This window comes from Tenrec ecaudatus, chromosome 3, assembly GCF_050624435.1.
Source record: "Tenrec ecaudatus isolate mTenEca1 chromosome 3, mTenEca1.hap1, whole genome shotgun sequence".
In the NCBI taxonomy this organism is placed as follows: Eukaryota; Metazoa; Chordata; class Mammalia; order Afrosoricida; family Tenrecidae; genus Tenrec; species Tenrec ecaudatus.
In genome coordinates this window covers 184,342,342-184,413,999 of record NC_134532.1, presented here as the reverse complement: position 1 = coordinate 184,413,999, position 71,658 = coordinate 184,342,342, and the positions used below count along the sequence as shown (strand labels likewise).

The 71,658-nt window shown below is 47.0% G+C and overlaps 1 protein-coding gene across 1 annotated transcript; it reads left to right on the top strand.

Moving 5' to 3' along the window:
• Window positions 1-41,236: 41,236 nt before the first annotated feature.
• PGM2 (phosphoglucomutase 2) lies at window positions 41,237-71,343 on the top strand. The gene is made up of 14 exons (XM_075544447.1): window positions 41,237-41,436; window positions 45,566-45,733; window positions 50,750-50,856; window positions 52,507-52,591; window positions 55,277-55,360; window positions 55,492-55,685; window positions 57,484-57,673; window positions 59,325-59,422; window positions 59,899-60,079; window positions 60,341-60,434; window positions 61,036-61,165; window positions 62,677-62,866; window positions 63,070-63,203; window positions 70,697-71,343. Exons 1-14 carry the CDS (start codon window positions 41,353-41,355, stop codon window positions 70,797-70,799), a joined length of 1,842 nt encoding a protein of 613 aa, XP_075400562.1. The 5' UTR covers window positions 41,237-41,352; the 3' UTR covers window positions 70,800-71,343.
• Window positions 71,344-71,658: the final 315 nt, after the last annotated feature.

Below are 71,658 nucleotides of genomic sequence, written 5' to 3'. Positions count from 1 at the left end.
ACCGCTGCCATGTAGTGTGCTTCTTTAAAAGCCGATGCTTTTCTTATCCCTTGGAACTAAATATTGGTCTGGTGGCTAAAGACCAAGGAGGAAAAGTAAAACTGCAACAGACTTGGAGTCTTTTGTGGCAAATAGTTCATTTCAGGTAGATGGGAGTGGGGGGCAGGGGGAGGGAATGCACACACTCAACTCTGGCACAATACATCCATCGAATCTTCTAAAAATATAAATATGGTGAGGTAGAACATTATTCAGGGTTTGACTTTACTATCAGTTTATAAAGGAGTTTTTTTAAAAACCAGAGTCTTGAAAGCTCTCCAAGTGTCCTGAAGTCACTCAGAAGGAACGGAGCAGGAGGTCTGTGGACATAACCTTGTGCATGCTGAGACTTGAGAACCGCTCAGCTGACTAAAGGAAAAGGCAAAAGTAACTTCTTAAAATAACCCGGGAGCGGGGTCGGGATGAAGAATTCTAAAGTCAGCCAGCTTGTTGTAGGTATTTATCCAGCTATAACCTCGAAACCTGTGGGCAGATCTGTTGACTGTAAGGATCAGACAAAACAACGGAGTCACATTGTCATCGGACCTCATTCTAAACTCAGTGGCTACCTGATGATACCTGTATACTGAAATCCCTTTCTTTATCTAATTCTCTCTTTTTTTCTCCCTCCTTCCCTTCCTCTGTCTTGCTCTTCCTCTTTCCCTTCTCCTTTCCTCCACTCTCTTCCCGCCGCCTCTCTGTACGAAAACAACTCAGATTATCCATGATTTCTGGGATCTGCTTTCCCCACTCAGTAAGATATTTTAAGCATTTCCCCATGATCATCTAATAATTTAAACCACATTTTCTATTCATGGTTATTTCTCAACATTTGTGCCAGTATATTTCCCTGGCTTGCTTTGGAGAGATGTAATTAATCTATGAAACAAAGCTCACCCCTAGACTGAGAAACAAAAAGAGGACAAGTGGAGAAAAAGGAAAGGTTGCCAGCTCCCTTCTCCTGGCGCCAACCACCATCAGCGAGCCCGAGGAGGGCAAACGTTGAGAAAGCAAATGGCACATGGAGCTGGGCAAGTCCGCCGTAAAGAACTCTCCCGAGTCTTAGACAGGCAAGATGTTGTTTTGATGGCAAAGGCGCACCTGCGAATGTTGGATAATGAAACACACAGGAAAGAATCAATGCATTTCAGACGGCGGTGTTGAGGATGAACACTGAGTGTGCTATGGGCTGGTAGTGTAGTCGTTACTTGTTCAGCTATGGCCCGCAAGGTTCATAGTTTGAAACCATCAGCTACTCCCTCTGGAGAAATACAGGGCTCTCTACTCTCATAAGCAGTCTCAGAAACCCACAAGGTAAGTTCCGCCCTGTCCTGTAGGGGTCACTGTGAGTCTGCATTGACTCCTTGGTGGTGAGTTGGCTTTGCCGTGGTTGCTCGTTTATGGACTCGGGAACCTAGCTGTGGGGATGGTACAGGACCAGGCCGTGTTTCCATGGGTCCCTGTGAGTCGGAACCAAGTCAGCAGCACCTAACAACACAGGACCAGGCCGTGTTTCCATGGGTCCCTGTGAGTCGGAACCAAGTCGCAGCACCTAACAACAACAACAACACAGACTGTCTGAAGAAAAAACAAATCAGTCTTTGAAGAAATACAACCAGAATGTTCATTAAGAGCAAGGATGGTAAAAGTTTAAGTTGTCTTTCTTCCTTGCTATTCATTAGGAAAGACCAGGCGCTGGAAAAGACTCACTGCCTTCGAGTCAATGTTGACTCACACTGAACGCCCTGCGGGTTTCCAAGACCGTAACTCTTTGTGGGAGTCGAAAACCCAGTCTTTCTCCCTCTGAGCGGCAGGAGTTTGCAAACTGTCCATCACAGGGGCCGCAGCCCGATGTGTAACCAGCAGGGGCTGGAGAAGTCGAAGCCTACCAAAGACATGGGACACCCTCAAGGCGATGGACTGACACAACAGCCACTGTAGCAATGCTTCAGTACTGACACAGTGTCGGGGAACTCAAACATACCACTGGTCATGAAAATAGCATAGGACCCAGCAATACATCCTTCAATTATACATAAGGTCACTGTAAGTCAGAGCCAAGTTGATGGCAGCGAACATCACCACCACTTCCGATAGCAACAGCTCATTTGAATTCTACAAATAATTTGCCTCATCAATTATTGTTGAGCCAGAGAACCCAAAGGCTCTACCCGCTGCTGTAGCCAGGACTGAGCAGCTGAGGCTGAAGAACTCTGCGCGTGAGGTCTGAGCTATTGGGAGGAAAGCAGAGAGGAAGCTCAACACTAGAAGAGTGATACTGAATTGCCCTGTTGTTTATTCCTAACCACCATCCAAGACATTCCATTTCCAGGCTATTTATGAATTATTCTGCCTCTCCACAACAGGGATTTTTCAACCTTTTAAGAGGCCACTGGTTGACACCAGTAAGATAAATGAGGACGAACTAGACGGAGGACAACTGAAGGCTGAGAACTTGGTAAGGAGATTACGGAAACCTCAGGATGACATGGAAGGCATTGATCATGAAGTTACAGAAGGGATTAAGTGCAAGGGGCAAGTATGAAGATAGCAGAAAGGATCAATGAGTTGAAATTGGTGGTTAATATGGTGGTTAATGGGAATAATCCAGATATGAGCCATGAGATTTTGTTCTGGGGACCTGACAACCCCCTCCCCCCTCAAATCTACAGCTTGTGCTGTTTGCAATGTTGCCTGCTAATTCTGCAGGTTTCCTTCACCCGACCTCTCCCATTCCACAACTCTGGCTTCCCTGTGAACTGCTTCTGCATGGATCATCCCCTTGTAGGAAGCTCGTTGCCTTCTTCGATTTTTCCAAATCAACTCACACACAATTATTTACAAAAGTAGCTATGCAGATCTACCCGCCACCACATCGCTCGCTTATCTGCCTCCATTTCAGAGGGTAAACCCCAAACCCAACTCACCACCAGTGTACCTCAGGACAGAGTAGAACAGTCCCCGTGGGGTTCAGAGTCTGTAAATCTTTATGGGAGCAGGATGTCTCATTTTCCTGCGGAGAAGTTGATGGTGGGTTTGAACGATGACCTTGCAGTTAGTAGCCTAGTGCATACTCCACAATGCCACTGTGGCTCCTTATTCCATAGGACAGAAAACGGAGGTCCTTTGCTGCTGGGTGTTTCTGGACAAGCTTTTACTTCCTGAAAAGAGGAATATGGCTACTTTGATTCCTTTTTCTCTGGCTCCCCAGCTTCCTGCCTCCATATGGACTTAGTGACGGGAGCCGGAAGCCTTCTTGTGGTCATCATGGGAGAGGTCTATGCAGGAAAGCCAGCAGTAAGTTAGGTGAGGTGGAAGCACAGAAAATGCCTGCGCCCCTGGTGGCTTCTCTGAGGGGCTGATTCTGGGGTAGCAACTACATGCCCAAATTCACCTGGGAGAAACAGAAGCAAAGCAAGCCTATTGCCGCTGCGCCAATTTCAACTCATGGGGACCCCGGGGGGCCACAGGCTAGAACTGTTCTACAGGGGTTCTTGGCTGTCATCACGACGGATGCTGATCATCAGACCTATCTTCCATTCTCCTCTGGGTAGTTTGGAGCTGCCGACCTTTAGATCAGTAGTGATGTGTAAACCATGTGCCCCGCCCCAAGCCGTGAAAAATAAATGACCATTTCTGTCTCGTGGTTGCTAAGGATTCTGTCAACTAGACACTTTTGACTCAAGGTGGAGTCAACTTGTTCATCAAGTCACGGCCTGATGACACCTCCATGACGTCATAAGCCTTTTTGTATAAGAGCAAGGCAAACGGAAATGATCTCTTTCTCCGCCCCTCCACTTCCTGCCTCCTAGACCTCTGCCTGTGTCAATAGGAGGCCCCATGTGGGCTGCCCAAATCCTGCCTTGTTTCCACCGGCATTGGGTCCATGTGACTCTGCGCCCAGCGCCTTGTGACATTCTTGCTTCCTACTTCACTTTTCTGCGTCCCCAGCCTGCAGCTGTGTGTGTCTGAAGACGGCCCTGACTTGCATTGAACTTGTGGACTTGAGTGGGTCTAGGCTAGGATGCCTTCTTTGGATATGAGATTCCTTGTTGACATCGAGCTCTTTCTTCTACCTCTATGAGTGTCATTGGATTTGTTCCTCTAGACAACCCAGCCTAACACGTCTGCTACCACTCTCAAAACCACCCCCCAAAAAACTCAAACCAAACTCACTGCCCTCTAGCTGATGCCAACTCATAGCAACCCTCTAAGGCCGGGTAGAAGTGTGCCTGTGGGTTTCTAAGACTTCAGTGGTTTACTGAAGGAGAACAGCTGGTGGTTCCGCACTGTGGACCTTTTGGATTGCTACCCAATGTATAACCACTGTGCCACCAGGCCTTCTCTGCTACCACCAGTCTGATGTTTCACTACATGTCACCTGCTATGTTCCTGGGAGTCCCAGGGAGGGTACAATTTATGGTCTTCTCTCATCTTACTTGTTCTTCACCTAATTGTCGTTCACCTAATTGTCCTTCACCTTCCCTCGTATATTCTCCCGAACTCTCCACAAGCAAAGCAGAATTGCCTCCTTGATGCACCTAGAGCATCTGCAATCCTGGCTCACCTTTCCCTTAAATATCATTTCAATGTATCTTTCTCCATGCCAAGCAGTTACCAATCTCCTCCCCCTCTCCCCCATAGAGTCAGCTGTCTCCCTAAATGGAATTTTGGTGCTGGGTGTTCAGATAAAAATATTCTCCACTTTCATACATAAAATATAAAGCAGTTCTAAAAAGGATCCCAGGGCTTAAAAACCCTAGAGATTTGGATAGGACAGCATTGCCAATATTGCGGAATTAAATCTGCAGAGCGATGCGATTCGGTTCTGTCTGACTGGATCGTACTGCCCATCAAAGACAGAGCGAATTGATTTGACACCACCTAGACCCCCCACCCCCATGGACAGAAAAGGTCATTTCCATGAGAGGTTATTCAACTGAGCATGCACCCAACATCTAGCACATTCACTGTGAAAGGAAGCGGTGGGAAAAGGCTTTCTACCACAACGTGTTTCCTCTAAAACCTTACCCTAAGTTGGCCAGCCACGGAAACGCTCACCAGATGCAAGCACAGGACAGCATAGGACTGGACGCAGACGTTTCCAGCCGAGGTCAGCTGGCAAGAACCTTTAAACCTTGGCTTGGAGCATTCGGGGCACTCAGTGCCCTTTTGAGATGCATTCTGTTATGTGTTCCCTACTAATGTAGGAGCCCTGCTGGCTAGTAGTTTATGTGGGGGGGCTGCTAACCCCAAGGTTAGCGGTTTGAAACCACTGGCTGCTCTGTGGGGGAAAGATGAGGCTTTCTACTCCCATAGAGTGACAGTCTCAGAAATCCACAGGGACCCTGTCCTGTAGGGCCTTCATGAGTCAGAATGGACTCGGTGGTGGTGAGTTCGGTTTGAGTTGTCTACCAGTGTAGGAAAACGGGAGAAGGTGCTTTCTTGCACAAAGGTTTGCAAGTGTTTCTCACCACTGCACTCCCCCATCCCCCACCCCACCCCTGACCACCACCACCCCAGCTTTCTGAGACATCCCCATGCCCTTCCCCGCCGATCCCATTTGTCTCATTTGGTTCTCAGCCAGGGGTGATTTTGCTCCCTTGGGAACATTTCGCAACCTAGCAACATCTGGAGACATTTATTGTTGCCACAGCTTGGAGGTAAGATGCACTGCTGGTATCTAGAGAAGGTACTCGTGTTGGATGGTCCCAGTCCATCGTGCCAACACGGACAAACAACTCTGGCCAACCTCAGTGAGCAACGAAAACTAAGACACCTTGGCGATGGTGCAGAAATATTGGTCCAGGTCATGATTGAATATTGGGGCTCTCTATGTGGACGCAATCTTATTTGGGCAAATCCCTTGAGGGTCAGTCAGGTAGAGAACTTGAACAAAAAGGCATGCCGTCTGCAGTGAACATAAGAACAAAACATAGATGTAGATGTATATGCTCAAGGCAACAGGAACTTATTATTTTATTTTGTCAGGCTCTGAATTTGACCAAGACAAACTGAAGCGAAAGCAACGGGCTGCTCTGAGAACATCTTTTCTGCACTAAAAACTCTAGGCGAGCATGGCCAAGTAGCTCACGTTGAAGTCTGATCAAAAAGAAATGTAAGCCATAACCTCTGTGTCCCATTCACTGGAGAAAATGTCAATGGGCATAATGACTTGCAGTGGTCACTAGAAGTTAAGATGTAAAGATCCGTGTTTGGGAAGACTAGGCCTTGGATGACATCTTTTTGACGTAACATCGATTCTAAAGGTTACTTTCCTTCCAACAGTCTTCAGAACAAGTAGAGAAACTAAGCCAATCAGAAAACTATAAGAAACACATTTTCCATCTGCCTGCTCTGTCCTTTTCCTGTATCCATGCTTGATCTCTGCGGTCCGGTCCGGTCCGGTGGCAGCGTTACTGAAGACAGCAGACACATCTTCTGTTCACAAAGCTTACTCTGCCGCCTAGGGGACGTCAGCTCACAGTCCGTTCCACTGGAGTTATGCATAGCCACCAGGAAGACGCGTGGAATTCATCATGTCTGCAAAATTGTTAAATGACCCCAAAACCAGAAATACTGTGGATTTTCCTATGTCTGCTCTCTCTCGCTTGCGTCTCACCCCTGTCTCTACCTGAAATGCCTGAGGTTCTCTCTTGCTGACTCCTTCCTGTTGACCCTTTCCCTGCCGACTCCAGCAGCAGAAGCAGGGGCTGTGGCACCAGACCTTTTAACTCTTTCCTCGACAGACTCTGTTGTAGTTCTTCATGGGTCTGTATTAACCCTATGTTCTCTTCCTTTCTCTAATAGAGACTCTCGTGGTCACTATACCTTTTTTTTTTTTGGTCACTGTGCCTTTTAAGTTATCTAATTTCCTGGCTTTAGATAAAGGGCAGCTCTAGCCTTTGTTTATGCGACTGTCCTTAACCCCTTTTACCTCCTGTCCCTTGATTACCTGTTCCCTACAAACCTCACCTCCCTCAATGAATCTATTAATTATAGGTCTTTCTCTGTTTCTTGTCTCTGAAAGTCCTAATATGATCCTAGATCAGGAAGATTTGTCTCCTCTGATCTCAGAGTCCCCCCTGCCCACTCCCCGCCCCCCAAATACTTAAAAGCTATTGGATTTGGGTCCTCAGTATATGAGTTGCTTATCTATTAAACTCTTAACTTCTGCTTCTTTAAGCTTTCCGTCCCCCCCCACCCCCGCCAAATGTATAGATCTGTGCTGTTCTATTTCTGTGTGCATTGTGTAATTAAAAAGCATGTGAGAAATAAAATCAGTAAAGTAATAGCTTAATATGCACATACTCAATAAATACATTACCACAGTGATTTGGAAAGGAATACACATATAGATATATGTATATATCCCCAAACAAATTAATTTAAAATACGTGGAAACTCTTTTTTTAAAAACATTTTATTAGGGGCTCATACAACTCTTATCACAATCCATACATATACATACATCAATTGTATAAAGCACATGAAACTCTTTTTTTATGTGACACTTTATGTGATTTTGAGTTTTGTTCCACATCTTTCTCCAACACTATCCAAGACTATCTAATGTGATACCTTTTAGAGCTGTTTTTGGAAATTTGTCAAATCAGTCCCCATGCGCGTTTTTACAATTTTCTTTTTTGCCAGTAAATATAGTATATCATATTTACTATGACCCTAGGGAAGTGCTTACTTATTACACACTCTTGGCTTCTGAAATATTTTTTCTGAACTAAAAGTTGATAAAAAGAAAGGGGGTAAAACCTTGTCATATGGAAAGATGCACCATTGAGAAACACAACTACATGCATCTTTCTTGCAGCCAGTGCCATCTATTGCCCTGTTCTGAAATAAGCATTGTCCCTTTGCAGCAGCCTCTCTTTTTGCGTCATCAGCAGACAGTTCACCCATTGGTGAACAAACTTGGGCGACCGATAGTGCTGGGCCAGCAATAAAAAAGGAAATGCGGGTTTCCGTGAAGCTCCGGATCAAGGAAATTCCTTGATAAGGAGCTGCAGCGAATGCTTTTTTGAAAAGCTTCAGCTACCACACTAGAGCCTGAGTAGGCTGACCAATCATTACATTACCTTGAGGGGAAAGAGATAGTGAAGGGTGAATCTTAGAATCTCCATGCAGTGGGTTTATGATTAATTTGCATTGCGTTAGAATCCTTATTTCCAGAAAGAAAGCTCATCGTCCTTGGGCAAACCAAGACTACAGGGACTGTCTTAGTTAGTGTTGTCATTAGCATGGTTGTTAGATGCATGGAGTTGATTCAGACTAGAGGCAGCTCTACAGTATAGGGTGTAACTGCCCCAGACGGTATCCAGGCATCTTTGCAGAAGCATGCTTTACCTAAGCCGACTACTACATCTTCCTCCTGCTAAGCAGCTGGTGGTTTAGAACCGCCAAGCATTTGGTTGGCAGCCAAGCGCTGAGTCACTGCACGCCCTGGACTCTTTCACACAGGACCGAGGGCCAGAAATGCAACTCACGGGAGGCATCGTTACATTCTTCACAGGGGCGTGGTGTATTTTTCAAATGAAACTGAAAGCATCTTGCTTCTTCCCTTTTGTTTGTTCATTTCTTCATTGGTTCAGCTAGCATCCCTTAAGAGTTCTCCTTGATCTTCAAATGGCCTCTTTATTAAACTTTCTTCTATCTCTTTCCTGTATCCTGATACAGGGAGGCAAGCCAGGCAATAAGTAAACACCATATCTTGTCAAATGAAACACATGAGGCTGACAGGACTTTGGTTTATAGGATCTGTGTTAGTCCAGGTTAACTAAAGAAACAAATCTAGAGACACTCATAAATAAATATACATAAGAAAGAGCTTTATATCAAGGAGCAATTGGATATCAAGAAATCATCCCAGTCCATTCCAGATCAAGTGCATAAGTCCATTATTAACCCATAAGTCCAATACTAGTCCAAAAATCCTTCTTCAGACTCACACAGTCATATGCAATTATTAAAAATGCAGGAAGATCACAGACCAGTGGGTGCAAATCTTGTGGATCCAATGGCAGTGGAAACATTTCAGCGCTGGCATGGTCTCCATTGGGCTCCTCCAACTCCTCAAGTGTGGCTCTTCAAAAAAGGTGAAGCAGAGAGAGAGCTCTTTCAGGTCTCTCATGGCTTGTCAACAGGAAGATTCCTGCAGAGAGGAAGTTCCCAGAATCCTCAGGAGAAGCCCATGTCCACAAGGAGGCATCCTCAGGCTATGACTTGATTGACATTTAGACTCCACCTCTTCATTCTTAATACCCTCAAGTTGACACTACATTATGTAACTACCACAAGATCTATTTATCCTTCCAATTAATTGAACATTGATGGTTCCTAAGAATATGGAATCAGTTGCATTAATTTCCATCAACTGTGATAAAAAAAATCTGATAACCTCAGGAAGAAAGTTCAATGGCCATGTGATTTTGTAATAAAGTTTCATTAATCTGAAAAGAGTGTTTTACTCATCGTGATGTACCTTCATGTGATGCAAACGTAGTTAAATAGCACAGAGGGCAAGAGAAGCTACTTTATGGTCATATTCACTCTTCAGTTGGTGAAGAACAGAGAAGGATAACATTTAGTGACTTCTTACTAACTAGTCTCTACCTACTCATTTCCTACCCAATTAACATGAGATACAAAAAAACATCCAACCATTTGCCATGGAGTCTATCTGAGTCATAGCAACCTGGCGTGACAAAGGAGGCGTGTGCTCCCTGGGGGTTTCATGGACTGATTTTGCAAAACTAGATTGTCAAGCCTGCCTTCTGAGGTCATAGATATATCATTATTCCCATTTCATGGTGGAAGAAATGAAAGCTTAGAGAGATTTAGGGATCCTTCAAAGTCACATAGCTAATAGAGGCAGAGCAAGGGCCCCACCTGTTTATGTCATCAGTCTTAACCACTGCCTTAACTGCTCCCCGATTAAAAAACAAAACAAACTCCAATTATATGTGAGTTAAGGTGTTATTGGTTGTTATAACAGATAAATTGCCAAATCTCAATGACTTACAATAATCAGAGTTCATGATTCACTCATACCAAGTCTAATTTGCAGTGTTTTGTGTGAGAAGAATTGGCTCCACTTAGACACTCAGGGATCCAGGCAGATAGAACGGTGACAACTTCAACATACAACGTCCAGGTGGGTCTTGTGTGTTGAAGTTCAGTTGCAGATTTTTCTAGTTCTGTTTAGGAATGCCATCTATAAATTCTGTTCATGTCTGGGGAAATAGGTCTATGTATATATATATTTATAGGCTTAGTGTTAAGGAAGCAGATGGACATTGGACCTCTACTCAAGTACTCCTTCAACATAAGAACACTTTGTTCTAATAATCCGGCACTCTGAGAGACTCACCTTCCCAACACGAATGCTGAAGACAAAGCGGGTGCATAAGCAAATGTGATGAAGAAAGCTGATGGTGCCTGGCTATCAAAAGATGTAGCATCTGGGGTCTTAAACGCTTGAAGATAAACAAGAGGCCATCTAGCTGAGAAACAACAAAGTCCATATGGAAGAAGCACACCAGCCTGTGTGATCATGAGGTGTTGATAAAATCAGGCATCAAAGACCCAGAGCAAAAAATAATGTGAATGAGAGAGGTGGTTGTGGAATGGAGGTCCAAAGCCAATCTGTAAGCAATTGGACATCCCCTTACAGAAGGGTCGTGGGGAGAAGATGGGCCAGTCAGGGTGCAGTGTAGCACCAGTGAAACATACAGCTTTCCTCTGGTTCTTTAATGCTTCCTTGCACCTCCCCCCCCAACTATCATGGCCCTAATTCGACCTTACAAATCTGGCTAGGCCAGAGCATGTACATGGGTACAGATAAGAGCTGGAAGCATAGGGAATATAGGACAGATAAACCCCTCAGGACTAATATTGAGAGTAGCCATACCAGGAGGGCAAGGGGAAGGTGGGGGTAGAAAGGAGGAACCAATTACAATGATCTACCTGTAACCCCCTCCCATGGGGGTGAACAACAGACAATGGGATGGGGGGGAGACATCAGACAGTGCAAGACATGAAAAAATAATAATAATTTGTAAATTATAAAGGGCTCATGAGGGAGGGGAGGGGGAGGGAAGGGGAAAACGAGGAGCTGATACCAAGGGCTCAAGTAGAAAGAAAATGCTTTGAAAATGATGATGGCAACATATGTACAAATGTGCTTGAGACAATGGATGGATGAATGAATTAAGTGTTAAGAGTTGTATGAGCCCCCAATAAAATTATTTGAAAAAAAATTCCGTTCATGTCCCTTTTGCTGGTTCTCTGTTGCATGGCTAGGCAGTATAGTCTAGCCAAGTGCCTACAGGGAAAGAGAATGAATTTGTTGTTTAATAAGGCAGTCTTAGCTTCACATTGCAACTCCCCATTTGCTTAGAACTCCCCATTTGATTCTCAGTAACATCAGTAACAGGAAGCTGTGTGTGAATCTGCAGACCTTAGAATGTAGGTAAATATCAAGTGAATTACACAATATCCAGCGTTTGTTAGGAATGGTGTATCAGCCAGGACCAAGTCAGGAGAATGGAAAACACTTCAGGTCTTCCAAACAATGAAAATATAATAATACAAGGAACTTTTAATTGGGCTGAGAAGCCAAATGAAGGATAGTGAAACGACTCGGAGATGAAAGAAATGGTGAGTCACTGCCACCCCAAACCTGGAGAGTCATAGGACAAGGCAGTGTTTGATGAGCTGAGGGCCTCCCAGGAGAGATGGTCAAAGGAGGATGGGGCTGTGGGCAGGAAATGGAAGTACACCAGACACACAATGGCCATAGAAGTCACTGAAGACAGAGATACAGACACTGGCTTCTTTTCTCCTCCCTACCCTGAGCTTTCCTGTGATGCTTCCGTTTGGCTGGTCCTATCAAGAAGTCAGTCAGGAAGAGAGCCTGTGAAATGTGGTCCCTGCAATACAAAGCAGCATAGGAAGAGAACAAGGAATGGATGTCTGGACCTACAGGCAAATGCCTGGCAATGCTCCGCATGGTTAGGTTGGTATAGGTGTCATTGAATCTGTCCTAATGCACAGCAACTTCATGCACAACAACAAAATCCTGCCACTTCTGTACCAGTCTCACAATCTTTGGGCTTTGAGCCAATTGTCGCAGAATCATCCCCATTTTCACTAATCTTCTACTTTACCAAGCCCAATGTCCTCTAGGGACAGGCCCCTCGTCATAAAGTCAAAAATTCACGAGACAAAGCCCTTCTCCCATCTAAGACTCCTCCTGGCTGTACTTTCTCCATGAGAGATGTGTTCCTCCCTTGGCAGCCCAGGGAGCACTGGTGTTTTCATGGGTTCCGAGCTGGGCTGCTCACCGCAGGGTATGCTCCACGGAAGAACGATGAGGCTTTGTACTCTCATAAAAACGCACCGTCTTAGAAACCCCCGGAGGCAGGTCTACGCTGTCTTACAGGGTCTCTGCATCAGTACTGGCTCGATGGCAATGAGCTTCATGTCGTTGAAAACACTGTGGCTGCCATCAGGCGCACCTTAGCCCTCAAAGTTACATCTTGGCTTTTGAACCTTCTAAAGAAGGGTTTGGAGCAGATTCGTTCTATGGGATATTTTGATTTCTGGACTGATTGGCTCCTATGGGTTTTCCCTATGGATCCAAATACAGGAAATCCTTTTATCTGTTTTTCGTGATGCTGCTTATTGGACTAGCTGTGTAGACTTTTGCTTTCTATATGCTGAGTTATAATCCATACGGAAGACGATAGTCTTTGATCGTTATCATTATGTGTTTTAAGTCTTCCTCTCTTTTAAGCTAGCAAGATTGTGTCATACAAGTTTTATAGGTTTTTAATAATATCTAAATGCCCCATCAATGGCATTTCCAATCAATCATAAGCATATCAAAGCTGGACAATGGATGTGTATGCAACTCTTTTTAAAAGTGGTTTAACTGCGGAAGTGTCTGATATGTGAAAACTATATTTAAAAAACTACTAAGGAAAAAAAAAAGAAACCACACTTGACCCATGGTTACCATGGCTGAAGGAGGGAGAGTTTTTGCTTCAGGGCCATTGAGTTTATGTTACTGGTGATGGATTAATTTGGAGAAGACATCAATAATGTGCAACATGAAGAGTACCATCAATGGCACTGAATGATACATGTAGAAGCTGTTGCATATATTTTTGCCACAATTAAAAATTTTTACATCAATAACAATGAGTATATGAATAAGAAGATGTCCTAGATTTGATTGTGGTGATGACTGTATGGCTCCTTGCTATGATTGAATTATTAAATTGTATGACATGTGGACGAAGTGCCAATAAAACTGTTACAAAAGAAGCTGGATGATGAATAAGCAACTTGAAGAAGAATTGACGCAGTTGAAGTAGGTGTTGGGAAGAATATTGAAAGTTCCGTGGACTGGCAAAACCAATTTGCCTTAGAAGTACAGCCAGAAGTTTCCTTAGAAGCAAGGCTATCACAACGTCATCTCATGTGCTTTGGGCAGGTGGTTAACAGAGGCTGTCATCCTTGATAAAGTAGAGGATCGGTGGAAAGGAGGAAGACATCCACGAGATGGACTGACATGGTGGCTGCAGCAATGAGCTCAAACATAGCCACAACGATGAGGTCGGTGCAGGGCTGGCGGGGTTTTGTTCCATTGTGCAAAGGGTAACTCGGGGTAGGGACCGGTTCATGGCACCTAACGACAACAATAGCAAAGCCGTCAGATGCTCTCCATCAGGCGGATGTGCTAATCGTGCTGTTTAGTTTTATGTCAATAAAAGCAATGTTCATATCTAGCCAATATAACAGAAGAACTCTGAGGCTTAGCTCTGTGAGTGACTGTGTGTGTGTGTGTGTGTGTGTGTGTGTACACACAGGTTCTGTGGTAGTATACTTTGAAATCACATAGACAATCATCTTTTTTAAAGCCTGGTTCTTCAACCTCCCTTTGTATTTCTGAGCCATTCTTTCTCTGTTTAAGTGAGTGAATGGTTCCTGGCTGCTACTGTCCATCGATGGCTGATACATTTACCAGGACTTTCACTCCTTTGGTGCTTTCTCCTTCTCCTCACCTGTCTGCAAACATCAACCCCTGTCCATCCCTCTTGTGGGCGCCCATATCCTGATTTTGATTGAGTGCCTGAGGAAAAGCCAAGTCGTGCTTAAACTGGAAGAAGTTCACCAAATCCGGCTCTGGAACCTCAGCCTCATTCCCAACAATCAACCGAGCCGTTGGCTTCTCAGAAGAAGTAAAAACCCTGAGACCTGTCTTCAGTTGGATGAAGCCATTGCCTGAGGGATGGCAGCGGCAGCCTGCAGTAAAACTGTCTATCTGTGCTCCTCCTTCCCCCCCTTCCCCATGCTCATAGACATTGCTGCCTAGAAAACCCATCAGTATGCACAGGTATATATGTATGTCCACACATGCGTGGGCCTCTACACATCCCATGTGTGTCATGTTGTTAAAATAAGCTACTTTCCCTTTATTTATTTAGTGTGATGAAGGGAGCAACTGTATTTGTGGTTCTACAATTGATGTACTTTGAGTTATTTCCTTAGGATATATTTCTTTTTTAAAAAAATGGAATTGCTGGGTTTGAGGGTGTGAACCATTTTGATAGGACCTGCTAGATATTAGAAATGTTTTCTCCAGAGAGATGCTGTCCTGCCGTGGGAGAGCCTGCTTGGCTTTCTCATCATGGCCCTTGGCTCTGGCCACACAATATTTTTCTTTATTAATTTTTTCTACTCGTTTTTCTCCTGTTGGGTATAGAGACCAATCTCCCATGAGCCAATTCAGTGTCTCTTGTTCTGGATCATTTTGAGTTGCCTACCAAATATATTCTTGTTGTTGATCTTTTCATTGGTGGAACTGGTAAGTCTGATAAAGTCGAACTTGTATCAGACATGGTTCTGACATGAATTTCCTTTATCTGGTTAGTTCCTTCTCTACATTTGTTCTACTACATTGTGTACATAAAATTTCATTGACCTTTACATAGCTGAGCCTGTGTTTTGAATCTTATAGCTTCACAAATATATCTCTCCTCCACAGTGAGGATAAATTTAGTTTCTCATTTTTCCAAGGATTTTTTGTCTTTAAATTTTTAATTTTTAACCCATCTGATATTTATATGAATATATGTGATATGAAATATGAACCACATTCATTTTGGTTCATACTTATTTATTAAACTATTATCTACAGCCATCAACAAGTACCATGGACCACCGCAAGGACAAACAATTCTATCTTGGGAGATGTACAGCCAGAATGCTCTGGCTTTGTATCGTGTATCTTGGGCATGTTGTCAGGAGAGACCAGCCCTGCGAAAGGACACCAGGCTTGGTGATGTAGAAGGCAGTGAAAAACGAGGAAGCCTCTCAAAGTGGTCAGATGACACTGTAGCTGCAATAATGGGCGCAAGCACAACAAAAATTGTGAGACTGGTGCAGGGCTGGGTGGTGTTTTGTTCTACTATACATCAAGTTGCTGTGAGTTGGAACTGATGACTACACCTACAACACAACCCTCCCACTCTCAGCATCTATAAGCATACATATGCATGTTCATTCACTCTATATTTCATATAATGATGTGTGTGTGTGTGTGTGTATTTGTCATTGGCTTGCAGCTCTGTGAGCCTGAAGAGGTTCCTGGCCAGCACTGGATTTATGGAGTTGAGTTGGACGGGGCTGGAACACCTTCTTTATATAAAGTTCTCACTGTGATGAGTGCCACCAGTTTTGTTCTCTAGACAACCCAGCCTAACACAGTCACCCAAGGTGGAGATGTTTCCGTGGAGCTTCCCAACTAAAAACAGAACCAGCCACTGAGAAATCAGTAGCTGAAAACCTTCTGAAATGGAATAGAAATTAGGGTGTAAAGGATGTAAGAATTTTTAAAACTAAGCCAAGGCATACTATTAAAAGATCATTTAAGAAGCTTTCCTTGGAGATTTTTAGAAATAAAATAGACAAGCTTACATATCTAAGACCTCTCAAAGAATCTCTGTGAAGTAATCATTCGAATTTCTGGTTTTTGAGATGGCCCCGATTTCCACACGAATTCTTTAACAAGATTCGATAGGTTGCCTCCAGGGGGCACCCTTTGCTCTGAAACCAAGATCCGATGGCTCAACAAATCTGGAGAAGAAAGTATTCACTTCAAATTTTTGGTAGCAGTGTCTTCAAATTAAAAAAATTAATTATTAATAAAACACACTGTATTCAAACATGTCTACTGTGCATAGATAAATTTTAGGGCAGAAAAAGGAAAGCAGCCCATGAAGGCTTTATAATACTTTTCGGCGCTAGAGAAATGCTAGCAACGTGGGGATTCCAGGAGGCTTTCCTCCAGGTAGCTATCTTCCTACACTCCCAAGACACCCAGCTCCTGAATCTTGTGTTTATAATTTCCGTAGCTCTCTTTCCAGCTTATCACCTGTGCATTACTTAGTTTTGCCTTCTTTCAAACACAGCTGTATTATAATTGTGCCATGCTACATGAAGAAGAGTATAGACGCTCTTCAGTGACTTCCTTCTCCTTGACTCAGTGGTGCTTGCTGTATGGTCACACTGATGCGGGTGGCTGTCATGAACGCTGCACAGTACTCTTCATAGAAACATATCCCAAATTACTGCTTCACGTGTGTGCTTTGAGAGAAGACACAATGAAGGAGTCAGAAACATTTTATGGTAGCATGCTCACCTCTGAGACGGCCATGATCTCAGCAGCCAGGTACACACAGAGAGAGGAGGCGAGGAGGGAGAAGAGAGAGGAGGGAGGGGTGTATATTTCCAATCACATCTTATATCTACTTAGGGCCATGCAAGGCCCCCTAATTACAGGTAACCACATATGTCAGAGGAAGGGGTATACCATAGGCAATACAAGCAATGGGAGGGGGACGATCTCGGGGTGTACAGGCAATAGGAAGGGCATGGACTAGGGATACGCATGTGACAAGATGGGCGGATCCTAGATTCAAGATGGCAGCCTCGGTCATCCTTGAGTTGAGTCAACCTTGTCTCTGGGCTCTACTTCCAGGAAACAATCCACTATCCTTATCAGCAGGGAGTGTGCCCCACCTACAGTGGGACAGACAATAGTGTCTGATTGCTCTTCAGTGGTTCTGAACCTGTGTGTCGAGATCTCTTTGGGGGTCAAACGACCCTTTCATAGGGATCACCCAATTCATAACAGTAGCAAAATTATAGTTATGAAGTAGCAACAAAAATAATGTTATGGTTGGGGGTTCACCACAACATGAGGAACTGTCTTAAAGGGTCAGGGCGTTAGAAAGGTTGAGAACCACTGTGACTGATGCCCACAGGGAAATGATCTCTAAACAGCCGATCTCCCACTGTGCACTAGCAAGCAGGTGACAAACTGGGGAAAAATTGGGGAAAAACCACACTTATAGATTACAACTCAATGTAAAGAAACCCAGAATCCTCACACTTGGACCAATGGGTAAGATCGTGATAAATGGAGAAAAGGTTAAAATTATCAAGGATATTGTCTTCCTAGGATCCACACTGTTCCTGGAAACAGCAGTTAAGAGATCAAAAGACATGTTCCATTAAAATCTTTAAAGTGTTGAAAAACAAGGAGATTACTTTAAGGACTGAGATCCAATTGATCCAAGCCATGGTATTTGCAATAGCTTCGTATGCGTGTGAAGTTGGTCATTGAATAAGGAGGACTGAAAAAGAATCGATGCATTTGGATTACGGTGTTGGCAAAGAATATTGAAAATACCACGGACTGCCAAACAAATAAACAAATCTGTCTCGGAGGAAGTAAAATCAGAATGCTCCTTAGTGGCAAGGATGGCAAGACTTCATCCGTGTACTTTGGACATGTTGTCAGGCGAGACTAGGCCCTGGAGACGGACATCATGTTTAGCAAACTAGAGGAGCAGAGCAAGAGAGAGACCCTTGCGAAATGGATTGACACAGGAGTTACAACAGTGGGCTCAAGCAAATGAACGACTGTGAGGATGGAAAGGACTGGTCAGTGTCCCTATGGGTCCAAGCGGACTCGACAGCACTTCACAACAACAGGTCTAGGGCAGAGGTCCCCAGACCTACGTGGCCTATTGCTCCCTTTTCATTAAAAAAAATCAGCACTGGCAATCGACAATGTGTGTACTATCGTCCATAATCCACGGTAAAGTGTGGGCATCTGCTTTTGCAGCCTGGTCCCCACACCATGGATCGTTCTAGGGTTCCACCAGGGGGCAGTATCCCACTTTAGGAAGTGCTCTAACACAGTGGTTCTCAACCTTCCTAATGCCACTACCCTCTGATACAGTTCCTCACGTGGTGGTGATCCACAACCATAAAATTATTTTCGTTGCTACTTTATAACTGCAATTTTGCTACTGTGATGAATTGGGCAACCCCTATGAAAGGGTCGTTTGACACCCAAAGGGGTCGAGACCCATAGGTTGAGAACCGCTGCAAGCCTAGCAGAAGGTTTTCTCTCTCTCAGCTGTGGTAGAAGACACCAGTCTCCTCACATTAGCTGTGTCCCCTTGGCGATCTCCACGTGTCTTAGCATCAATCTCGCCCTAGTGTGGGGCATGCTCAGTGAAGGGACCACAGGTCCAATGGACATGCTCAGCTCTGAGCCCTTCTGTCTTGTTAGGAGTGAGTGGCCCCTGATCTCTGCCCACTTTTAAAATCTTTTCTATTTCTCAGAAAAGATTGACTCAGCAGACAGACTGTGGGTAATATCTTGCCTCATTAACATAACTACCTCTAGTCCTGCTTCATTCGCATCTCAGAAGTTAGGATTTTCAACACAGGATAATTGTATTTGATTGTGAAATGGAGGATAATGATGGAATGATGAGAGTCATAACCTAGCCAGGTTGACACATCTGAGGAAGTTCCTCCACGTTCTTTCGAAACGAATTTAAAGGCAATAGCATTTTTCCATGAACCTTTTGAAGTCTCCTCATAATTGGCGGGAGGGGGGACACAGAGAAGGAGAGAAGGCAACAATTTGATCCATAACTATTGGAAAACTATTTTGAGATAGATGAAAACTGTAAGAAGTCTAAATTTCAGAATTCATAAATAAAGATTATTTACAACCCCTGCCAGGGTGATGCTCACGCTAGAGCAGCAGGCTGTGGCAGACTTTCAGGCCTGCAGAGTTTAAAACATTTGCCATTTGTCCCTTAAAGAGTTGGTTTGCAGCGGGGTGTGAATACACACAGGCACACCATGTCCAAGACAGTGCTGTTCACAGTCGCAGAATGAGGAAACCGCCTAAGTGTCCATCGATGGATGAACAAGAAAGAAAGAAACAAACGAACCACTGCCATTGAGTCGACTGCTCCTCATAGGGACTACAGCACAGAGGCAAACTGCCCCTTTGGGCTCCTGAGACTTTATAAAGTTCCAGGGGCAGGCGGCCTCATCCTCACCTTTTCCCCTGGAGTGACCGATGGGTAGGAAGTGCTGCCCTTGCCGTTAGCGGCTCAATGTACGACCAGGGCTCCTAGATAGAAAATGGAGCACTCTGGGAAGTACACACAGTGATAAAGAATAATGACGAGTTTGCCAAACCTAACATGGATGAATCGGAGAGCATTCATCATAAATCAGTCACAAAAGGACAAATATTGTATGATACCGCTTCCATACGAAGTTAGGAAGAGGTTTGCTCACAGAAAGCAGCATGCTTTGATGGTTACCAGGAAAGCGAGAGGGAGGGAGGTGAGGAGGGAGGGTCAAGTAACAGAAAGTTCTGGTGAAGGGAAAGAGAACACCATATGGGGGAAGTCAGCCCACTGCGACCAAGGCAAACAAAGCCGCTGAGATGTAGTACGAAGAAAAGTTGTGGCGATGACAATATTATGTGTATGGGGCTTCAAAAATTTGGTGGGAAAATTTCATTATCTTCCCATTTTATTTTTCCACAAACCTTTTGAAGCTCCCGCATACGATACAGCAACGCAATAATAACCTTGAGCCTGTGGGTGGTTACATAGGCAGATGGGTAGAGAGGTCGGAGGACGCGTGGGAGCGCATGCACATTCTTTTATGGTGTAAACCCCAAACCCGGACTCACTGCCCTGGAGTCCAATCTGACCCTCAGCACCGCACGGGACAAACTGGAACTGGCCCTGTGCTTTTCCGAAACAATTAAGTTTTTATGGGAGTCAAAATCTCATCCTTCCCCCGAGGAGCAGCCGGGGGTCTTAAACTCCTGACCTTTCCGTTAACAACCCCAAACAGTGTGGGCTGCGCAGTGTTTAGGCTTCAAAAAAGTTCATGGAAAATGGAATAGCGAGATAATGGAATTTTTCCACCCAGGTTTTCACACTCCCTCTATACTTACACTCGTAATAGAACTCGTCAGAGGCACAGTTACAGAAATGTCCCAACATATCACACATTTCATAGGACTGAGTTACTGAGTTTTCAGGCTAAGGACCATCATATCGGGGGACATCAGACTTGATTGGCACTACACAGTTCATAAAGTCACCGTGTACGGCCCCGTTTGGTGAGTAGTGTGTGGGGCGTTAAGAGCTGCGAGTGAAGTGTGCAGATGGTGTCCGGCTACCACAAAGAATTCTGTCTGCGGCCTTACAGGCTTGTCTTCAAACCAGCAGCCATCTGCATGAGGCGAGGAAGCTAGGAGGTGGGTCTTCAAGTCTCGGTAGGTAACCTGCTTATTCCTCCATCCTCAGCTTGGTCCCCTGATCCTACCTCATGCCAGTGGTTCAGTGAAGCCACCTTCTGTTTAAACACCAGAGAATACGCCTCTGCCTGCAGGGAAGATACAATGACATTGACATTGGCATGGCGTGTAAACGCAAATGATCCCCCCTCGTGGTGGCCCAGGTGTGGCAGGCTTGAACTCTGTTCTGTAAAGTTTTTGATGGCTGAGTGTTCAGAAACTTTCCAGGCCTTTCTTGTGAGATGCCTCTGGGTGCACTTGAACCTCTGGGCACTTCATTGAGGGAGCTGGGTTTGCTGGCCCATGGAGCTGGAGCTGGGGGCCTTGGCTTGAGGTTTATGTGGAGTGGCATCCCGGTTAGGCATTTATTATTGCTGCAGTGTTAGGTGACATCAAGCTGATTTTGATTCATATGGACCCAATACATAATAGAAAGAAATCTGGCTCAGTCCTCCGCCATCCTCCCAATTGTATGTCGCAGCCCACTGGGGCAGCCACAGTGCCAATCCATCCTGTGGAAAGGCTGCCTCGTTTTTTGCTGTCTGTCTACTGTGCCAAGCATGTTGTCCTTCTGCAGGGACCGGACTCTCCTGGGTACGTGTCCAGAGTACATGAGATGAAGTCTCGCCACCCTCACTCCCAAGGAGTGTTCTTTCGGGTTGTACTTCTTCCAAGGCAGACATTCTTTTGGAAGCCCATGGACCATTCAATACTCTTTGCCAGCGCCATAACTCAACCGCTTCTATTCGTCTTCAGTCGTCCTTATTCAGTGTCCAAGTTCACATGCATAGGAGGTGACATGCACCCCTTAGTGATGTCCTTGCTCTTCAACACGTCAAACAGGGCTTGGGCAGCAGCCCTATATGAGTTTTGTACACTGTCTAATCAGGGGAGATGCCAGGCTAAGAGGCCGAGGGCCAAAGAGAGGCCTATCTGCCAGCCCCAAAGAGGAGACACTGTCCTGACTGCACAACTGTATCCTGAGCATTTCTCACCTGCATTGCAACCTATTAACTTTGCTAACCAACCCCATCATCGTGAGCGTGGTCCATGAGTTCTGTGTAGCCACTGCAGGGAATTTGTAGAACCTAGCCAAAAAGGGAAGAACCTTCATGGAATAGTGGCTTATGCATTGGGCTCCTAACCAAAAGGTCAGCAGTTCAAAACCATCTGCCACTCCTTGGGAGAAAGATGAGGCTTTCTACCCTCAGAGTGACCGCCTTGGAAACCCACAGGGGCAGTTCTTCCTGTCCTGCGGAGCTGCTCTGAGTCTCACTAGACTGGATGACAGTAAGTGAGTGAGTTAGAGAGAGAGAAACAGGAGCGCGTTCTGTGTGTGTGTGTGTGTGTGTGTGTGTGTGTGTGTCCAGTTAATGTCACCTGGGCCCTCTGCTGCCTGTTCAACCTTCAGCTTCCAGGGCTGCTCAGTCAGTGAACACGCCTTACAAAGGCTCACGTTGGCCCACCTGTCTTGCCTTTCTGGCCTCCCCTCATTCTCTCGGTCCTTGGGCATTCACCGATTTCCCCCTGTGGCTCCTTCAGTGTGCTCGTGAAGGAACGAGAAGCAAAGGTGGGTGGTCGACCTGCCATGTTTCAGGCAAACCGCCCCCCTGGGTGTTTCCCATTCATTCAGCAATGGTGTTGGGTTAGTCTGCTTCACTCTGTGATTAGGAAGGGTTCTCTTACCTGGCTGAGCCATATTGTGTTGTTCTGTGGTCGTTTTCCCTTGTACATCATAAACGCTCAAAGGGCTCAGCCTCATGCCCCATGCCTCGCTGTTTTAGCACGTTCTTGTCAAAAGCACCGCTGAAGAAGGGAATTTGGTTGGCTGTGCACAGAATTCTTTTCTCCATGGCTGAAACAACAAATTGATAAAATGGAAGTGCACAGTAAGTCGGGACGCAAAGGAACCTGGGATTTGGCAGGCAGACATGATGACGTGTACCGGGAATCCTTCACTCTCCAGAGGTTCATCTATATAATTTCCTAAGCCTTTAATTTTAAAAAGAGCCCATGTCCCACTTGTCAAACCACCATTGAATAAGACGACATCAAGTCAGACTCTCAAGGAGTGTTTTTCGAATGTGGTAATTACCAGTATAACTGAACTCTGGTTGTGCTTTCATTCCACAATTTTATTTGGCACATGTCTATGTACAAAGGACATTTTGTGAAATAAAACCTGAAACGAATGAATAACACAAATTCTAAATGGTTTTATAAAGTAGAATTTAAACCCAAGACTTCTTCTAATTGTTAAGTACCATCTAATCAGCTCCAGCCCGTAGTGACCCAGTACGCAACTGGACGGTACACAGCTCAGTCTGGGCCAGCCTCACGGTTGTTCCTCTGCCTGCGCCACGGTGCATTGTTGCAGCCACGGTGTCGATCCATCTCCTTGAGAGCGTCTTTCTCCCTCACCGCCCCTCTACCCTGATGCCCTTGTCCGGGGATTGGTCTCTCATGACAACATGTCGAAAGTGTGTTAAGTTGCTTCTAAGGAGCACTCTGGCTATACTTCTTCCAACACTGATTGGTTTGCCTTTTTAAAATTCCATAAGGCTTTCAATATTCTTAGCCAGCAAAACAATAAAAATGTACTGATTCGTCTTCAGTCTTCCTTAATCAATATCCAGCTGATGCAATTGAGAATACCACAGCTTGGATCAGGCATGACTTAGACCTCAAAGTAACATCTTTGCTTTTCCACACTCTAAAGAGGTCTCATGCAGGAGATTTACCCAATGCAACTCATCTCTGACTCTTGACCGCTGCTTCCAGGAGCACTGATTGTGGGTCCTTGACAATGGCAGCCTTTTCCCATTCATCCTGATGGTACCCATTGGCCCAGTTGTGAGGATTTGGGTCTTCTTTACATTGTGTTGTAATCCACACTGAAGGCTGCAATCCTTGATCTTCGTCAGCGAGTGCTTCAAGTCCTCCTTGCTTTCAGCAAGCGAGGCTGTGTCTCTTACACCATGTAGATGTCTTCTTTGCCGCATTTCCCTCTAGTCGTTTATGAAAAACTAAGTGTGTCTTAGTCATCTCAATTGATAGATGATGTTTCTGGATGGCCTGATAATGGCCAAAGGGTATCAGAAGGGTCAGGGGTCAACTATGCAGAGAATAACAACACATTTAACATGTATGACAAAAGTCAATGATATATCAGCATGTACAGGACAAAGGTCAGGGGCATTAAATCTTCCTACAAGGAAGGGGATGCATGAGCCATCAACAATAATCGTAACAATAATTCTACTATTGGTAGAAAAGATGCAGGGAAAAGACCTTAAATCATTGAAGGAAGAAAATGGGACTAGGGAAAAATTTAATAAAAATTCATATTATAACTTTACAGATCTTAATTTTCTTCTGGAGTTAAACACAATTTTACTCCAATGAATTGAAGGCTGCTCTGAATGTCATTGAATGAAGTCCATTCATAGTGACCTACAAGACGGAGTAGAGCTGCCTCTCTGGGTCTCGAAGGCTTCTCCGTCCCCAGTGGAACGGCTGGTGGGTTCGAATCGCTGACCTTGTGGTTAGTAGCTCAACTTGTAACACACGTCACCACCAGGGAATCCAAACTGAAAAGCAAACCTCTGCCATTGAGTCCATTCCAACTCACATGGACCCAGCGGGGCAGGGTAGAACTGTCCTGTGGGTTTCTGAGAGCGTAAATCTTCAAGGGAGTAGAGAGCCTGTCTTTCTCCCATGGAGCGAGTAGTGATTTCAGACAGCTGACCTTTCGGTTGGCAGCTCAATGTGAAAGTATTACACCACCAAGGTTCCCCACCAGGGACTAACCACCTTAATTTATGATCTTTTGTCATTTTATATATATAATTAGATTTCTTCTACTAGTACATTTTTATTCTCTTTTCTAATATTGACTTCAGAAAACACAAACTAAATTCCATATCAGTGCCAGGGACTTAGGGATAAAAGAGATAAGAATCAGGTAAATGAAACAATTTTGATGGGAAGAGAAAACCCCACTGCATGAGGCAGCTTCCTTTAAAGAACAAGAACTTCCCCGGTGGCTATTCAGACATTGAAGGTTCTGTGGGTTCTGGTTTAGGGTTTAGTCATAGTCCAGAAATAGGAATTACATGGTACGGAGAAGGAACACACCCCATTCCACCCCCAAACACACAACTTCCCACCAAGTGTGTAACATTCAATACGTGGCAATTCATTGCTTGAATGTCAGGCTGATTCCCAGACTGGAATGCTTTTCATGACCATTTGGAGTGAATTGGAGTTTCCAAACACCAATTTCTTGGAGGGTTGGATCCTCACCTTCTTTGAGGATGCGATCAGGATATCTGCCCATCAACCACAGCAGAAACCAAGGCATAAAGCAGATTAATTATAGAGTCTCCCGACATTCACCAGCTCATTTGCCTGTTCAAACACTCACCCTTACTCTCAACTCCCTGCCATGGATTCAGCCCATGATGACTCAGTGCACCCTAAGACTGTAACTCTTTACCAGAGCAGACAGCCCTGTCTTTCTCCCACGGAGCGGTGGGTGGTCGTGAACTGCTGACCTTGCAGCTAGCCACCCAATATTTAGCCACTATGCCACCAGGCCTCTTGGCAAAAGGATCCAGTGTTATCTACCTACTTGGTCGCCAACCTCTAATGAGAATGAGTGCCTCTTGCCCTGAGTTCTGGTTTTGACAGGAGGAGGGTGCTGAGCAATTAGATATGACTAGAAGAGAGAATGAGAAGCCCTGGTAGCCTAGGAGTTACACACTGGGCTGCTAACCACAAGGTCAGCAGTTCAAAATCACCAGCTGCTCCATGGGAAAGAACAGGATTTTCTACGTGCATGAGTAGTTAGTGTCTGAAACCCACAGGGGCAGCTCTACTCCATCCTACATGGTCGGTCGCTTGGAGAAAGAATTGACTCATCAGCAGTGGGTTTGAGAAGGAAGAGAGAAAGGAAATAGGAAGCTGGGATACGGGAGCAAGCACCAGTCTTGCTGTTACACTTTTAATGATCAGAAGAACTGGTGGGGGTTCAAGCTACAATAATGAAAGCAAGTAACTAGCCAATGGGATGGATTTACCTAAGGGAAATCAGCACAGGTAATAGATATTGAAACTTCTCTAGCGAAGTAGAACTATTAAACCCCATCTGGTATTCTATAATGTTGACTGTTGATGTACTTTGGTTTTATGGCTGATAATGAGGATACTGATAAAGTCTATTGACACGTTATTCTTTCTTACATCAGCTTTGAAACGGGGGGCTAGGGAATGATCACAAGCTGTTTATTTTCCTCTGTTAAATTTAAAGTGTGATATGTCTGGTTTATTTTTAGGGGAAAGGGGTTTGTATAGGGTGTGTAGCTATGTCTTACATATGTAAAATTTCATTTATCTTCCTGAGTATAAAGGAACCAATATTTATTGAAGAACATCTAGTATGAGTCAGAGGAGCTCTGGTAGCATAGTGGGTTATGAGTTGGGCTGCTAACCCAAAAGCCAACAGTTCAAAACGACCAGCTGGCCATTGGGAGACAGATGAGGGTTTTGACCCCATAAAGATGTACAGTCTCAGAAAGCCACAGAGGCAGGTGTCCCCTGCCCCATAGGGTTGCTATGAGTTGGAACTGATTCAATGACCGTGAGAGTTTCATTGTGATCCAAGCAATAGCAATACAAGACTGTTCCATGTGTTAGGGACTAAGTCAGAATAAAAAAAATTTATGCTTCAGCCAGCAAGATGGATCATACTAAAATCAAATTTATAATATCATGGTAGACCATGCTCAACGATTTGGAGAGAAATATAGCAGGAGGAGAGCGATGCTGTAAGGTACGATGAAGAGAAAGGGCAGTGGTGTCGGTGCTAGATTCATGCTGCTTCGTAACACTTGCGTATGACATTCGCAGTAAATACATCCAGCTGTGGAAAACTGATTTTTGACAAAGGGCCAAAATGCATCAAAGAAGGAAGAGATCATCTCTTCAACAAATGGGGTTGGCAAAATGTGATTTCCATTGGCTGAAGAGACAGGACTCCTAACTCGCTGCATACACACAAACAAACGCAAGCTGGATTAAAGACCTAACTGAACTCAAGAGGAAGTAAAGACCTAAGTGTAAACCTTACAGCTATAAAGATAATCAAGGAAAAGTCAGGACAAATTTAAGGACCCTAACATGTGGCATGAACACAATATCGAGTACAATGAAAAACACAGCAGAAGACAAAATAGATGACCGGGCCTCCTGAAATTCAGACACTTGTGTGCATCAAGACTCCATCTTATAGCACATCTTAAAGGAAACCTAAGAATGGGGGTTATAAACAAAAAAGACACTGTTTTTTAAATTTAAAGGTTTTATATATGTTTCCCACATGCTGGGACCTTGTCTTGTGTGGTGATGAAAAACAACACAAATGAAGCTAGCAGAGTTCAAATCAGCTTGCCTACCCCCAGTGGAGAAGCCGGTTCCTGGAAGTTACAATTTAAGGTACCTCAGAAAAAGTTGAAAATAAAATGAAACCAATTTAAACAATTAAAAAAAATACTTCATCAAAAGGATAAAAACAGAGCACATACACATGGAGAAATTGGGGGCAATGATGTTTCAGACAAAAAGACTAATCTCTAGAATCTATAGACAGCTTCAGTGCCTCAACAAGAAAAAGATGAATAATCCAATTTAAAAATGGGCGGAGGACATAAACAGATAGTTTACCAAAGAAGACATCCAAGCAGCCAACAAATATGAGGAGACACTCGAGAGATGCAAATCCACACAAACTTGAGCTACCACCTGACCCTGGCGTTGACAGCAATGTTCAACCCAAGAGCGAACAATGAGAGAGGGTGTGGTGAGACTGGAAGCTCCATACATGGCTGGTGAGACTGCAGCATGGAGCTCCAAAAAAAACCAGTGGCAAGAATGACACAGAGTTAGGCAGCTTCCCTTCAGTTGTACTTGGTTGCTACAAGTCGGAACTGACTCAAGAGCACCTAACAGCAACAGCAAGAACACTGCTTGGTTCGAAGACGTCCTCGGGGTTTAACTATTGTCTCAAGGCAATAGTTTCAGAGGACCATCCAAAAATGATTCCATGAGAATCTGAAATTGGGAATCCTCCTTGTTTTCCAAAACCATTGCTATTGGCAACCATGGTACCATTCCATCACAGGCAGCGTAGACCGTGTTGTAGAGACATCAAAGACTTAGGCAGTTCTCTTCTCATTCCCTGCTGCATGGCCACACCGCTGCCACCAGCACCCTCAGTGAGGTGTGCTAATGTTTAGCAAATGCATTGTCTTAAAGGCAAATGTAAGTTAAACATCTTCTGTTCCTATATATGTTTCATGACGTGCTATTACCGGGATTCTCAAAACTGGACCATTAGGTAACATTATAATAAATGGAGAAAAAATTGAAGTTGTCAAGGATTTAATCTTGCTTGGATCTACAATCAATGTTCAGGGTAACTGCGGTCAAGAGATCAAACGATGATGCGGTGCGTTGAGTGAATCTGCTTTAAAGACCTCTTTCAAGTGTTGAAAAGCTACGGTGTTACTTTGAGGATGAAGATGCACCTGACCCAAGCCATGGTATTTTCCATCATCTCATATGCCTGGGAAAGTTGGGTATATATAAATATGGAAGACTCTGTTAGGCTGGGTGGACCAGAGAAACAAATCCAGTGGCGCTCATGTATGTTGTATGTATAAGAAGGAACTTTATATCAAAAAGTACTTATGTATCAAGAAAGCATCCCAGCCAGGTTCGTCTCTGGTCTATAAGTCTGGTCCATAAGTCTGGTCTATAAGTCTGGTCTATAAGTCTGGTCCATAAGTCTGGTCTATAAGTCTGGTCTATAAGTCTGGTCAATAAGTCTGGTCTATAAGTCTGGTCCATAAGTACTGGCCCATGAGCTCCTCTTCAGACTCACAGAGCCACATGCAGTCCCCAGCACAGCAAGGTCACAGGCTGGTGGGCACAGAATGGTGTGGATCCAAGACCGGTGAAACACAGCAGGATGCCAGCAGCAAAGGAAAAGCAGAGAGAGAAGGAGGTTCCCTGGGCCCTCCTGACAAGAAGGTCATGGCCACAAGAAGGCACCATCAGGTTGTGACCTGATTGACAGGTTGGAGACCACCCTCACACTTTATTACATCATCAAGTTGACATAAAATTGTCTAACTATCACAAAGCCCAAAGAAGCATGGATGCATTTGAATTATGGCGCTGGAGAAGAAGACTGAAAGTCACATGGACTGCCAACATAGCCAACGTATGTGTGCTGAAAGGCATTCAGCCAGAATGAGGGCGGCAAGACCTGGTCTCATGTACTTTGGACATGTTGTCAGGAGAGACCAGTCCCTGGAAAAGGGCATCTTGCTAAGTAAGGGCGACGAAATAGAGGAAGATGGACTGACAGTGGCTGCAGCCAGGGGCTCAAACGTAGTCAGCATGGTGAGGAGGGTGCCCAACCAGATGGTGTTTCCTTCTGTTGTGCACAGGGCCGCTCTGAGCTGAAACAAACTCGATGGCACCTAACGACTGTCACCTGTACACTTTAAATGACTTATACCGTTCTTCTCTGTGAACTGGAAACTCAGTGATGATGCGCTGCTGGGCATCTGCACCCCCACTCTGTTCAGTGATGTCTCATTGGTAGCTCGGAATCAGTTATGATGGGTAGGTTTACTCTCTGGACATTGGCAAACACCACAGATCAGGACTTTTTATGCCGAGAGCCTGTCGTTAAATGCTTATCTGTGCTCTATGGAGAAAGGCTCTTCTGGCGAGGGACTATTCAGGCAGACATCTCCTTTTAAAGGTGGATATTTGTCCTTAGAGTATTCTGCCTACGCACAGCAGGCTTGGCCTCGGGCACCAGTAGACGGACACATCCAAGGATCAGCACAGAGTCCTGCATGGCTGGACCTCGGGGAACTCAGGACAGAGGGACAGCAAGGAAGCTAGGGGCCAGATTAAATAGAATTGACAGGATATGGGCAAAGTCCACAGAATCATTTTATTGTTAATGATATGGATTTTATTCTAAATGCATCTGAAGCCCTGGGAGGATTGAAAACCGGAGAGGGGTGTGTTCGGGTTTCTGGTAGAAGCACCAGTTGCCCGGGAGCCTACTTTGGCTCTTGGGAATCCTGTATGTCTTAGAGGAGAGCTGTGCTCCATTGATTGTTTCAGTGGATGGACGCGGTGGCTACAACAATGTGCTCAAGCACAGGAACAAGGCAAGGCACAAGACTGGGTGATATTTTATGCTGTTGTGCTTAAGATTGATATGGGTCAGAACCTAACAGTATCTAAGAAATACTTGTTTTTAAAAACCATTGATATTGGCAACCACAGTGCCATTCAGTCACAGGCAGCACAAAACATATAGCAGAGATGACCAAAGCTTCCCCCTCTGCAGTTCTGTTAGGCAGATAGGCAGGGATGGATGTCCATTGACGCATACCCAGAGAGCCAAGCACGAGAACAAAGGGGGCACACTGCACATGCTCAGAGACCTAGGTTTTCCTGCAGTGGGCATGGCTGGGCGTTAAACCTGGTTGGCCCACCTGGGCCAGGTGATTGCAATTCAGCCAATGGGGTCGATCTGGGGTCGTTCACCACGCCTCCCCCTGGAATCCTTGAAAAGGCAGGAGCCCAGAGGGAGAGAAGGACTTTTTTGGAGAACTTGGGAGAGATCTAACAGAGTCACAGGGAAAGAGATCTTTGTGTGACGCTGAGCAGTCTCTGCCAGGCTGCATGGCCGGGAGGAATCCTATGGGTGCCGCATAAAACCCGGAACTTCTTCTAACTCTCATTAAACTCACTTGAATCACGAGCCCGGCTTCGGCGTGAATTCTTTCTTGTGCGAGCCAAGGACCGAGCTGCAACTCTAGCCCGGAGAGATCGAACAGTTCCTGTTCTTTCCCGGGTGCACAGCCCATCGACCGGCACTGGCACCGGCACTGGCACCATGGAGAGTGCTACTGAGACAAGTTGTAATGAGTGGAGTGTGAGCAGGTGTGATTGCAGCCTTCACATCGCAATTATGTCACCGCCACAGGCGTTTCTGCTCCTTCCTTGGTGACTGCAGAGAGGTAGCTTCAAAGAATTTGTGGGAACATTCCACTATCTTTTGGTTCCACTTTTCCACAAGCGTTCCAAAGCCAGCCTTGTATTGGAAGATGGAGCTGGAGTAGCCATCCCTGAGTGCCCATGTGGAGCACAGTGCCTATCCCCCTCCCTGCTCATGGGACTCAGAAAGAAAGGCTTGTTGCAGCAAGTGCTGAAATGGAAGGATTCACTTACTACATATCTCAACTTGGCCTAGCCTCTCCTAACTAGCCCAGAGTGTCAGCCTTTATAGCTACTACTTCACAGTCGTCGCCAATATGTATTGAATGCTTACTCGGGACGAGGCACTGTGCTAAGCAACTTGCATGTGTTTTCTCATTAATCCTCACATAATCGCTAGGCCTGTTGTCAGTGTGTCATTCGGACTCAGGGTGACCCCAAGTGTGTTGAAGCAGAGCTGTGCCCCACATGGGTTTCAGTGACTAGTTTACCAGGCCTTTCTTCCAAAGTGCCTCGGAGTGAATTAGAACCCCCAACCTAAACAGACAGGCACTTTAACTGTACCACCCAGAGACCCTTGCCCCTATGATGTAGACACTCTTGTTGTATCTGTTTTAGGAGGAGGAAACTGATACCAAAGAGATCAATGATTTGCCAGGGTCACCCAGAGCAGAGATCCTCATTCCAATTGGTCTGACTCCAGAACCTTCTTTGCTTTTACACAAGGAAAGACGAATCCGTCTCCCAACCTTGTCCATGTCTTTACCATTCATCAAGCACCGGCAGCCAAAGACGACTTCCAGTGTCCACCCCAGAAGTCCCCTTTGCATCCCTGGGGATGGGAATGTAAAGAAGACACCATTCCTGCCCCAGAGGAGCGAAGAGCCTAGGAAGGAGAGGCCATAAGGAGAAAATTGGAACAAACTGAGTCATGCACAAATCTGTATGGTGCAGCTGTGGTCCAACAGGATATGGTGACAGTCAGCATGAATAGATATGACCAAGGAGGCTTCGTGGAGAAGGGAGCCCTGAATTGAAGCCTAGACTGAAGAGAAGTGATCCAGCACAGGGAGCGAGTCATGGGGTGTTCCAGGCAGAGGAAGGTTTAATGCAAAGCTAGCTTGTGGCTTTGGGAAAACTTCAGGACTAGCTGGCAGTCAGCGTCCTGGTGAACAGTAGCTGGAGATGGGTTCGGAGCACAGGGTGGGAGCCAGTCTCGAGTCACGTATGGCAGGAAAGCACCAGAGGCGGAGAAGACAGGGGAGCAGAAAGATAAGTAAGCACGAGCCATATCAGCAGAGCCAAGAGAGGAAAGTATAAGTTACAGGGGGGTCTTCAAAGGGTCAACTATAAACAACCTAAGGTAATTTGAACTTCCTGTGACCCTCAAGCCAAGGCAAACCAGAAAGATGTAACAATTCCATTAGATACATAGAAAAGAGCCAATGTATCATCTTTGTTGCTGCTGTAACAAATGATCACAAGCCCCGTGGCTTAACCTGACACTAATATATTATCTTACAATGTCCAGGGGGGAAGTCCAACACAGCTCTGCCGGGCCTAAAGCCAAGGTGCTGGCAGGGCCCCAGAGCCTGAAGGGAGAGAATCGGTTCCTTGCCTTTCCCAGCCCCAGAGGCTGTCTAAATTCCTCGGCTCAGAGCTCCCTCCAAGCAACAGACTCAGTCTGCTTTCTGCTTCTGTTGAGTTGTCCCTGTCTCTGTTTCAGTGTTTGAGCAGTGGTTCTCAACCTTCCTAATGCCACGACCCTTTCATACAGTTCCTCATGTTGTGGTGACCCCCAAACTATAAAATTATTTTCGTTGCTACTTCACCACTGTAATTTTGCTACTGTTATGAATTGGGTGACCCCTGTCAAAAGGTCATTCGACCCCCAAAGGGGTCACGACCTACAGGTTGAGAACCACTGGCGTATATAATCCAGGATGAGCCCTGAATCTCAATGTCCTTAATTTAATCGCATCATCAAAGTTCCTCTTGCCATGTAAGGTAGCACATTCATAGGTTCTAGAGATCTAGACAATGTACAACAGAAGGAAACACCGCCCGTCTGCACTGGGCTCACAATGGTTGTCAGGTTTGCGCCCACTGTTACAGCCCCTGTGTCAATCCATCTCTAGGGGTCTTCCTCTTTTTCGCTGACCTTCTCATGCTCTCTTTTCAAGGGAGTGGTCTCCCCTGATAGTATGAGGGGGTACCCCCACCCCCCAAAAAGAAAACACACAAGCAACTCACTCTGAGTTAGTGCACACAGTGGCATTGCCTAGGAAGGTTCTCTCTGGTCACGGTAAATTTTTTCATAAAATCACTTCTGCTCAAACCTCCTTTTTTTTGTGATGACCGATTTAAGAGAACAGTGTGCAGCTGTGAAATTTTGTTTCCTGCTCAGGAAAAGTGGCACAGAAACTGTTGTGATGTTGAACACAGATTACAAGGACAACACTACGGAAAAAAACTCAAATGTCTGAGCGGTTTTCCCATTTCAAATAAGGTGAAAGGCGATTTTGATGACAAACTTTATTCTGGACATCCATCACCTTCCCAAACAGACAAAAATATCAACTCATAGTGCATTTGGAGTTTGTTCCACCAGATCAGACTGTTAAGCAAGCTTTCTATTAAGAGGATCTGAAAAGACAGCGTGACAGTGTGTGACAAAAAAAGGCCTGATGTAAGGCAGGCAGGGGACTGGTTTTGTCACCATGATAATGTACCTGCTCACACAACCTTCTCAGTGAGCCAATTTTTGGCAAAAAAAACCAGCATGCCTCTCTTGTCCCCTGCACCTGACTCACCTGACATAGTTCAGTGTGACTTCTTTCTGTTTCTGTGAATGAAGAGGGACATGAACGGACAGAGATTTGACAACATAGAAAAAGTGAATAAAGAAACAAGGGAGGTGCTTTTAGCCAGCCAAACAGATAAGTTTGAAAAATGTTTCCAAGAATAGCATCTCAGATTTGACAAACATCTTAAGTGTAATGGAGAGTACTTTGAAGGCAATAAGGTTGTTTTGTGAAATAAATAAATAGATAGATAGCTGTGAAAAAAATATTCCTGGTTTCTTTGGGTACCCCTCATGTGTCCAGAGTATGCAAAATGAAGCCTTACTTTGCTCACTTCTGAGAAGCATTCTGGCTGAACTTCAAAGCAGATTTGTTTTCTCTTCTGGCAGTTCGCAGTAGGTGAAGCACATACAATTCACCACAGATTGCTCATTGAGGGGCAATAAACAGCATGCGGAACCATCTTTGACCTCCTCTGCCATATCTGCTGTCAAGAGGCAGGGGTCAACCATGCCTCCACCCTCCATCTTCACCTACTCTGCCTTCAACTGTGCCTCCCACAGCGCTCTGCCTCTAAATGCTGTGGGTTTACTAGGGAAGTTAATGAATTATCACAAGTTAGGACCAGCAAACAGGAAGGGTATAGTTATAAGTCCATAGCAATACGGCTCCTCTGCCAGCAGCCAAGTGTCTCTCTGATTCTCAGGCTCTCAGCCACCTCATCCTTGACCTTTGCCTCCTTGGGCCAGGAAGCCAGTCATCTGCAGCTGTGTGTCACAGTCCCATAGTCTTGGGCCAGTGAGAATGTATCCCGCAGTCTCCGCGTTGCTTCTCTGAGTCTCTCTGCCACAGTCTCTGGCCTTGGCTCTGCCATTAAATATATATATATATATATATATATATATATATATATATATATATATATATATATATATATATATATATAAATCATCTTATTAGGGGCTCTTACACCAATCCATATATCAATTGTATCAAGCACATTCGTACATATGTTGCCATCATCATTTTCAAAACATTTTCTTTCTACCTGAGCCCTTGGTATCAGCTCCTCTTTTTGTCCCTTCCTCACCCTCCCATCCTTGTGAACCCGTGATAAATGATAATTATTTTCATATCTTACACCATCTGCTGTCTGCTTTCAGCTATGTTTGTTGTTTGTCTCCCTGGGAGTGTAAGTGTGTGTGGGCAGGATGTTATCAATTATTGTGATCGGTTCTCCTTTACTCCCCCAACCTTCTCCCTATCCTCATGGTATTGATACTCTCATTACTGTTCCTGAGGGGTTTATCTGTCCTGGATTCTGTGTGTTGAGAGTTCTTATCTGTACCAGTGTACATGCTCTGGTCTAGCCGGATTTGTAAGGTAGAACTGGGGTCATGATAGTGGGGAGGAGGTAGCATGAAACAACTAGAGGAATGGCTCCTAAGGGCCAGCAAATGATCCCTGAACTAACTACAAGCTTTTCTCTTGTGAAAAAAAAAAATAACTAGAGGAATGTGTGTTTTGTTGGTACTATTCGGCAGCCTGGTTGACCCGTCCCTTCCTTGTGACCCTTCTGTAAGGTGATATCCAATTGTCTATAGATGGGCTTTGGGTCTCTACTCTAACACTCCATGTTCTCATTGATATGATTTTTTGTTCTGGGTCGTTGATGCCTGATATCTGGTCCAGTTGAAACCTTGTGATCACACAGGCTGGTGTGCTTCTTCCATGTGGACTTTGTTGCTTCCCTGCTAAATGGCTGCTTGTTTAACTTCAAGCCTTTAATACTCCCAGATGCTGTATCTTCTAATAGCTGGGCACCATCAGCTGTCTTCACCATATTTGCTTTTGTACCCATTTTCACTTCAGGGATCATTTCAGGAGGCTGCCCATTCAGAATGCCAGGTTATTATAACAAAGTGTTCTTGCATTGAGGGAGTACTTGAGTAGAGGCCCAATATCTGTCTGCTACCTTGCTATTTAACAAATAAAATAGACCTATATTCCTATTGTTATATATTAATATCCTTACATATACACATGCCTATATTTATGCCTCTACAAATCTCTTTTGCCTCCTAGTTATTTCTTCTATTTCCTTTTACTTTCCTCCTGTCCCACTATCATGTTTCACCCTCATTTGGCTCTCAGTCATTCCTCTTGGCTACATTGCACTTGATCAAACCCCACCAGGTGTTCTACGCCCTTCTCACCGTCTATTTTAGATCTCTTGTTGTTCCCTTGTCCCTGGGTTTGTTGGCTTCCCCCTCCCTTTCCCCACCTCCTCCTCTCCCCTGTCTTTCCAGAACCATCGGCCCCCTGGTTTTTTCCTTGGGATTATATAGCTTGCCTATCTTCTATAGATATACATTTAAAAAGGGAGGGGTGTCTATAAATAGTTCAAGGTATGCCTGCTTGACCCTTATATATATTTTCTGATCAAGCCTGCTCCGAACCTGAAGTCTGTTTCCAGGATTCCGATGGTCCTGGGCCTTCTCTCTCTGCTGCTGCTTCAAAGATAGTTCATCCTTGGGTTGGCAGGGTGTGAGGGGTTGGAGCGAGGAAATGAAAGCTGACCCTCTATTAGTATCACACGTGCCCTATTTGCATAGTGTCACTCAATCTCAACCCTGCGTGGGAACCAGAGAAATGGGGAGAAGAGACGGATGAAACTATTTCCCTCCACCACAGTTGGATTGGAGGTAGGCTACATGGTGACCAACTTTGGTAACAATTTCAAACTTTCCACAGTAGAAGAGATGTCAGAAGAATTTTCTTGACTGGCGAGAAAGGAAGTGGTAGAATTGCTGACCAGGGGTTTGGGGAGTTGGGAAGCTTTCAAAGGAAACCCCATGTGCAAAGCAGGCCTGGGGCAGGCAGCGAGCACGCACAAACAAAGCAGCATTCCTGCCGACACCGATGCCAGAGATGGTTAATATTTGCCCAGGAGCAAGCGGCTATCACATGGGATCAGCTTTTCAGAGTTCATGGAAGTCCCTGCTGTGGACACAAGGAGAGATGGAATGAGTGGAATAAAGAAGCGAATGCTGGATTAGGAACACATGACGTCTATCTGATTCGGGCATTGAAATTTTCTCTGTGTCCATCTTCTCATTTACAGAACAAGCACGTCCAGATTGTTTCCCAAGGACTCTCGCTCCAGCCTTCTGCTGCGGTATGTGGGCTTCCACAGATGAGGAAAATTAATTTGGGGTCCTCTGCTTGGAGTCAGCTGTTCCAAGTCATTGAAGGGTCATGATCAAAAGCAAGGCTTCCAGAGACGACCCTGGAAAAGCCTTCTGTGTATTGAGCAGTGGGGATTTTCTGCCACGACCTTCAAAAGACTGCTTTCTCCTTCCCACAGGAAGCACCGACATAACAAAGGGGACAGTCACTTCAGACTTGCAGTGTCTCTACAGGACAGGGCGGAACTGTCCGTTTGGGTGTCCGAAGCTGTCCCTCTTCAGGGGAGCACAAAGCTCCTTCTTTCTCCAGAGGAGTGGCTGCCTGCTTGTTAGGAATTGCTGATCTTGCAGTTATCAGTTATCACCATCCACTCCGCCCTCATCAGGTTAAACTAGTTCTGGTTGGCAAGCACCAATGTGTGCTGTTGGGTGCTGTCCAGTCAGTTCCGGCTCACAGTGACCCTGTGCACAACAGAAGGAAACGCCACCCATCCTGCGCCGTCCTCACAATTGTTCTTGTGTTTGAGCCCATGGACGTCCCCGCCACCCCACGTTTGAAATGAACTATATGTCACAGAAGAACCCAAGTCCGCTTCGTGTTACTTTTTCTCCTTTTTCAGCCGCTCAGAGCAATATTTAGACCTGAGGGGTGAGGAATCTAGAGGGTTTATTGCATGGAGAAATTTTTATTATATATTTTTTCCTATTAAATCTTTCTTTTGGTTGTTTTTGTGGGCCCTCCCCAACTCTACCTTTGCTCACCCCTGGCCTCCTCGGAGTCCTCACAGTCTTGTCTTTTGCTGTGGAAACCGCATTTCTTCTTGTTTTTGCTTATAACATTATAATATGTATTGTATATTATAATGGTGATAATAAATATTTATATTTGTAAGAGTGACTCAGTTTGCTAAGCATAATCCTCCCTACTTTTGTCCATATCTTGCAGTATTCTACTTATTTATTAATATCTTGCGGTATTTATGAGCGTTGTCATTGTTTACATGGATGTATAAAATTCCATAGGATTGTACCAGAGCTTGTAGATCCATTCCTCTATAGTTGGGTTTTTGTTTTCGGTTGTTTCCATGTTTTTGCTACCGTGAAAACTGCTACAATAAACATAGATGTACATATGTCTGTAGTTACAGTCTTAATTTCTTTAGGGTGTATGCCCAGTAGAGACACTGCCAAATCATAAGGGACTTGGATTTGCATTTGTGTAAGGAAGGACTAGACGACAGTCCATCAGCAATGTAAAAGTGTCCCCATCTTTCCAAATTGTCTCCCACATTTGTTATTTTCTGTTGTTGAATTTTCCCACAAGTGTTGATGTGAGGTGATAGCTTGTACTTGTTCTTATTTGTATTTCTCTTATTGCTAATGCTCGCGAACATTTCTTCATCTGCTTGTTGGGTGCCTGTGTGTCATCTTTGGTAAATTGTCTATTTATGCCTTTTGTCCATTTTTATTGTATTTATTGTATTTTTCTTAAGATGTTGTAGTTTTCTATAGATTTTGGAGATTAGCCCTATATCCAATGTATCATTGCTCAATATTTTAGCCCTTTATCTGATGCGTTATTACTGTATTATTAATACACTTCAAACTCCATTCTGACATTCACTATGATCTTTTTTCCCCTTTCTTGTCTTTTTACTGACTGTTTGCTTTTTCTGAATATGATATTTTTGATGTCATCCCCCAGCTTATGAGGTCTTCTGTCATTAGTGTACAATGTGCAAGTCTATTCTTGAAATTCAAGTGGGATATACTCCAAGCTGTATTTTGGCTCCCATGGTCTTGTTTCATTTTCTTCAGCTTCAATCTGAACTTAAATACAAGAAATTGATGGTTTATTTTACAGCCAATCCCTGGCCTGCTTTTTCTCCCCAGAATATCTTAGGTTTTTTTTCTTTTTTAATCATTTTATTGGGGGCTCATACAATTCTTATCACAATCCATACATACATCCATTGTGTAAGGCACATATGTACATTTATTGCCATCATCATACTCAAAGTATTTGCCTTCTACTTGAGCCTTTAATATCAGCTCCTCATTTTCCCCCTCCCCACTTCCCCCTCCTTCATTGCCCCTGGCCTGGTTTTAGCTACTGATGTTGAATTCCTTCCTGATCTCTTCCCACAGATATGTCTTCATCTGGAGAAGTCTTTCATGTTGTTGGGAAAACGGTATTTGCTATAAACAAGTGGTTAGTCTTGCAAAATTCTATCTTGCAATCTTCAGCTTCATTTCTGTCACCAAGACCATATTCTCCAACTCCTGCTCCTTCCTTTTTGTTTCCAACCTTTGCATTCAATTACCAGAAATTATCACTGCATCTTGATTGCATGTTTGGTCAATTTCAGAATGAAGGTGTTGGTAAAATTCTTTCACTTCTGCATCACTAACTTTAGTAGTAGGTGCATGAATTTGAGTAACAGTTGCGTTGGCTGGATTTGCTTATATGCGGTAGATATTATCCTATCACAGAGAGTCTAGTACTTCAAGCTAGATCTTCAAATAGCCTTTTAGAGGATAAACGCAGTGCCATTGCTCATGACTCTGTCATTCCCGGCATAGGAAACCATATGACCGATTGAGAAAGGCCAATACTTGTCCATGTCAGCTCACACATGATGAGAACCCAATAAAATGCCTAAAATAAAGGTTAAAAAAAAGAATGCTGGCAATATTTGTACAAACATGTTGGATATAATTGATGCATGGATTGTAACAAGAGTTGTAAGAGCCCCCAATAAAGGGATTTTAAAAAAAGATTCTATTGCTGTTTGTTGTCAACAAGAAGCTAATATATATATATATTTCATTTTAAATTCTAAAACACTTTTATTGAAGTATAGCACATAGTTCTAAGTATAGCACATAGTTAAGTCAGAATACACTCAATGTCAGTGCAAGAGTGAGATTGTTCTCCCCAATTCTAAAATAGTAAGAAAATGGAATTATCTTGTCTTATTTTTGTGTCTGGCTTCTTTCACTCAATGAATCTCTTGTGAGATTCATCTGTGATATTGTATAGAACAGTAACTCATTTTCATTAGTATAATTGACTTGTATCACTTGATTACCACACCGTGTCTTTTCCCATTGAAATGACCGTTGGAGATTTCTGTTGTTTCTAATTAGGGGAGTGGTTCTCAACCTGTGGGTCGCGACCCCTTTGGGGATTGACTGACCCTTTTACAGGGGTTGCCCAATTCATAACAGTAGCAAAATGACAGTGATGAAGTAGCAATGAAAATAACTTTACAGTAGGGGTCACCACACCATGAGGAACTGTATTCAAGGGTCGTGGCATGAGGAAGGCAGAGAACCAAAGGGTTAGCGTCTACTGCAAACAATGCTGCTCTCGTTCTTGCACACGCCTTTCACCTGCGTGCATCTCTTTTATGGACCGGTGAGCTACAATTCACCTGGGATTCCTTGTGTGTGGTGTGAGATAGGGAGATCAAGCAAATGCTGGATTCCATTGACCCAACACCATTCTTTTGTTTTCTCAAGTATTTTCCCCTTTGAAATAAACTGCCCATCCCTGTGTGGCCTTATTTCTAAAATCTCCACTCTGTTCTGTTTTGGGGCAATAAAAAGAGATGTCAAATCTCAAACGTAATGTAAAGGCAACATTTACTAAGTGTTAAACCAGACAAGGACAAAACAAAGGCATCCTCCGCATGAGAGGCAGCATCAGCACAAGGTCGCAGTGGTGCACACTGTGCAGAGAACCAAAGGCTTGCAGAGGCAGTGGGAGCGCAGAGGAAACCGGGCAGAAACCTGACTGGCAACAGGCCAGTGCATCAGTTGCAAGTGGTACTATAGAAACAGGGATGAGGCCTTATACCACACAGAGGAGCTTGCAAGACTGGTTCAGGGCCCTCTGACCTCAAGTGCCAATCTCCTGTGCCTGGACTGGTTAGGGGTGTGGTCGTAATCAATTTTAAAAATTTAATAGTTTATTGGCAAATCATCCACTTTCTAATGCACTGTGTCTCAAGGCAAGCCAGGAGGCCTTCCAGGGGGGCTTAATTCAAAGACTGCAAATGGGCTGGGGGGGGGGCTTTTACTCTTAAAGGTAGCCTTCCCAAAACCTAGTGGTGCGAACTTAAGCTCTGATACAGCTCTACCGCCAATTCTGGGGGGATGGGGTCGGGGTGGGGGGGTTTCTATCCTAATTCTTCCACCCTGTTCTTTTCCCGATCTTTGAATGTCTGCATGGTTTTTAGAAGTCCATGTGACGTTCTTGGTTCTCAGCATCTGCGTCGGGCCTGGCGCACAGTCGCCCAGTAAGCAGCCCTTAGTAGCGCACCCACAAGCCCTCCCGGAGCAGCGGAGCGCACCCACAAGTGCCAGCAACGCTGCTGGGCGGAGCTCGGCTTCCCGCTGGCCTCCCGGCGCGGCCCACCGGCGGCTCTCCCCGCCCCGCCCGCCCGCAGCCCGCGCGGCCCGGCCGGAAGAGCGCGCGCCCTCTCCTTCCCCGGCCGGAGGCGCGGCTGCGATGGCGGCGGCTGCGGGAGGCGGCGGCCCCGGCGTGGACGCCCGGCTGGAGCAGGAGACGGCGCGGTGGCTGCGCTGGGACCAGGTGAGGGTGCGCGGGGCGCCGTGCGCTCGCAGCCCGGGGAGACGGAGCGGGCCCCGCGGGGAAGTAGTCCGCCGGGCCGGGGAGGGAGCGACTGGGCGCCGGGAGATCGGGGCGCAGCCGGCCGGGGCGCGCGCGCTGGGACTGGCTCTGCCGCGTGTCACTCAGCGCGTGCGCTCGTGCGCGGCCGCAGTCTCCGCGCGCGCCCGGCCCGGCGCTCGGGCTTCGGGGTGCTTCCCGCTCGCGGGGCCTTCGCCGGCCTGCTCACCCCTGGAGCCCAGCGCCCTCGGCCCCCGCTTTCTCCGACGCCAGGCAAAGAATCTGGCACCCGGCCCTGGACTGGCCCCCCGCTCGCTCTGGACACTGCGGCCTCGCCTTGCTGCTCGCGGTGCGGTTCCCGGTGCGGGCCTGCCCCGCGCTTCCTCTTGCTTCAGTTCTGGGGTTACCCACCGAATGATAAGTCTTGCCCCCCAAGACTCTCACTCCAAGCAGCGTCATTTGTGTGGAGTCCTCTGGTGGCAAAGGAAAGGAAAGCGCTTGCGTGTAGGTTTCTTGGTTGCGAGCCTAACCGCTCGACCTGCAGTTCGAAACCACCAGTTGCTCCGCGGGAGGAAAACGCGGCTTTGGGCTTCCTCAAAGAATAACACTCAGGAAAACCCACAGGGGCGATTCTACCCTGCCCTGTAGGGTCGCTGTGAGTCAGCATTGACGCGATGTCAGTCCGTTTGGTTTTTTGAGCCTGAGCGTGGGGCCGTTTTCAGAGCTTAAGACGTTGAGCTCGGTCATGCTTGGCTGTGTACCGCTTGATGTTTTAAATCGCTTTTGTACAAGAGATCTTGGCAGATTCATTTGCGTCGAGCCAGCACATGATATGCTCCAGAGGGTTCCAAATCAGTAAATCTTTTTCTATATAACGATCAAGTATCCGGGATGTTAAAAAAAATAGTTTTATTAGCATATAATTACAGCATACAATTTAATAGTTTAATCACATTAAGGGCTGTGCAATCAGGGAAGGGGGAGCAGGGAAGGAGGGGGCAAAATGAGGAGCTGATGCTAGGACATTAAGTGGAGAGCAAATGTTTTGAAAATGATGATGGCAGTGAATGTACAAATGTGCTTTACACAATTGATGTATGTATGGATTGTGATAAGAGTTATAAGAGCCCTTAATGATTTATATTAAAAAATGCAATCCTCACTACAATCAATTTCAGAACATTTTCTTCTTTCTGGTACTCCTTGTTATCTCCCCTTCCCCCCAAGCTCCCCTGCCATCCAGTTACTATGTCTACAGTTGTGTGGATTACAGATTTCATAAGCAGGACATCGTGCATCCCACAGAGGGCAGCGACAAAGCCCCAATCAGAAAAACCAGAAAATGTTCAAAACTGAACTTTTAAACGAGCCAAAAGGGAGATAAAGTGATCATGGTATAACATTTGGGAAGCAGACAAGCCACACCTGCACAACTGAGATTAAAGTCCTGGTCACCTGCCAGCGTGTTTTGAGTGACATGCATGAGATTACAAACCCCTGAAGCAGGGACCAGGCAGTGAAACACCAGATCCTGCTTCCCCAATGCCATTGGCAGTTCTCCGGGTGAAAAGAGCCCTGTGGTTCCTATGGGAGAGAAATTGTTTCCATTTTTTGGTACCTTAGTAATGTGTGGGTGGAATTTTATTGTGAATCAGAATCGGTGGTTCGGCATTCCATAAATCTTTGAAGAAATGAAATCTTTTGCTGTGTGTTTGGCTTACTGCCTCCGAGCTGCTGGGTCTCAGCGCTGAGAGAATAGTACCGTGTTGGGTAGCACTGAGGAGTCATCCCGTGGAGGGGTGAATGATCAAGCACTGACCTCTAAATTCAAACTCACCCTGGGGTCAAACTCACCAGGGAGGAAGTCCTGGCAGTCACTTACAAAGGTCACAGTCCTGAAAGCCATAGGGCTCCAGTGCACACGGGGCTGCCCTGAGCCTGAATTCACTTGAAGGCAATGCGTTTCCTTTGGGGGTCTTGATAGAGCTTCAGGGACGTGCTCCCTTTAAGATTTGTTGTTGAATTTTTTCCCATTCCTCATTGGCTTTTCTCTCCCAATTTCTTTTCTGGCGTGGGGCAGGCACCTAATGGGGAAGGGCCCCTTCATTTCTGCTCTCCTTCCTTGGATGAGCTGAGGCAGTGGTTCTCCACCTCCCTCATGCCGCGACCCTTTCATGCCGGTCCTCATGTGCTGGTGACCCCCCAGCCATAAAATTATTTCCGTTGCTACTTCATCACTGTCATTTTGCTACTGTTAGGAATTGGGCAACCCCTGTGTAAGGGTGGGTAGACACCCCACCCCACCCCCGGGGTCGTGACCCACAGGTTGAGAACTGCTGAGCTAAGGGGTCTCTGGGAAGCTTGCAGCCAGTGGAACACATTGTAGCCTGGGTCTGATGGCTCGAATACCGGTGAGGTGCCCTTGGGCGTGCTTCGCCTTCCTCCTGGTGGCATAGTGAGTTACGCATTGGGCCACTCGGGACTTCCGTATGTAAGGGCAACTGTTCAGAACCACCAACTGTTCTGTGGGAGAAAGATGAGACTTTTACTCCTGTAAAGAGTTACGGTCTCAGAACCTCATAGGGGAAGTTCTACCCTGCCCCACTGGGTCGCAAGCAGTCCGAATCGATAGCAGTGGGGTGTTTTCATCCCTGTTTCTTTCTCTCCTGTCAACTTTGGGTACTCTATGGCTGGTTCTGACCTGCAGCCCTCGGACTCTTCTACCTCCCTGTCTCCTTGGTTTCCCTTGGGCTGCCTAGCCTTTTGAAGGTATCAAAGGGCAATCGGAAAGTAATGGGAGCGTGACCCTGGTGTCTCTTTGGGCGTGAACCTGGTGTCTCTGTGTTTTCTGATTCACTCAGCAAATACTTGATGGGCTTCTTTAATGGGTCAGGTAGGAGCCCTTCCTTAGGGAACCTGACCTTCTGATGAGGCAGCTTCTGTGCTGTGTCTCTTGATTTTGATGGGAAACCCAATTCCCCTTGACATTGGAACATCCCGGAAGTTTGGGCATACTCCCATAAAGGCAAGTTTTTATTGCGCTTGCGTTTTCGAAGTAGATTGTGTGGCTCTGGACTGCCTGAATGTTTATCTAAGCAGCCGTGACTGTAAGGGAGTGTTTACTGCTTGTTCCCCTGAGTTCTTCATTATGAAGTCAAAGTCTCCTATGGAACGGAGGTGATTGTCATTACTTTTCCCCACTCTGAACCTTTTTCTCCAACTGTTGTCTGAAGAAAGAGTCGACTTTAAATGACTCACGCTCCTTTCCACTTGGTGCCGCTGTTGTTGGGTGCTGGTGAGTCAGCCGTGACGCATAACCACCCCATGTGCCACCGAGCAAAACACCTCCCGGTTCTGCGCCATCCACACGGTTCTGGCCATGTTGGAGGCCACGGCTGGAGTGACTGTGTCAGTCCATCTTGACCTCGGCCGTCCTCCTTTTCGCTGCCCCTCTACTTGACCAAGCAGTTAATAAAATAGAAGAGGCCCTCGGTTAGGACTTCTTCATCTATGAAAGCAAGTGTTGGTTCATTTTGGTTGTTTCTTCCAGTTTCCTTTGCCTGCCCTTGGGAGTCCTTGCAAGAATCAGATGTGATCAAGTGTGAAAGTGATAAGGCTTGATTTAGACTGCATACTCTGGGCAAATTTAAGGACGTTTAGGAAGAACATTTTATTATGAATGCCAACCAGGATGCTTTGCGTTCACCTCATCTTCAGCAGCATCCTGTAAAAGAGCTGCTGGGTGGTTCCCATTTTCCAAATGAGGGAATGGAAAGTTGAAGAAGCTGAATTATCCACCAAATAAAAAGGGGGTCGGTAAGTGATGAACTAGGGTTACTTCATGGGTGCTGCACTTGCTACGCCTCAAAACCAACTCGTGCCATTTTTTTGCCCCACAAGTGTTTGCTGATAAAACAATACAGGCTAATGCCAGCCAGCTTCCAAGAGCTGAACCATCAGTAGGTGGAAAAGGCCATGGGTACAGGGTGATTTTCATATGGGTTGGAATGACTGTGGTTTTTAAGAAATGCGTACTTGTGTGTTTCGACCAGTTCTCCTCTTACTCCCCTGGCTGTACCTTTCTGTCTGGCAGAACCCTTTAACATCTGAGACGGTGAAGCGGCTAGTCGCCGAGGGTAATAAAGAAGAACTGCAAAAATGTTTCGGCGCCCGCATGGAGTTTGGGACGGCTGGCCTTCGAGCGGCCATGGGGGCAGGAACTTCCCAGATGAACGACTTGACCATCATTCAGACGACACAGGTACCACGTTTGCCTTAGTCCCCCTGGCCATGGCCCCAGGCTCCTCTTGTCCCCGGCAGACCTCATTAGTCTTCATTGTTGACAGGACTGCTGTCTGGTCTGTCTGCTGGCAGAAACTCAGCCATTTGTCATCCAACAGATAGTGGTGGAAGGCTTTCTGTGTGTCAGGCTGTGACTAGACCCAGCCCCAGGCCCATTTCCATCAAGACAATCCTCACGGTCACCCGATAGGACACAGAACTGCCCCAGGAAGTTTCCAGTGCTGGACTCTTCTCCGACGCCATCTTTCGCCCATTTAATGACGAGAATCTAGCAAGAGAAATCATGACCAAGATCTAGACCAGAGTCTTTTATAGGAATTGTATTTCAGCACAAGCTCCCCGACCCCACCCCCAAAAAAAGTGGCTGATTTTTTTCTTTTCATAATTAATAAGCTTTTAAATTGCTTAACAGTTTTGTGTCCTCAGGTGAGTCCTGACCCTAGTGACCGAATGGATCTGAAGTAGAATTGCTCTGCAGGACTTTCAGGGAGCAGAATGCCAGGCTGTCCCTTGAGACACTGTTGGGCAGGTCTGAACCATTTACGCGCTGATGCTTCTGCACATGTGCCCTCCGGGGACTCTAGAACGGTAGCAAGCTTGCCCAGCAGAATTGAGCAAGAAGCCCAGCGTTCACACCTGCCTCCTCTTTCTGGCCTATCATTTCCCATATGATCAATATCTGGCCTTTGGGTGGCACATTGTTACAATGACGGGACCAATACTGACACATGCTTTAGCCAAATCCTGCAGTTCACTCTTTGTGTTACCTATTTCTTTGGATTTTCACAAATACATAGGACCGTGGGTCCTCCCTTACAGTATCACTGAATAGTTTCCCTGCCCTGAGCATCCCCTGTGCTCCACCCACCTTTCATTCCTCCTCTGGATCCCTGATTGTGGTTTTCTGTTTCTCTAGTTTTGCCTTTTATAGAATCTTGTGTCGTTGGAACTGTCTGACTTCTCTGGTCTTGACATTATTGCCAGTGATGCTCAGCGAAGGCTGAAGACCTTTGGTAGTGGGCCGAATTACCCAGAGCCTTTCCTACGGGAAAGGAAACCTGGTGGCAAAGTGGTTACACATTGGGCTACTGACCACAAGGGTAATGGTTCGAAACCACCCAGCCTTCCTTGGGAGAAAGATGGGGCATTCTATTTTTGTAAAGAGTTAGTGTCGGGAACTCCCAGGGCCAGTTCTACCCTGTCCTACAGGGTCGCTATGAGTCGGCATCAACTCAGTGACAGTGAGCTTGATCTTGGGTTTTGTTCGGTTGAGTGTTCCTTTCTAACCTAGGCTGACTGCTGAGTTCGTGGCTTCCACTGACGAGTTTTGTTAGCAGGGTCCAATATAGACCCAGCTTCTAGGAACAGAACTGAAGGCTTAGACCAAGCAGAAGAGAGACCACTCGGGCCCGGGCTTGCTGCGAGTGATGGGGAGGAATGGACACAGCTAGTTCTGTTGCTTCGATGGCTGAGACTGGTGGAAAACAAGCTCCTCTGTCATCCTCACAAGGGAGAGCCTGGACGCATGAGGGCATGGAGCCCTCCCTCATGTGCCTGACAAGGCAGCCCCCTGTGAAACACAGCTGGGCCCCTCCTAGCGGAAGCCTAGTGAGAAGTGCTGACCTAGGGGTGCAGGGCTTCCCCTTGGCAGGGGTCCGTACCCCTGTTTCAGCGATGGGGCTCCCAGCAAATTTCTCAGAGGAGGTCTTGCCAGGGATGAGCCGGGAACCCCTGTTCCAGGGATTGAGAGCGTAGGAACTGTACTATTGCGTAAGGTCATGGTAGGTCACCTGCTTTCCTGTTAATACAGGTGGCATCGATTACCCAAAACATGCTTCATGGTTCAAGGTGGCAATCCATTTGTTTTGTTAATGGATCTGCAGTTTAGGCAGTTCGGTGGGCATACCAACACCTGTTCTCTGCTCCCTTTGCCATTGCCCGGGGAAGAATCCCCTGGCGCCTTGTTCACTCAGGTGTCTGATAGTGACTGCTGGCACTTGGCTGGCATGTCTGCATGTAACCTGGGTCCGCTCACAGCTTGGTGGCTGGGGGCCAAAGGAGAGCATCCCGAGATGAGAATGGCCAAGTGGGAGCTGGGGTTGACTTATTTGACCTTAGTCTCAATTCACACCAAGACACTTGTGTCCACACAATTTGTTCAAAGCGAGTCAGCCAGACGATCTCCTTCTCACGGAGAGGGTCCGTAGATACCCACCACCTCACGGAGGGGTGTCAGTGCCATATCACAAGAAGTCTCTGTGAGATGGGCCATTTGTGGACAAGGCAATTTCACAGGCCTCCTGTTGGGACTAAGAGGTAGGATCTAAGGGATGCTGTATGAACTAAGCCTTCTCTAAGAACTAAGTCCTGCGTCTGTTCTAATTCTCAGAATTGAGAAAATCTGTCCTGGCACAGTGGAAGCACCTTTTTCATGCGCCCCCCCCCCCTGCCCCCGGAGGAGTTAGCCTTTTGTGAGAACATCAGTAACATCAGTAGATCAAAGGACCATAGCACCTCTCCCATGATGTCTCCCGCGATAACCCGCCAAAAAATAGCTTACACAATCAAGATGAGCAGGTACTTTTAATGTCATCCGATCCAGTCGGCCACCCCTTGGGAAATTCCTGCACAACCGCCTATTACCCAGATAGTCTTCTAGCCTGATATTTGGAGGCCAGGACGTGGGTTCAGCCAGTTTGATGACAGCCATGGGTGTGTACTTCCGAGGGTGAGGAGAGCTGTCGGAATCCTAGGCGGAGATGTTCCAGGCAAGCCCCTCGGGCTTGGTCTGTGTGGCAGGCACAGGGCCCATGTGTGGTCCTGAGCCACTCGGTCCTGTGCTGGCCTTCCTCATGGCACATACACTCTTGCGAGGTCTTTGGCTCCAGTAAGGGGTTTGCTCTCATCCTGAAGTTGCCCCCAGGAATCTACCTGTTGAGTTTACAGACGGATAAATGTGAGTCAAGCGTGTCTCACAAGGAAACAGCTTGGAGGTGGGAGGAGACTTTCTGTACTCTTTGCCTCACTGCTAGACTTAGCTAAGTGCATTGCCTTTTTCTAGTTAATTCATGCCGTCCCCCTGCCTTTAAAAAACAGATCAATGTGCTCTTGCAGATGTTAGGTGCCATCGGGCCAGTGCTGACACATAGCGAGCCCGTGCACAACAGCAAAACGCTGCCCGGTCCTGCGCCTTCTCACAGTTGTCATGACGGACCCCATTGATGCAGCCACTGCGCCAATCTACCTTGACGAGCGTCTTCCTCTTTTTCACGGCCCCTCCACTTTGCCGAGCCTGGTGGCCTTCTCCAGGGACTAGTCTCTCGATTACATGTCCAAGGTACATGCGTGAGGCAGTCTCTCCTTCTTGTGGCTGAGGACATTCTGCTTAAGTACACAACTGTTTAACCAGAAGGCTGGCAATTTAAATCATCAGCTGCCCCACAGGAGCAAGATGTCTCAGTCGGACTCTGTAAGTCTCACAGCCTGGGACACCGGATGGAGCCCTTCTGCTGTGTCCTGTAGGGTGCTTGGGAGTTGGCATTGGTGAATTTTGAATGGGTGTGGGTCCACCCACAGTTTGTGTCTTTTTACAGGACTTGCTTCTATGTAGTTGGATCACCATTCTTGCCAAGCCACCTAGAGTCCTCTTGTTGTGTCACACCAATAACCTAACCTCACAGCATTCAGCGATCTCTGCATGTTCATCTTCAGGTTCCCATGACGTTTCTGCACCTATGAAGCTCAAGAAACTGTGTACTTGGCTGTGTGTTCTACCATTTCTAGCCAGTGGCCGTGACCCCAAGTTCAGCACGTTGTTTCTTTTCTCATTGGCCGTGCCAAGTTATTAGATTGGCTGACCTCTTCAGGGCCATGCTGGAAAACAACATTAAAACAAACATAAGAAGTTTAGATCAGTTCATGGTCAAAATTGTACAAAAGGCATGGCATTTCTGGGACCTCATAACATTCCTGATCCGGCAGAAACATCCCAAATGCCTTCCTACCCTGAGACCAAGGTTTTAGAACTCATGTGATGGAAGGAACATGGGCTCGGAAGGAAGACAGCAGTGAGAGTCATGTCACTAACAGGAACCATATTCCTCATGCTTGCTTGGTAGTGGGTTCTTAGCACTTGGCTCTCGGCATGTTTTACCTGGTTTAGCCCTCACATCGAGGACCGTGGTGGTCCCGTCATGGGGTTCTTGTCTTCCATGGGAGGCCTTTGTGGGTTCAGTTCCCAGCCAGTGTGCTCTTGGTGAATGCAAAGTCTCAGGTGTGTGGTCTCCTCTGCCTCCCCCGCCTTGTCCGTTCAGTCTGAGCTGGCCCAACGCTGAATGCTACAGATCAGGGAGTGGAACCAACGTGTGTGATTCTTCCAGGAGAGGAAAACACATCATTTTTCCAGAGAAGAAAGACATTGAAAACGACATAGACTATTATAATATGCCCCCAGTGTAAAGGTTCAGTGGATACAGGATGGGATTGAGCCTATATGTGTTAGAGGGCGGAAGTTCTCAGAATCACCTGAATTTGAATGTGGCGGGTGGAAGACGCCAGCCTCATCCCTAACCCGTCTCGGGAGCACTGTATCATATGCATGCATGTCAGTGACGAGTGAGTGAGCGCCTCTTCCTAAGCCTGCCTTTAAGTCAGGTTTTTTATAGAAGTTAGAAGAGGTGAGAACTGTTCAGATGTAATGGTCATCAAATGTGTTTGTCGACATATCAAGTGCCCTTCTGTGCTTAAAAACATGAAAAACAACAGCACCTACTTCTAGATACACTGAAACATCTTTCAGCTCATCATTCAGGAAAGTAGCAGTCATGCTTTGGTGTACGTTGTCAAGTAGCACCTGATGGTTCCCACAAACAATTGGATAGACCTCGTATTTTTAATACGATTACCTTTCTGGGGGTGGGCCACCACTGACAGACCCTGTGCCTCTGCTGCTTCTGTAACGGATGGCTGTTCTTAGGGGTTTTGCAGATACCTGGAGCAACACTTCAGCCACCTGAAGCAGAGGGGCGTAGTGATCAGCTACGATGCCCGGGCCCACCCGCTGAGTGGAGGCAGCAGTAAGAGGTATTCACACCGGTGTGTGTGTGTGTGTGTGTGTGTGTGTGTGTGTGTGTGTGTGTGTGTGTTTCAAGAACTTGATTTTAAATCTGGAAACACTGCGTTAGTTGCACAGCTGAATTAGAAAACAAGTGTGCTACTGGTTGGCCAGTTTTTTAAAAAAATTCTGGGTTGCCCTTTGGGTTAAGTTCCTCATAAGTTTTATTTAGAATTTCATAACTATCTCCATGAAAGAAAGGTGCCCAGTGGCAACATTATTTTTCCCACTCACTCTCTTCTTTGTGCCTATGATTATGGTCAGGATCCTGCTCCTCAGAAGCTGTCTGAGTCCCCTCCCCAGGCGGGGCTGCCTGTCCCAAGCCAGCAGGCCTCTGTCCTGTGGCCTGAGGGGGGGGGGGGGGTAGGTGTGACGAAACCTCACGCCCTCACCGTGGTAGCAGTTGTCATCCGAGTGCTTGTGTGGTCACGGCCCTGAGCCTGTCCGTGTATTTAATCCTCACAACAGCCTGTACAGTACACCATGCCCTGGGATCGTGAACTAAGGAGGAGTGTAATTCAGCTCCAGGGATCAGTACCTTTCTAAGTTAAAGGCACCCAAGCCCAAACCAAGCCCTCTTCTAGCTAACTGATTTTTACTCTTATTGACGTGACTTGACAGAATAGAACTGCCCCAGTGGGTGTCCAAGATCCTACTTCCTTACGGGAGTAGAAGGCCTTGTCTTTCTCCCAAGGAGCTGCTGGTGATTTCAAACTGCTGACTTTGTGGTGTAGCCCACTCCACCGACAGAGCTGCCAAGTAGTGTCTTATGCTCCGTGGACCTCCCATTGTCTTGGCTACTATTCAGCTTTGCTGTTACGGCGCAAAGCCAATTTTTTTTTGGTCACCAGGCCAGCTCTTCCTCGTGACAGCCCACGCTCACGTGTGTCCAGGTGGCATTGCACTCCGTAGAGCTCTCCATACTGATGTTCTGGAAGAAGATCGCCAGGTCCTTCCTAGGAAGATGGCTTCCTGGTTGAAAGACCTGGGATCTGCTTCTGTCGAAATGACAGCCCAGGAGACCCTATGGGGCCGTTCTCCGTGTTTGAGGGCCGCTGCGAGTTGACATGAACCTGCGGAGCATGACAGCGGTCTTTGCATATTTGCTTGTAATGTCAGAAAGACGCACCGATGGAACACCTGTGTGGCTGTGAGGAAGGGCGTTCAGCCAGGGCAGAGGACCAGTGACCTCAGCCTCTGATTGAACTTGGGAATGAAGTCTAAGCTTATCACTGGACTTCGGTGTGACAGGCTCAAAAATGTGAAGAAGGTGACTTTGTAGTAATCCAAAAGAGGAACTGTAGTTTTCCCCTTATTCGGCTCTGTCTTGGAAACCCAAATAGGGTGGGTTACTCACTGTGAGCTGGAGTCCGCTCAATGACAACGGGTTTGGTTTGGGGTTCTGGTAGACATTGCAGATGTTGGCTGGGGCAGAACTGGTCTGGCCAAGAAGCTCTGAGTGAGGTGGAACACTCAGACACTTCTGGTAGATGCTTGGCTCCACTGTGGGACACGGGACCAGCAAGTCACCGCCTCTCTGGGCCTTTGTCTCTCTTCTAAAACAAAGAGGGGATGAGATGCCTGTGGTCCTGATCGGCCCTGTCACCCTGCTCTTCTAGGTTCGCCCAGCTTGCTGCCACCACGTTTGTCAGTCAGGGGATCCCCGTGTACCTCTTTTCTAGCGTCACTCCGACCCCCTTCGTGGTGAGTAACCATTTCCTTTTCTGTTTTCTTATCAGCCGGTGACACCTGGGAGGGTGGCGGTTGAATGTCACCGTGTAAAGAGTTCGTCTCAGAAACCCACAGGGGCAGCCCTGCCCGCAGGGTCTCTGTGAGTCCGAATGGACACGAGGCTCTTGGGTTTTGATCGTGCTGTTGAGATCCGGGTATCTGAAGCACAGAGGAGTCTCTTAGCGCTTTTCTTGGATGCCATAGAAAGATTTCACTAGCAATTGGTTTGTCAGGGGGGGAAACGCTTTTAGTGAAATTCCCCCACCGCCCCACTTCGGCTTGCATTCTAGAGAGTTTGAGCAAGCTAGTAAAACAGAATGGCGGCTGCAAGACTGAGCTCAGCGTCACAGTAATTGTGAGGCTGGTGCCGGGCCAGCCAGTGTTCCACTCTGCTGTCCATTGGGTCGGTCGCTGTGAGGCGGAGCGACAGCAGCAGAAGGAACACAGGTGGCACAGTGGTGGGCCTCGCTGCTAACTGCGGACTGGCACTCGGCGCTCCTGGGGGGGGGGGGTGTGAAAGGCTGCTTCCGTAAAGATCGCAGCTTTGAAGACCCCACGGGGCAGTTCACCTCTGTCCTATGGGGTCACGGCGAGTCGAAACGAACTCAAAGACCCTGGGTGAATTATTTGCTTGTTTTAAGATTTGGTTTATCCTACTTCCGTCCCCCTTAGCGCCTTAGGAGGCATCTCAGGTCCAAATCGGAAATCAGCACAGCTTTGCGGTAGCGGGACTTTTGGCAAGCGGGTGCCCCTACCCGTTGTACCCATTCTGCATCCTGAGCCCCGGTCGCAGCCAGCACAGGAAGCGCACTTGCCGTTGTCCTATTGAGATGTCTTAAAATCACATCCTCCAAGTCGCAGTTTTCCACAAAAGAATGGGAGGGACTGTGGCGGATGCTGTTTTAAGTAGACGGAACGTTTCAGAACAGGGCCAGAGGATGAGAATCCATATTTTTAGGAACTAACCCCAAACTATGATGCAGAGGCAGTTACGTGACTGGGGACGGAAAGGAGACAGGGCAGGTCCGGCTGGGCAGTTTGGCATCGGCTGTCCACAGCGCAGTGACCGCTGCAGCCTGGTCCAGACGGGTGATCAGGAGCTAGACCATCCGGCGCCGCAGCCACCTGGAACCCAAGTTTCATTACTCCGTGTGTTTGATAGGTAGATTGGCGGTTATTTTGTCATATCTGACATGAATCTCACCGTCCAAGCTGATGCCAAGGTAGAGCGACCTTCCTAGGAAAGGGTGGCACCTCCCCTGTGGTGTCCGGGGACCATGTAATCACTCCACGGAGCAATTCCCCTGTGCTTTCAGCTCAACAGAGCCGAGAGACATTCCCCCAAGGGCACACATGATTGCAGGGGATTCTTCGTGGTGGGGCGCAGGGGGACAGATAACGTTTTAAGATCTCAGCGTGGCTGCATGTAGAAAATCTAATATGCACCCTCGGGGGCGGGGGTACCCCAGCTTCTGTCTGTTTCGTAAAGATGAGATGGAAGTAGGCATACACCGTCGAGGCTGAGTCAGCCCTGACTCACGGTGACCTCCTATGTCGGATGACTGCGATGAGCTTTCACTGGCAGTTGCTGAAGTAGACCAGCCAAGTCGTTCATCCCAGGCGCCTCTAGGGGGAGTCAGAACCCCAACCTCTAGGTCAGCAGCGAGCCTGTGAACTGTTGCCGCCACCCAGGGGCAGCAAGGAGAGACTGAAAGGAGGGAGGGAGATGGTCAGTGGGGGAAAGCTTGTTCTTCAACTTTTTTCTTGGGGAAGGGTGGGCAGGTGGAGGAGCTAAAATGAATCTGTAAACGTCTTTCACCAGCAGGAGGCTGAGAAGAAAGGGCTGCGGAAGCGTAGACAGGCTTTGTGTTTCCCACCAAAGTAGAAGACGGAGTTTACTGGGGATAAAGTTATACAAGCTTCTCAGCCCAAACCAAATACCTGGAGAGACTGGGGCACTACATCTGAGGGCTGAGGGCCATGGCTGAGGTTCTTGGGGGGGCATCTGGGTTAGTTGGTGTACCCCAATTACACCAATTAATATATTAATGAATATAATCCACAGAGACTGCTTTATTGCAGCGGTTCTCAACCTGTGGATCAAGACCCCTTTGGGGGTCAAACAACCCTTTCACAGCGATCGCCTGATTCAATACAGTAGCAAAATTGACAGTGATGAAGTAGCAACGAAAATAATGTTATGGTTGGGGGGAGTCACCACAACATAAGGAACTGTATGAAAGGGTCGTGGCATTAGGAAGGTTGAGAACCACTGCCCCAGAATAAACTCCACCAACAGGCTTCACCTTTCAGCCAAGCAATAGACCTCCAGGGCCTACCGCAAAACACACTGTTGGGAACAGTCAACCTTGTGAGACCAGAAAAGCAACATTTGGCTCACAGCAAAGTTCAGAAGGCAGGGGGAGGGGGGAGAGCCAGGGAGGCAGGGAGAAGAGATGCCTTGAGGGCACTGTAAAAAGAGTGTAACTAATGATTGGAACGGGAAACTAATGCGCTCTGTATTAAGCTCTCACCAAATCACAGTAAGGTAGTCAACTGCAGCAGAGAAAGGAATAATCGATACAAACAAGGTGGGTAGGATAGAGATTAAAGCACAGGCCTCAGGATGATGTTTCTGTCACCGCCCTTCCGTTACAGCCGTACACCGTGTCCCACCTGAGCCTCTGCGCTGGGATCATGATAACAGCGTCTCACAATCCAAAACAGGATAATGGCTACAAGGTACTTTTCTTTCCACATTGATTTCCTGATTTATAGTCGCACCTATTGAGTGTGTGGGAACACAGGTAGCTGGTGCTTTCCGTTTTTTACCTGAGCCCTAAGCCTCTCTGACATGGCCCTGCCTCCTCTAGGTCTACTGGGATAACGGGGCCCAGATCATCTCGCCTCACGATAAAGGGATTTCTCAAGCTATTGAAGAAAACCTGGAGCCCTGGCCCGACGCGTGGGATGTTTCTATAATTGACAGCAGCCCGCTTCTGCATGACCCAAGTGCTGCCATCAGCAAAGACTACTTTGAAGACCTCCAGAAGTACTGTTTCCACAGGTAAGGACAATGGATCTCAAGACAAAAATAGAACAAAGCCGCAGCTCATTGCCACCAAGTCAGTTCTGGCCCGTGGTGACGGGTAGACCTGCCCCTGGGTTTCAGGAGACTGCAACCCTTTAGGGGGGTAGAACGCCTCATCTTTCCCCTGTGGAGCCACGGATGGTTTCGAACTGCTAACCTCCAGGTTGGCAGCCCAACTCGTAACCACTATGTGGGTGACGGAAATTATTTTATTCAGCCAACTTTGGCCCGTGTGCATTCAGTTTTTCTCTTTAATTGGACATAGACTGCCGCTGCACCCGGTGTTAGACGCCAGTGGTCGGGGATCAGCAGGCTGTTTCTTACAGGGTCAGATAGTCAATAGCATCTCTGCTGCAGCTGTTCAGCTCCACTCGGGCGGCCTGAAACCCACCATAGTGTGTATGTCCATGCAGGATTGTGTGTGTGTGTGTGTGTGTGTGTGTGTCCGTCCCAGAGGACTGGATTGATAAAAATGGTCATCTGCTCTGTGTGCATATGTGTGGGTGTAATATACGTATGCAAGTGTATCTCGCTCACTACTCACTGCCATCCAGTTGATCCCGACTCAGGTGTATGAAAAAAAAAAAAACCCATTAAGAGCAGTTGACTACTCAACACTGACATTTTCTTTTATGTCTTACTAGAAATTTTAGGTGCCATATGGAGCCCTGGTGATATACTGGTTATGCACTGGGCTGTGATCCGCAGGGTTGGCAGTTCAAAACAATCAGCTCCTCTTTGGAGAAAGACGAGGCTTTCTACTCCCATAGACACAGTCTCAGAGACACGAAAGGGCAGCTGGTGGGTTTGACCTGCCCATGTTGTGGTAATAGTTGCCCATGGCAAACTCCAAAGGACCACCAAGGCTCCTTAATGAGACCTGGAATATACTATTGGCCAAGCAGGACTCTCACTTGGCAAAGAGAGCAGGGGTTTTGTTTGGTTTTTAAACATATCCACTTGTGGATATTCTGTCACATTGTCTTAAAAGAGCCGTTTTGAACCATTAGTTTTGAAGCTGGTAAAAGTTCTGGCGCCCTAGAGCTGGTCCTACTGGGGTGGGGATATTTGCTGAGTCCAAAGTGTAGCCTATCCTGGAGTTTGAGCCCTGAATTTCTTCCATTGCTCCCACCCTAATGGAGCTTTTAGGAGCTCTAGTGGTAGAGTAGTTAGGTGTTGGGCCACTCACCACAAGGTCAGAGGTTTGAAACCACCAGTTGCCCCTCTGTAAAGAGTTACAGTCTCAGAACCTTTCAGGGGCAGTTCTACCCTGTCCTCTAGTCTGGCTGTGAGCTGGCATCGACTTGGTGGCAGTGAGTTAAAGGATCTCTGGTGGCAGTGTAGGCTGCTGACCACAAGGTCAGTGGTTTGAACCCACCAATGGCTTCATTAGAGAAAGATGAGGCTTTCTGCTCCCACAAAGAGTAAAAGTCTCAAAGCTGAGTCCATCTACCCAGGGTGGCTCTGCGTTGGCATCGACTCCGTGGGGGTGACTTGAGACTGGAGATGGGCACGCTCCTCTGTGAATCAAACCTGACCGCACTCAGATGTACTGATAAGGTTTAAAGCCGACGTGGTGGGTGGTGGAGGCGGGGCAAGTGTCTGGCACTTCATTTTCTGTTAACAGAAAGGTATCCCGCTTGCTTGACTGTTCCTATTATTACATTATTCCTGACACTCTGAAAAGTCTAGTTCCTTGAAATGCTGCCTACCCTCCCGTCTCCAGATTAGTCTGTATCTATTTGATCATTTCCCGTGGTGTGTCTGATCCTAGGAGTGTGAACAGGGAGACCAAGGTCAAGTTCGTGCACACATCCGTCCATGGCGTGGGCCACGACTTCGTGCAGTCGGCCTTCCAAGCCTTTGACTTCAGGCCCCCCGAGGCTGTTCCCGAGCAGAAAGTGCCCGATCCCGAGTTCCCCACAGTGAAATACCCCAACCCTGAAGAGGGTAAAGGAGTCTTGGTAACCTTATTTTTTTTTTCTTTATGGCAAAATCTGTCATTTATTTGCAAAGCGATTGCTGTCCAGTGAGATAAGCGTGTGTGTGCTTGTAGTGTATGAGTGAAGCGGTATGTTAAGTTAAGCATCGGGCTGCTAACCAAAAGGTTGAGAGTTCGAGTCCACCAGCTTCCCCGAGATATATTTACCATCCCAGCAGCCCCAAGAGGCAGTTCCGCTCGGCCGCGCAGAGTTGTGAGTGGATACGGAGTGGACTGCAGTGTATTTGGCTTAGGGTTTGTGTGCTGCTGAAACATTAAGTCCCCCCAGTGGAAATTTTATGTTTCTTAGTTATTGACTTCTTAAAGAAACTTTAAAATTAGATCCTACTGTGAGCCCCGGTGAGGACTTCTGGTGGTAGAGTGGATGTGTGACCCCACCAGCTGTCCCAGAAGGATTCCCAGCCTCAGAAACCCAAAGGGACAGATCTCTGCCCTGTAGAGTCACTGTGAGCCGAAATCAACTGTTGGCAGTGGGTTTGGTTTGGGGTGGGCTTGTGGGCCCTTCTGACTCATAGTGACCCCATAGGAAAGGGTGGAACTGCCCCTGTGGGTTTCAGAGCCCACAACTCTTTACGGGAATGGAAAGCCCCGCCTCTCTCCTGCGGAGCAGCTGTTTCAAACTGCACCTTGTGATCAGCCCAAGTCATAAACATGTCACCAGGATCCTTTTGATACTCAGGGAATTGATTTACTTGGTGTGTGTATAAAATTAATCACACGATGAAAATTTGGAATACCAGTCCAAACACACGCACTCACTCCCTCACTCAGATGGACGAATCCTCCTTGATTCTCTCGTTGGCACTAATTAGGAAGCTTATGTGACCAAATTCAATTCCCACTAAAACTCACTGCAGTTGAACTGATTGCACTCATAACCCCCCAGCACAGGGGACCTGAGCCCTGCACCTTTAGAGTCGCAGACAGCCTCATTTGTCTCCCCTGGAGCACCTGGTACATATGAACCATTGACCTGGTGGGCAGCAGCCCAGGGCCTACCCACAGTGCCAAGGCCGGCTCCAGAAGTGAATTTGGCCTTGGTTGGGGCAAGTCTCTGTGTTGCTTCCCTAGGGCTGCTCCAGCAACTCACCAGACACAGGGTGACATCACTTAGAGGAAGTGTCCTGTGAGCCTGGAGTTCACATCAGGGGCTCTGCCATGTTGGTACACCCGCACCAGTCATTTCCCCTGGGTCTCTCTGGCTCTTCTCTTGATGCGGACACCCCGCTCCTTTTAGGTTAGGTCCCACCCTGCTCCAGTACACCTTGACTGACAGCGTCTGCAGAGACGCTGCTTCTGAACGAGGTCGCTGTCACGGGTACTAGGCTCGGAACTTTCGTAGGAGGTAAAAAGGAGGCAAATTAGCACAGTGACCTCAACAGCGGGCTTCAGCGCAAGAACAGTTGAGGAAGGCGCAGTCCAGGCAGTGTTTCCGTCTGTTGTCCGTAGGCTCGCCATGAGTCGCACCAATGAGCAACAATTGTGGGGACCGTGGTTCAACCCATTAGAGTCCTCTTTTCATTGTTAAAAAACAAGGTTGTTTTTTTTTTTAAGACAGCAAGATAATTTGAGAGCTAATTACTCTTTTTTTTTTCTTTCAAATTCATTTTCAGACGTTATCTTTTCAACTGGCTGACAAAACCCAGGCTCAGGTGGTCTTGGCAAACGACCCGGACGCTGATCGACTTGCCGTGGCAGAAAAACAAGCCAGGTGAGGCTGATTGTGATAACGCAGATGGTGAGCATTACTGTACTTCCTCCTTCAGGAGGGAAGCAGCCTGGGCGGGAGGGGCCCCTGGGGAAAGGTTTCCCATACATTTTACAAAGGGTCGTTTCAGTCGGCACTGACCATAACCATGGTCCCTCTCTGCTTGCTTGTCCATTCATTCTAATGTCATCCGTGACACGAAGCCCGTGATCAAGCGAGTAAGCTAGAAATACTGGGCAGAGTTGTTCCACACGTGGCTTTGCCATGAGGCCCCGCAGCTCGGGAGCTTGCTCGACAGAGGGCTCAGCGAGACGATCCTATCTCAGATGTTTGCCAAGGGCCACTCATCTCTACGAGGGTGAGGGGCGAGACCGGTCTCGCACGTACCCCGTGTCTCTCTCACCGGGTTGCATTGTGCGGTCCCGGGGGCCTCCTCACAGAGTGAGATCGCCGAGCTCAGTGGCACCTGTTTCTTTCAGTGGTGAATGGAAAGTGTTTTCCGGCAATGAGTTGGGTGCCCTGTTGGGCTGGTGGCTCTTTACCTCTTGGAAAGAGAAGAACCAAGATCGCAGTGCCCTCAAAGACGCTTACATGCTGTCCAGCACCGTCTCCTCCAAAATCCTCCGGGCCATCGCCTTAAAGGAGGGCTTCCACTTTGAGGTGAGGTGTTGGCAGGAACCCCCCTTCTGCTTGGTAGGAGTGCTAAAGCGGCGGTTCTCAACCTGTGGGTTGCGACCCCTTTGGGGGTCCAACGACCCTTTCACAGGAGTCGCCCGATTCATCACAGTAGCAAAACGACAGTGATGAAGTAGCGACGAAAATAATTTTATGGTTGGGGGGTCACCACGCCATGAGGAACTGCGTGAGGAAGACCGAGAACCACTGCTCTAAGGGATTCCCTTCTCTGAATCGCCCCTCTAGGAAACACTAACTGGCTTTAAGTGGATGGGAAACCGAGCCAAGCAGCTGATCGACCAGGGGAAGAATGTTCTGTTTGCATTCGAGGAGGCCATCGGTAAGACACGAGCGTGCCGACATTAGACTGGACAGTTGTATACAGTGTGACCAACCGCCTGGGCAGAGGACTGGGGTTTGGGCCTCGGTTCAACAGACCCCCGTTGCAAGCGGCGCGCACAATTTGCTCTTGCTCCTGTCAGGTGTGGGTAACTGGCGTCGGATGTGAAGGTTCCTGCAGCGACGCTCAGATCTGCATCTGAGATTGAGCTCACGCGGGTGCTTTATGAATCCCCGAGCCATTAACACAGGAAGGAAACGCTCTCCTGAGTGGCTGTGAATAGTAGTGTTGGGGCGCAGCTGCGGTAGCTTGAGGATCCACCTGTGTTTCGGAGTTCGCCTGTTGCCTGGACTTTTCAGCAGGATAACCAGGCCTGTGCCGTCCACTCACCCCTCACAGTGCTCCGTGAGGATGTGCCGAGGCCGGTCGGGAAGCGAGCGGCTCGTGACTCCGTTGTGCTTCTCCCCAAAGGGCTGCTCCCGGTCCAGCCTCCGTACAGCGGGACCCCGAGTGGTGCTGCATCTTCTGTGTGCCCACAAAGGACGTGGCGCAGTGCCACGAGGGAAACTAAAGCTGTGTGCATGGCGTGTGCTTTGTGCAGGCTACATGTGCTGCCCCTTTGTTCTGGACAAAGATGGAGTCAGTGCGGCCGTCATCAGCGCGGAGTTAGCTAGCTTCCTCGCAACCAAGAATCTGTCTCTGTCTCAGCAGCTGAAGGCCGTCTATGAGGAGTAAGTAGACGCTGCTTGTTGAGCGCCCTTATTTTAACTGCCGTGTGATATTCTCGTACATCAGGTGCTAACGTTTGTTGGTTATGAATTTGACTCCTCCTAAAGACAAAGGTCTTTTCCTCCTGACACTTAACCACTTTATTAATTGCCACTCCTGAGCCCAGTAATTCTTAACAGTTGAAGGCCTGGGTTGTGGAAGTGGCCAACGGAACAAAGGGGCCTCCAAGTTTATAAGCAAATCTCATCATTTTTCAGCTCCATGTTTTTTCCTTGCACTTTTTTGTTTCCTTTCAAGTGGCCAAAAAGATTCCGTCTTCTACTTTTAAATTAAGAGTCCTCACACAGTTCCCAGTTGGAGAAAGCATGGTGTGAGTGGACGACGGACGGTGTCGCGTTGCATCTTCTGATGGCGTGTTAGCGGTTGTTCGGTACTTCATAGATGTGCTGTTCTTGTCTGAGCCTTCCTGAACGGACAGCAATGCTTCCTTTTCCCAGTGGGGCACTGCAGAAAATTTGTGGTCCAAGTGGCGTGTATAGGGGTGTGGGTCGTGTGGCGGGCCGGAGATGGGAAAGCCAGGTCTTGCCTTACGGCATGTGACTTCAGGTCCCATGTGGATCCTGAAAGGGACGTATTACTTTAGAAACTTGCCGTGGTCGCCTCTGTGCATATTCTTTTCCTTGTGTAGTAATTTACGCTAAACATCCCCTGACAGTTGTTTTAAAGAAGCCCTGAGCATGGGGTTAAATGCTGGACTGCTGATCCCGAGATCAGAGTTCAAACCCACCCGCCCCTTCCTGGGAGAAATGTGGTGGGGGTTCGAATGACCTCAGCAGCAGTGGGTTGGGTTGGGGTGAGTTCCTATTGTATTTTAAGGGAGTTTTAAAGGGACCCTTTTAAAAGCCAACTCTTCAACACTTTCCATTAGGAGAGGCTATCCCTACAGAAAAGGATTAAGTCTGCTTACAAGGCTTTTGGAGATATATATATATATATATTTTTTTTAATTTAATTGGGTAATTTCTTACAAAGCCCCAAAGACTAACCTTACTTGGGGTTGTTGTAGGCTAATGATACTTCCCAAGCAGAGTTCTAAGCAATAAAGGCTTTCGAACATGGGTGCCCCACGATTTGAGGGCTCGGTTATATTTTGGGTAGAAAAGTAGATCGTAAATATTTAGGCTCTCACGTCCACTTGCGCCGGTGTAGCGGTTAGCAGCTGGGCCTTGGTGTGGCAGAAGCCAGCAGAGCCCACAGGATAAGGGAATGGCCGTGCCCTGGCTGTGCTTCCGTACAACTCTGAGATTCCCAAAGCAGCCAAAGACCGGGCAGTGGCGGGTCGTCTCCAGCGTTCTTTGTTAAGCCCGCTTTTTGATGGTCAGTGGTTTCACACTCTGAAGCTAGTTCTGGTCATTTGGTTCCTCGCATGTCGAATGTACTGGAAGCGCCCTGTGGGGTGTGTGGGATACCCAATTTCTCGCTCCTCATTGTGCGTTTGCATGCATCTCCTCAGGTACGGCTACCATATGACCAAAGCGTCGTATTTCATCTGCCACGACCCAGGCACCATCCGAAAGTTATTTGAGAACCTTCGAAACTATGATGGGAAAAATAGCTATCCGAAAGCTTGCGGCAAGTTTGACGTTTCGGGCGTCAGAGACCTTACCACGGGCTACGACGACAGCCAGCCTGACCACAAAGCTGTGAGTGATGTTTCCATGATCCGGTGCGTCGCGTCCGTCCAGAGTGTAACCGTGTCATTAGCTGAAGCTGGTTTTAGAGGGTTAACAGGGCATTTGTTTAACAAGTGTTTTCTTGTTTATCCTGCGGGGCAATATCGTCTTATGTTAGCATGCTTTCTGAAAATTCCCAACGTACATCTCTAACCGTGTCATTCAATCCCTAGGTCCTGCCCACTAGTAAAAGCAGCCAAATGATCACCTTTACCTTTGCCAACGGAGGTGTGGCCACCATGCGGACCAGCGGCACAGAACCCAAAATAAAATACTACGCAGAGCTCTGCGCCCCACCTGGAAACAGGTAGGGCGTCACTGGCGGCTCGTGTGATTTTTAGAACCTAAACTTCGAGCATGGTGCGCGTTTCAAGCACTGAGTATAAAAGGCTCACCTTTCCGATTTCGGTCGTGCGCCGACTCCTGGCAACCCCATGGGCAGTAGAAGAGACACTGCCCTATCCTGGGCACCTCACACTCAGGGTTAGGTGTGAGCCCGTTGTTGCGGCCGCTGTGTCGATCCATCTCATTGCAGGACGGACGCTTTTTCACGCCCCTTCTGCTTTGCCAAGCAAGAGGGCCTTGCCTCAGGGACTCAATCTCAGAGCTCTCAAACTCCCTGTCATCGCTCTGTGACGACTCGTAACAACCCTTATTGGGCATGGATAACTGCCCCTGGCGGTGTCCCAGGCGGTAGCTCTTCATGGGAGTAGAAAGTCTCATCTTTCTCCCTCTGAGCAGCTGGTGGTTTTTGAATTGCTGACCTTGCAGGTAGCAGCCAAGCACATGACCACCGCTCCACCAGGCCTGGTCCCTCCTAATACCAAAGGGTGAGAGACCGAGCCCCACCAACCGCTCTTCAAAGGAGCGGTTTGGCTGTCCTTCTCCCAGGACAGACGTGTTTTTCTGAAGTCCACACCACTGATGACCTGCTTCACCAACACTGTAACCCATAGGCATCGTTCACATGCACCGGAGGGGATGGACAGTGTGGTTTGATTCGGGCATACCTTAGTCCGCCAAGTACTGTCCTATGCAGCCGACCTGCCAAATAGGTCATTTCCTGAGCTGTTGCTTCAGAGCCTGCAGCACTCGCTGTGAGCGGTATCCGCAGGTGCCTGAAGCACCCAAGGGCAAGATTGCCTACCCCTTAGTGTGGCTATGTAGACCCCTCCTCGCCTAACTTCCTTTGTATGGATGTTTCACGCCTCCTTTCAGTATTACTACGACTTCCTTTTTTCTGAGTGTTTTTATCTGGGGCTGGCGCCAGCACGTTGCTCTCTTTCCCTCCTGCAGTCTTCCCGCGTGTCTAGTAGAATATATGACGATGCATTCCACGGATATCCTTGAGTACAGCTCACTACCAACGAGTCGATGCCAACTCACAAAGCCCAGTCTTCCTCTCAAGGAGCGACTGGTGGTTTCGAACTGCTGACCTTGCAGATTGCAGCCACCGCTACACCACCGTGTGTAAATTTCCCAGGGCCCCGCTAAGGACTGAAGAGCTGCTCAGAAAGAGGCCTTGCCATCAAAGAGCTGATGACCTGGTGGCTTCAGTGCCAGGTTTCTGTGACCTTGGCAGAGGGTTGAGTTGATCACTTTCCACCCACGGTAACCTTTTGAACTCTTAACAGCTTTGGAGCATGTCCTTAGCACATGTGAGTGTGACCCAGCTCCTGCCTGGCACTTGGTTCACCAGCACTTTGTGATGCAAGACTGTTGAGAATTGAGGGCTTAATCAAGTCCACAATGTCCAGTAGATAATGCTTAAGTGAGTGAGTCCACATTAGACATCTGAATTTTTTACTAGCTGCATTTTTTCCCAAAATGAAAAGAAATATGCGGAATTAGTTTTAATAATATACTTTAACGTCATACATACAAAATTGTAGTTCTAATATTTAATCCCTGTAAAGATTACTGAGACATGTTATCATTTTTTTAGGCTCTTTCCCATTCAGTATTACCTTTCAGCTTGTCTCAATTTGAATGCAAATCATACCCAGAAAGATTTGATCTCTATTTCAGTGTCACAGAATACCATTAAAAAGGTAGATTTTAAAAAATTTTGATAAGTTGTTTTACTGGGGGATGCATACAGCTCTTGAAATATTGGTGTCAGCTCCTCTTTTTTCCCCTACCTCCCCCAGAAAAGATAGATTTTTATATCCATGCCGTTGTACAACATTGTTTCCCAAGAACGGGACTGAGGGTCAGTTTTCAACTAGTTGAAATAAAACTTAAAATTCCGCTCCTGAGATGCAACCAGCAAATAGAATGAACATGATAGGCCTCAGTAATTATCACTCCATGCGCCAGTAGAAGCCAAAGCTTTGCTCAGTGAAGGATTCCCAGCTTTATAATCAAATTTGTGTTCTATGGCTGTAAAGCAGAGAAAAATGTCTAAGTACAGTAGATTAGCAAACCCATAGCGGATTAAGCACAGCAGGTCAGCGGCGTGCAGGAAGAATTGTTGCAGCTCGACATTGCATAGGAAGTGGAGGTGACTGCTGTAGCAAAGAAGGAATATTTTAAAATTAAATGTGGGCACAAAAGGTTTGCAAACAGGCTAGCCTGGGGGTTTTTAATAAAGGAGTAGCATTCTGCATCTCAATTGCCTGACTCTTCTGACTTGCAGCTTCGGTCCAACAGTCACAGTTACCATCATTGTTCCAAATGTCACCGCATTCAATAAAAGTAGATTTCAGAAGTCTTGGGACTGTATCATGCATCTGGCTACAAATTCTCATTCAAAACCATTTCATGCTTCCAGGGCAGAAACTCAACCATGAAGCCATCTGAATGAACATATAAAACCACTCATTTTCTGAACACTGGATTACCAGCATTTCACTGTGTCTGCCATTCTCGTGCATGGCATCGTAAACTATCTGCTGTTGCAGCACGTCTGATGTGTCCAGAGACGTGTCGTTGTCATTCCTAGTGTCACTTAGCATTTCAGATTTCTCCATCTTATTCTTTTACGGAAAAATAGGCTTACATTTAACTTAGGGATGTGTTTTCTCTACTGATTATTGTCCGCCCCTTTTCATTGCTGTGTGAAAATGTACCTGGCTGTTTTAGAAAACTCTAGTGGTAATAATAATAGCCCTATTGTTGGATGCTTGCGCATCTATTTGAATTTGTATGCGAGTTAGTGGAGTTACATTCAGATGTGAATGTGCAAATTGCTGAAAATACTGGGGAAAGGCGTCCTTTCAGTATACTCATTGAAATGTTTCTGCCACGAATGGCCCTTTAGCCACCTGACAACCCCATATATGGGTCATTCATTTGTGTGTGTGTGTGTGTTTTCTAAACCATTTGAAAGTCCCAGACTTTTGACCCCTAAATACGTCAATACGTATCTCCTAAGAACAGGAATGCGCTCTTACTAGCTCTTGATGATTCAATACGAATTATCAGTTGGCGCTCCACAGAGGAACCAGGTGGATGTACAACGTCTATTATCGTTTTGACTTTTCATGGCCCTTGAAGCCCTGTCACCGATGTTTGGAGGTTTACTGTAGAGAGTTGATTCCGGGCGCTGGTTAGGCCAGGCAGCGTCAGGTGAGGCAGCCTGGGACTCCCGGGAGAGCTGAAGCTGCACCCACAGGGATTTCTTCCTCGGGGAAACTCAACTCGTGTCCTGAGGCTTTTCAGCAGGTAGAGTCAGACCCACTCGGGAGCCTCTTTGCCTACAGCCGACAGTTCAGACTCTCTTCCCGGCACCAAGTGCTTGTGGTGGTGCCGGCCGCGAGGTGGCTCCCAATCGTGGGGCCCCTTTGAAGCACAGACCGTCCCACGCCACCTTCACACTTGAGCCCGTGGCTGCAGCCCTTGCGGCATTTCATCTTGTCTAGGGCCTTTCTCTTCTTCGATGCCTTGTGACTTTACCGAGCATGCTGTCCTTCTCCAAAAGTCAGACTTCTCCCAGTTGAGACTCCAACCCAGAGCCCTGCACTGCACTGAGTTCTCATCCAGCTTAAAGAGTTTCCAAGGTCCTTAGAGGGAAAACAAGTGTCTGTTTCAGGGCATTTGGCAAATGCATCAGGTTGCGTATCTATAATTGCCTTATCAGATGGAAGCGTTACTGTCTTCGTGCCCCCGTGCTCCCCTGATTCATGACCATCCTCTCCCAGACTTCTGGGCGTCATGTAATCGTTTCACTGTCTATAACACTGACAGTGGTTTTGTCTTTTCTGGAAAACCACGTCGTGGGCAACATAGCGCATGCATCCTTTCAGACTGATTGATTTCACTTGGCAACGTGCACTGTTGGCTTCTTTATGCCCTTCTGTCGTTTCATTGTTCTGTTCATTTCTTCAGGGAGTAGTACTCTGTTGTGTGAGCATGCCACGTTGTGTTTACCCCGTCCCTTACTGAAAAACGTCTTGGTTGCTTCCAAATCGAAGACTTAACTGCCGTCCCCTCGTTTCCAACTCACAGTGGTCCTGAGGAGCAGGGGAGCACTGTCCCTGCAGTGCTTTATGGGAGTAGAGAGCCTCATCTTTCTCCTGAGGACCTGCTGCTGGTTTGGAAATGCCGACCTTGCAGTTAGGACCCCAGTGCATATCCCACTACCTCACCAGTGCACCTCCTTGGTTGTGTGTGTGTGTATATGTGTGTGTGTGTGTGTGTGTATGTGTGTGTGTATATGTGTGTGTGTGTATATGGTGTGTGTATATATATATATATATATATATATACACACACCATATATTTATACACATTTAGCTTATATGCCTTTCAGGTAACGTTTCTTTCAAAGCATATTTATGGAGAAGGAAAAAAATCCTGTGTTATTTATGTGTACTAAGCGGCTTCAAAGAGCTTGTGGGATAATCCCATTACTTTTTATTGACGTTAGAGTCTTTGTAGAAGCCGACTGCCTTATGGTTCTGCCTTGGAGAAGTGATGGTTTGAACCACTAACCTTTCAGTCAGCAGGCAAACGCTTACCCACTGCGCGACCCGAGGATCGCTCGCGGCTGTCGAGTCGATTCCGATCGCAGCGTCCTGTCTCTAGGACAGGGCAGATGCCCCTGTGGGTTTCCAAGGTTGCAGTTCTCTGTGCAGAGAGGAAGCCCGAGCTTCCTCTCCGTTCTGACGATAGCTACATAATTGGGGACTATGTGCCAGTGCCTGTGTTAACAGCTACCTAAAATGTCTTACTCTGCCCACAGTCGCCTTGACAAAGTAAGTGTGTCGGGGAATCTGGGCCTTAGAGAGGCTACGTCCCTTGCCCAAGGTCACACGGCCAACAAAGCCCCAATGTGTGCCCATTACAGCGTGGAGGATTCCTGCTGATAGGAGTGGTTGTAGGTTGGGTTGTGATCCGCACGGTCACCAGGTGGAACCCCAAGCGGCCCCACTCCGCAGGGGAAAACTGGGCTTTTTATTCTGTGAACAGAGACGCTCCCGAAACCCACAGGGAGGCACGATGAGACTGCATTGAGTGGATGGCAATGTATTTGTTTGGGGGGTGGTTTGTTTGTTTGTAAGTTTGTTTTTGTCTTTATACTAGTTTGTGGTAGGCTTGGTGGCCCTGTTGGAGGAGCCTTGGGCTGTTAAGCACACCGTGCCTGATTCTCCAGGTGCCCTGTAGGAGAGAACAGAGGCTAGCTGCCCCCAGACAGAGTGACAGCCCTGGAACCCCTAGCCAGGGGGTGCTGTGAGCTGGCATCTGCTGGCTGGCAATGGATGTGGTTTCAGTTGCCATGCGTTGGACTTGATGGCACAGAACAGCAAGTAGCCTGACATACACAGAAGCGCTTCATAATTACGATTTAATTTATATGATTGGCCAGTAGCCTGACAATTATGTCCATAAGCTATTTTTTCACAAGTCAGCTTTATCTAATATTTACCTTGCAGTTGTTTGCATTTAATGACTCCCTTGGGCTTGAAAGCTTGCTTTCCCCACGGGGACTCTGTCACCTTGCTACTGTTGTGGGCAACCTGGTGTTCAACAGAACATGGCCCTGTCTGTCCTGCACATCCCAGGATGGCTTGGGGTCAGCCCCTAGGGATCCATGGAGGTTGGAGTTTTCAGTGACTGATTTTCAGAAGTAGACTGCCAGACCTTTCTTCCTAGTCCCTCTTGGTGTGGAGATGGCACTGTAACCTGCGTAACGTACAGGTTATCATTGCAACACACAGTGTACTGCATACAAATGAATGGTAAATGCCCAGGAATCTACCACAAGCTTCGTCCACCAAACAAACAAACTTAGTACCATCAAGTTGGTGTTGACTCAAAGTGACTCTCTAGGGCAGGGTCAAACTTCCCCTGTGAGTTTCTGAGATTGTAATCCTTTCCTGGAGTAGAACGCCCTGTCTTTCTCCCATGGAGTTTGAACTGCTGACTTTGCAGTTAGCCCAGTGAGGAGCCGCTAAGCCACCAGGGATCCTGGCCTCACGCTCAGAAGGTGACAGTTCTACCACAGAACCCCCAAATCTGGCTTCTTGGATTCTGGTTTGTACTTTTGTGGTGGTTTGTTTGCTGTGTGCTCTACCTGTTAATTTTTGAGTGGTGGGTGACAGGTTGCACACTGGGCTCGCAGTTTGAACTCCCAGCCGCTTGCAGGGAGAAAGATGGGCTTTCTGCTCCCTGGAAGATTGACAGCCTCGGAAAGCTTCCACAGGGTTGCCATGAGTCGCCAGGGCCACAGTGGCCCTCGGTTGGTAGAGTTCTCAATTAGTGTGTGAAAAGCTTGTTCTTCACGGGGCAGGGGGACAGGAGGTCAGCCAGTGCCCCTTCTTCACTGGCTGCCTCAGTGGTGCTGTGAAACTGCTCCTGCCTGAGTGCTCTGTAAGAAGCCGAAGTCACTCTGCAGTGCACCCTCCACATTGACATACGTGTTATGAGACCCCCTTTGCCTCTCTGAAAGGCTTCCTCAGTGCCTGAAGTCCCGTATTGGTGACCAGCTGGGCAGCCCCCCCATTGGGATATCTGAGTTTCTTCCCCTCCAGTGGTTCTCAGGGGACTCCGTCCTAGAATCTGGTGTGCCCCCTGGGGGTGCCCCTTTCTCCTTGAGGTAGAAGGAACGGTGGGTCTGAGTTCCTGCTGCAATGTGGTAGTCTGTCCATTCTGGGAAGATTTTGTAGACACGGCTTCCCAGGAAGTTGGGTAACCATCATCAGGAACGCTCCTATCCCAGGAGGCTGGGAGCTCAACAGAGACAGCTCGTTTTTGAAAGTTTGGCAGGGTGTGTTGACAAGTGCAGACATGAAGATTTTCCCCACGAGGTACAAACATGACCAAGATCCCATTAGATACACTCAGCCCAGAATTGTGTTTCTTAAGAATTCTTGGGAGAAGAGCGAAGGGATGCTTTGCTTTCTAGTAAAGACCTGGGAGAAGCCCCCTGGGGGGAGTTGTGCATGTTGTCCCCTCTGGGTTTTGGTTTAATCAACAGACTCATCCCCCTGCTTCCGTCATTGGTGTTGCATCTTACCTGAATTAACTCTGCTCTAAGGTTACAGGGATCCTGGGTGCGAAGTGGGCTACGGGTTGCGCTGCTAACCGTAAGGTCAGCAGTTCGAAACCACTAACCACTCTACCTGAGAAAGATGTAGCTTTCTGCTCCCACAGAGATGGACAGCTTCAGAAGCAGGCAGGGGCAGTTCTGTGCCCAGTAGGACCACTGTGAGTGAGAATTGCTCTGATAGCAGTGAGGTTTGGGTTCTGAAGGTTACACTCCAATGTTATTGAATCTGGTGCCAGGCAGTTCAAATTGTTTTTGGATAACCTATTGATCTGGATGGTGGGTTTTTGTTTTTTGTCTTTATTTTTCAGTGATCCTGAGCAGCTGAAGAAGGAACTGAATGAACTAGTCAGTGCTATTGAAGAACATTTTTTCCAGCCACAGAAGTATAACCTGCAGCCAAAGGCCGAGTGAAATATCCCAGCCTGGGATGAAATTAAACCGACAATTTTGCTGAACTTGATTTGTTGAAGCAGTTTTCAAGGGTCAATAATTTAAAATATTACTAGAAATATTTATAAATATGTATGAGTTAGACATTCCTCATTTTTCATTTAATTTTTAAAGCAAAGAAAGGAAAAATAGCCAACCTAAAAAACAAACCTTCATATTAAAAGGGTGAACTACACAACAGTAATGATACTCATTAAAGAAAAAAAAATTTTTTAATTCAACATTTAAATTTGTTTTTCAAAGCTTCAACCTAGGTATTAACCTGGACTTTTGTAAACTCAAGAAAGAAACGTTTAAATAACTAACGTTCAAAAGAGTATTGATAGTGCGATGCCTTAATTTGCATGAGCCATAAATGTATGTCTTTTCTGTAAGCCTTTTTCTGTGTAATTGGAATCACCAGAGGGCTTACAGAATCTTTAAGTCCAGGATTGTAGGAGAGCTGCTTCGTAGGGGTCTAGAATGTTATCGGTTGCTTCTAGGGTAAAATAAACAAATGCATCCATTGCCGTGTCCATGGTTGGGGAACATAAAATGGACAGGCACCTGTGAAGTAGAGCACAAGTGTCTGTAGAAAGACAAGTTTTTCTGACCTACAACGTTTCGTGCTCCGAACACGTCATTAAACACTGTGTGGGTGCCACCGTGGCAGAGTGGTCACATGCTGGGCCGTGAAATGCAGGGTCAGCAATTCAAAACTACCAAGCTCTGTGGGAGAAAGACAGGACTTTCTACTCCTGTAAGCAGTGTTGAAAAGCCCCCACACGGGGCAGTTCTACCCTGCCCTAGAGAGTTGCTGCTGAGTCAGAATTGACTAGAT

Excerpts from the sequence above, each read along its gene's own strand:
- PGM2 (XM_075544447.1), top strand. The coding sequence starts at position 41,353 with ATGGCGGCGGCTGCGGGAGGCGGCGGCCCCGGCGTGGACGCCCGGCTG. Across the intron at positions 41,437-45,565 it reads GGTGGCTGCGCTGGGACCAG|AACCCTTTAACATCTGAGAC; the intron begins GTGAGGGTGCGC and ends TCTGTCTGGCAG. Across the intron at positions 55,686-57,483 it reads CAGAAGTACTGTTTCCACAG|GAGTGTGAACAGGGAGACCA; the intron begins GTAAGGACAATG and ends GTCTGATCCTAG.